This window comes from Schistocerca gregaria, chromosome 7 (assembly GCF_023897955.1).
Source record: "Schistocerca gregaria isolate iqSchGreg1 chromosome 7, iqSchGreg1.2, whole genome shotgun sequence".
Lineage (NCBI taxonomy): Eukaryota > Metazoa > Arthropoda > Insecta > Orthoptera > Acrididae > Schistocerca > Schistocerca gregaria.
The window spans coordinates 408,418,907-408,490,995 of record NC_064926.1 but is presented as its reverse complement, the minus strand read 5'-3'; positions in this window follow the sequence as shown (position 1 = coordinate 408,490,995).

Here is a 72,089-nt window from a genome sequence, read left to right as displayed (position 1 = left end):
ACGTTATTATGACAGGCCACGATACTTTTTTTTATGGCAGCACTACACGTCAAAGTGACACATATAAATGACACTATTTTCCAACATAGTTGCTAGGACTTTCAAAACAACTGTCGTAAAGTTCTACAGGGTCCAATACAGCAACGACAGAAATCTGCTCTATGGCCAAGGAGCGACTCGAGAACCGCTGCGACAACGTTCTCTTCGTTGGAAAATCTGTCTTCACAGAAGTCCATTCAGATTGACGAGGAGATAGAAATCGAATGATGCAAGATATGGACATTCTTATCAGCATCAGTAATGTCTGTGAGATCTTGGTCAATAAGTGTAGACACCGTTTCACTACTTTTGCGTGCTACACTGCATTTGGTCCACATATCGCCAGAATTCCAAATTAACTATATGAGAGACCGTCAAGTGAAAACAATAGAGAGAGAAAAGAAGCAAATGAACTGCTCATTTTATCAAAAATTATTTCCATAACTGTTAATACATTTATCCGCATGTGAGAAGGTCAGTGCCTTTGTGGAAAAATGTTTGCGGTTATCTACGAAACCATGGTTCTACCCAGGAGTGCATCTCTCGGTCGGAATCGAATCGAAAGGTACGAATACCTTTCTTCAGGGCTCCACAAATACGGCTCTAAACATTCATGGTGGTTTCTGTTTGTTCTATATCGTGTCTCCCTACCACTTTCGCGCAACGACGCTCTGAGTGTATTTTCTTAGGGAATTGACTAGTTTGAACATGGGACCTGTTGCTGGTAAGGAGACGCCAGACCACACATGACTTGTAGAATTCAGAAGAGTTCAGTGAGACTAGCGATGATATACCCAAATACTTAATGATATCAGCGTCAGCTGCACTGCACTCCCTGTAAAAGAATCTTAATACTAACTAAATTTAGTGGAAGGGGCTCAAGACATTCCTATTTTTAGTTAGCTGGTAAAATAACGTCGAAAAAGCAGTTAAGTTTACCATTGGAAATTTTATTCTACGCACAAAACATCGTTTAAAAATTGCACTATTGATAAAAGGAAATGTTTTAAAACAGGATGGTAAAAACCAACTGCGTTCAACAAAAATGTGAACGAATATTCCCTGAATGGGTTTCCTAGTTCTACAATCGATCGAAGGATGACCTATGCCGTATCACATCTGTAATCTAGGTTTAATTTAAGTTTCACAAAAGAGAAAACTATCAAAATGGTCTACAGTGACCTTCAATTATCTTCAGTTGCTTATCTAACTTGTCGTAAATTACAGTGGCTGATGTGGCTTCTCAGTAACTACATAACAGAAAAATCATCGCGTTTCAGATTTTTACTTCAAGTGGCAAATGTGAACACCATGAGCTTTAATTGACGATCGACACTAGTATTACGGAAAAAGGGGGTGTAACAGATGAGACTTCTGCAGTTGTGAGTGAAGCCTTATGCGCTCAAAAATGCGACATCGCGTGCGTTCATTACCTTGTCGTTGGTTAGGCAGCTTCAGGGCAGCAGCGGCCGGCGCAGCAGCCATCCAGCTCGCCGTCTCGGAACTAACTAACTCTTTCCTAACTTCTCCTTACTACCATTTACCGAAGTTGGTTTGAAAAAAACTATCTGGCTGTGTTTTTATCTAACCAATCAGGGTCTCAATGTTAACCTTAAGCTCCGCCTACAAAAATTCTGTCTACCCAATGAGAAACATTATACTTTTCGTGGTGGGGCAATGTTTTTAAAGTTTGCAACGTAACAGAGACGCGGAAAAGACTCACGCTAAAACCTGCAGCTGGTGTGGTCCTTTTAGCGTTATCATAAGATCTATACTGTTCTTCTGGAGAGCTCTATCTTTTAAAATGGGGTGGGGGGTGGTCCTAATGTAACAGAGACGCAAAAAAGTCTCACGCTAAAACTTGCGGGTGGTAGTGGCCCTTTTGTATTATCGTAAGATCTATACAGTTTTTCTGGAGGGCTCTAGCTTTGAACATGGGCTGGTGGGGCGGGGGGGGGGGGGGGGGGTTGTCCTAGACGTAACAGAGACGCGAAAAAGTCTCACACTAAAACTTGCGGGAGGTGTGCCCTAGTGGTTAGCTGGCGACGTGGGTGTCCAGTCCGTCCCTTATCGTAGGGCCTTCTAGCTTAACACGGTTCTGCTCTCGGCTTCTGTTCTCGTTTCTCCCCTCGGAACTGCGGCGGTCTCACGGTGGGAAGGTACGACATGCATTTAGGTATTCTTGTGTTAGTCTGTGGTATTCCATTTGCTCACTCGTTACTCGTATTACTTTGGTTAATTTAATGTCACGATTCATTCGGAGCTATGTGACATACTACTTGATTTGCTTTTCATGTCAGGGTTTTCATGGAAGGTGTTGGATTTGCCTGACACCTTACATATCACCACCCTTCGAACTTAATTTTTCACTGAATTTAGGCAATGATTGAATTGTTGTCTAAGTCAGTCAAAAATTTTCTAATTTATCTAAATTTTGTTGCATACTGTTCAGGCACGTTATTCTGTTCTATGCTAGTTGGTATTACTAATTTATGTTTTTATATTCTTCCACATTATAATTAAAAATTACAAGAGAAGTATATTTTTATGCTATTATTGATTTTAAATTATTTTCTTTCTTTATTTAAGTGTGAAGTTTGTTTTTTAAGAAGTTTGTTATCGAAAGTGACGAGTCTTTCACATCGATTTTCTTAGAAATATTATTTTTATAAATGTAGTAATTAAGTGAAATCTATTCCTAACACATTTTCTAAATATCATGTACAAGTAAAATGCTTTTGTTTCTAGACACTCTTTCAACATTGTTACACTAACAAATAAGAATTATTTCCAAGAAGTGCTTTGATAAAGAAATATACATACATAGGTATTGAGATATTATACTAATAAATGGTACATATGTTAAAAAAAGAGAAAACATCCAACAAGATAATTTTTGTTCTTTATATAGAGTCCATTTCAGAACTAATGACTTATTTTTATCGACAGTCTGTTTTTTACTTAAGTCCATAGTCAATGACTGTCATTTTGTAGTTTATTAGCTGTCTGGTCTGCTTAACGTATTTAGTTTTTCACACGTTTCTTTTCCACACTTCCTACATCACATAATTTGATTTCACGCATTCACACAATCCTATGAATGTTTAAGCATGAGGTTGGCGAATGTTTTTACACGAAGGTGATGGACTTGAGCGAGATGGATGTGGGCAAGTATTTGATGTACAGCTTTGTTCATCGTTCCTTGTTGGCTTTGCAAGTGTGTGTTGCTGTTGTGGAGGTCCCATAATGGAATGGAGCTGTGAGTGCAGAATCTCGTGGTTTACTGGCTTTGTATGCGTGAAAGTCGTTTTTCGTTGTAATACCTCGCAGACAACCAGTTTACAATAGGATAGGGATTTGGGAAGGTATGTCGTCTATTCTTCACCCATCTTCTTTCGTGGTCTCAATCTTGCGAATCTTCAACTTCTGTTCTTTCTGCTTTTTCTCTTCTTCTTACTTGCTTCTTGTTTCTTCTCTGGGCAGGATATGGAAATATTTTATGATAACTAGTCACTTTGAAGTTATCCTCCTGGTAACAGTTTGATAAATTGTTTGGGCTTGTCATTTTTAATTTGTGGAAGTTTTTCTTCAGTTTAGTGCATCAGCGTGCTGTTTAATAGCAGTAGTGTGACTTTTACGCATATCTTTTTGCCAGCGGTGGCTTGCCGAAGCGGTCTTCTCGTCGGGCCGTTTTTTGCTCGTTCCGCTGAGTGGAGGGGCGCTCGGGGGTTTACGAGTGGCGAAAGTCGGGTGTCTGCTTGTCTGTCCTCGCACCAGTCCCTTCTGACGTTCGGCATCCCGTCGCGTCTCACTGTGCGGCTCCCTGTTCCGTCCCAGCAGGATTCCCCCTAGCGAGCAAATTTATTGCCCACTTTCGCTACAAGAAGGTCACTCTGTTGGTCTCGCTGTCCTCGTGTCTTGCTAATTACGTCCTTTTCTTTCTTGATACTTCTCACGTTGCAACTTGTGTTTCGTTGCAGTTTTACAATGGTTCTTACAAAAAGTTTTACTTATAATCATCTCACATATGTCTAGTACCCACATTGTTTTGCGGCTTTTTTTAAAAAAGCTTTACAAATTTCGGCGCCATTTCCATGTTACAATTCTAAGATATTTGGTGTCTTAACGTCTACTCCAGAATCCTAAAATTCGTTTTTTATTTTTGTGTAGTGTCGTGGTGTATAGCATTTTAGTATTTCATGCTGTTAGACTATGTACGCTCTATCCCTTCACCTTAATCTATGGTACTATTGGAGTTATTATTGAAACTACTTTATTTTTCCCACCTTCCCCTCTCTTCATGTTTCCTTCTCCTGACGACCTTATCTGCAATATAATCTTGAAATATTGCGATGATTATTTACCAGTAATAAAATTAATCTTCAAACATGTACTGAAAGTGTTTAACACTGCCAGCCTTAGGTAAAAATACCTCTGCTTTATCTAGTAAAATACCCCCTAATTCTCTTTTACTGTGTTCTGAAATACCTTGAACTTCTTCCAATTTTTCGTCGATTTCTTGATGGATTTCTAACATGAGTTGAGGCGATTCCTTCTTTTGTGCATACCATTCTAATTCTTCATCCTCTTTATCTCACATCATTCTTAATTGTTTGTTTATAACTGGTAATTCTTATAATTTTAGCTTTTGCTCAAAGAGAAGTGTGACATTACCGAATGTTACGCTACCTTTCCCCATATCTATTTTCGGTCATCTCTCATTTAAAAAATCTGCACCTATAATCAAATCTAAAGTTAGTTTAGGTATAATCAAGAAGTTGGCTGCGATCTTTTGACCTTGGCACGAAAGAGTTAACCTTGTTTGTAAGAGGACATCTTACTTTAATCTTACGTGTTTTCAGAACAGGTAATTCCTCATTGGCATTACACTGCATGAATAAATTTTCTGAGATCGCAGTCAGTTCACTTCCGCTATCAATTACAATATTGACTGGGATATGCTTTACCATGGCCTTCACAATTGGTTGAATTTGAAAGGGTTGGTTCAGTTCTTCTACCTCTTGCATCAACGAATCCTCCTCTCAATCATACATGAGTCTTTTTAGGACTTTCCCTTGGGAATTCGAACTTTCTGTAGGATAATGTTCAACTGCTACTTCTCTCTCTTTTATTTCCTCTTCTCTATTTCTTCCTTCATTTACGCTTTCTTCTACATCCTCTATTTTTTCCACATCCTCATCTATCTTTTCCTTCTTCGTCGCTACTTCCACATAATCGCATCTAAATGCTCTAATTATCGCTTCACAACTTCCTTCATTATATACGTTGGGTTGTGTGCCCACTTGTACTTATTTTCAACTTCTGTCGACTGCGCATTATCCTCATTGAATTCGCTTTCCCTGGTTTCCATCTCAAATAGATCTGCAATATTCATTACTTCGTCCTTACCTCCTACATTCGTTGTGCATGCCTCTGGTAATTCATCTTCCTTGTCAGTATTTTCCCAATTAATTTCGTCCCAATTATTTTCTTGTCTTCGTTTTCATCTGGTCCCTGCGGATTTGTTTCTTCCTTTTTCTCTTCTCGTGATAAGATTTTTAGTTCTCTGTTCAAGGTGCTGCAATTGTCCTGGGTCGCTGCGTCATTCTCTTTGGCATGGGCGCTTAGCTGTCATTTCGAACGTTTATAGGGGTATGGTGGTCTTACCTCCACGTCTTCCATCTGTATTCGCTTTTCTTGTTCAGCTTGTTGATAATGGTTCCTTTGTTGATTATTTGACGGTCTATTGGTTCTCCAGTACCCGTTCCAGTTGTCGTTATTCACTCTGTAATACACTCCTGGAAATGGAAAAAAGAACACATTGACACCGGTGTGTCAGACCCACCATACTTGCTCCGGACACTGCGAGAGGGCTGTACAAGCAATGATCACACGCACGGCACAGCGGACACACCAGGAACCGCGGTGTTGGCCGTCGAATGGCGCTAGCTGCGCAGCATTTGTGCACCGCCGCCGTCAGTGTCAGCCAGTTTACCGTGGCATACGGAGCTCCATCGCAGTCTTTAACACTGGTAGCATGCCGCGACAGCGTGGACGTGAACCGTATGTGCAGTTGACGGACTTTGAGCGAGGGCGTATAGTGGGCATGCGGGAGGCCGGGTGGACGTACCGCCGAATTGCTCAACACGTGGGGCGTGAGGTCTCCACGATACATCGATGTTGTCGCCAGTGGTCGGCGGAAGGTGCACGTGCCCGTCGCCCTGGGACCGGACCGCAGCGACGCACGGATGCACGCCAAGACCGTAGGATCCTACGCAGTGCCATAGGGGACCGCACCGCCACTTCCCAGCAAATTAGGGACACTGTTACTCCTGGGGTATCGGCGAGGACCATTCGCAACCGTCTCCATGAAGCTGGGCTACGGTCCCGCACACCGTTAGGCCGTCTTCCGCTCACGCCCCAACATCGTGCAGCCCGCCTCCAGTGGTGTCACGACAGGCGTGAATGGAGGGACGAATGGAGACGTGTCGTCTTCAGCGATGAGAGTCGCTTCTGCCTTGGTGCCAATGATGGTCGTATGCGTGTTTGGCGCCTTGCAGGTGAGCGCCACAATCAGGACTGCATACGACCGAGGCACACAGGGCCAACACCCGGCATCATGGTGTGGGGAGCGATCTCCTACACTGGCCGTACACCTCTGGTCATCGTCGAGGGGACACTGAATAGTGCACGGTACATCCAAACCGTCGTCGAACCCATCGTTCTACCATTCCTAGACCGGCAAGGGAACTTGCTGTTCCAACAGGACAATGCTCGTCCGCATGTATCCCGATCCACCCAACGTACTCTAGAAGGTGTAAGTCAACTACCCTGGCCAGCAAGATCTCCGGATCCGTTCCGCATTGAGCATGTTTGGGACTGGATGAAGCGTCGTCTCACGCGGTCTGCACGTCCAGCACGAACGCTGGTCCCACTGAGGCGCCAGGTGGAAATGGCATGGCAAGCCGTTCCACAGGACTACATCCAGCATCTCTACGATCGTCTCCATGGGAGAATAGCAGCCTGCATTGCTGCGAAAGGTGGATATACACTGTACCAGTGCCGACATTGTGCATGCTCTGTTGCCTGTGTCGATGTGCCTGTGGTTCTGTCAGTGTGATCATGTGATGTATCTGACCCCAGGAATGTGTCAATAAAGTTTCCCCTTCCTGGGACAATGAATTCACGGTGTTCTTATTTCAATTTCCAGGAGTGTTGTTGTTGCCGTTCCTGGGTGAATTATAGTTATTGCCATATTCTCTTCTAAATCCATAACTGGTTATTTGTTGAAACCTATTCCTGATTGGTCAGATGAAAACACAGCCAGATAGTTTTTTTAAACCAACTTCGGTAAATTGTAGAAAGGAGAAGTTAGGGAAGAGTTGCTTCCGAGATGGCGAGGTGAGCAGAGCTGTGCTGCCCGCCGCTGCCCTGACGCTGCCTAAACACCGAGAATGTAATGAACGTACGCGATGTCGCATTTTTGAGCGCATAATGCTTCACTCAGAACTGCAGACGTCTCATCTGTTACACCCCCTTTTTCCGTAATACTAGTGTCGATCGTCAATTAAAGCTCATGGTGTTCACATTTGCCACTTGAAGTAAAAATCTGAAACGCGATGATTTTTCTGTTATGTAGTTACTGAAAAGCCACATCAGCCACTGCAGTTTACGACAAGTTAGATAATTAATTGAAGATAATTGAGGGTCACTATAGACAAATTTGATAGTTTTCTCTTTTGTGAAACTTAAATTAAACCTAGATTACAGATGTGATATGGCATAGGTCATCCTTCGATCGATTGTAGAACTTGGAAACCCATACAGGGAATATTCGTTCACATTTTTGTTGAACGCAGTTGGTTTTTACCATCCCGTATTAAAACATTTCCTTTTATCAATAGTGCAAATTATAAACAATGTTTTGTGAGTAGAATAAAATTTCCAATGGTAAACTTAACTGCTTTTTTGGCGTTATTTTACCAGCTACCTAAAAATAGGAAAGCCTTGAACCCCTTCCACTAAATTTAGTTAGTATTAAGATTCTTTTACAGGGAGTGCAGTGCAGCTGACGCTGATATCATTAAGTATTTGGTTATATCATCGCTAGTCTCACTGAACTCTTCTGAATTTTACAAGTCATGTGTGGTCTGGCGTCTCCTTACCAGCAACAGGTCCCAGGTTCAAACTAGTCAATTCCCCAAGAAAACACACTCAGAGCGTCGTTGCGCGAAAGTGGTAGGGAGACAAGAGATAGAACAAACAGACACCACCATGAATGTTTAGAAAATGGTGACCCTGCCAGGATGGTAAAATAACATGATTGAAGGTCGACCAAATACCTAACTAGGTCAGAAAAATATCCGGCTGAAAAATGTTTGTAGTAAAAATTTTTTTCTTATAGTTATACATAGTCGAAAACAGTAGCTGCAGCAATAGATAGTAAGAAATTATTCAACAAATAGTGAGACAATGTAACAGAGGCAATAGCATAATTAAGTTTTGAATTTTAATATTGTTAGAATTGAGTTCTTTCTCTAATGCAAGCGCGCAGGTTGCGGATACATCGTTGACAAGTGGTTCTGACCCAACAAGTAAGTGAATTGTTTGTCAAATCGTGTGAACAAAAAGTTTATGAAAAGCGTGAGATCGTATGAGCGCATGTTGACGCGAGGTAGGGCGCGTGAATTGCTTTTAAAACAAAAAATAAGGGATTCGGAAAGGTTAGCAATGGCAGATCGAGCCCTTGACCGAATTGAGGTAGAGACCCAGCATGAAAATGGACAGATAATAGAGGACAGTACAACAGACGATGCAGTATCGGGAGAAATAGGACATATAACGCACCATAACGAGGATAATGTACGTCAAGGCACAGAAATCCTAAGTCAGCATACGAAAGAGGAGCAGGAAAGTAGTGAGACAGTCGATGAGGATTCTAACTTGCGTCTTGAATACGTAGAACCCATAGTACAAGTCATCAGAGCTCCCTCACCACAGAGTACAAGGAATGCGAGTAGAAACGTGTCACAGCACAGTTCAATGCAATCGGTTGCGAACCAACACTTGGGCGAAAACACAGAGCGTAGGACGTCGGAAGAAAACGCAATAGGACCCACCAATCTGGCAGAATTATTATAATTAATGACGGAGACCATGACAACACAAAATAAAGAAATTGCGAACCAAATTAAAATTCAAAAAGCAGAAACGACGAAACAAATTGCAGAAACCACGAGACAAATGCGTGAGATTAGAGAACAAAAAAAAAAAAAAATTCAGTTACACCTAGGTCGTATTGAAGACAAGGCAAAAGAATCTCGAGAAGTGATAGGAAACTTAATAACAGGTTACAATCAATTGAGAACAGACATTGACAAGGTACAAGAGGACGTACAAACATTGCGTAATGACATTCAGGACGAGATCAAAACATTACGTAACAACACCCACGGAGAAGTCAAGAAACTAGTGAAACAGATAAACGAAATTACTACAGAAGCAGCAGGTACAGCGCGTGAAATTGTTGAAAATAGTGTGTTACACAAACGTATCACAAAAGCAGCGCTGAAAAGATTTGATAACCACATAGTCAAAATAGAAGCGCAAACGAAGCGACAATTTCAGAAATTGCGAACAGAGTTGTGGCAAACCATTGAAGAGCGTACTGAACAGGATCGAACAAGCACAGAGTCTGCTACCACATCCGCATCTGTAACAGCACCGGAAAAACAAGCAATTAACGAAGATATTGCGCATTTGCGATTCCAATCACAGACGGAAAGTAACATACGTGAAATCAGACAGCTTGCACAGCAACAAACACGTTTCGAAATTCTTGATGAACAAACGTCATCACAAACACATGCGGAACCACAAATGTATGTTTTAAGGCAGTTTCGATCGTGCAATGAAGCAGCAAAGTTAGCCAGACAAGATACCCAACCAATAAGTGACAATGGAAAGCCAGGCCGCGAAGAGTACAGTGCAATGCATTCAGCTACACGTTCACAACCGATGGAAGAAAATTATTGCGTACCACTCCAACGAAGGATAGGCGAAGGTTACAGTGGACAATATCCAATGGATCTACCACAACCGGAAAAAAAACGACGGAGGAAATGATCAGAAACAAAAGTGGCGAAGAATCGCGAATTTCATGTGGAACTATGACGAAGTACGACAACGATCATTTCCTCACAGTCAGAAATTTCAACATTTTCGAGAAGGAAACTCATTACATCCACGAACTTTTATTGATCAATTCCGAGTAGGATTACCCGAACACTGGACGCTAGCACACAAATTAGACTTTATATGTGCACACATGTCAGGAACAGTCGCAGAAACCATGCAGAATGTTGCAGCGACATGCCGAACGTACGAAGATTTCGGAGAGAAGTTTCTCTCACGATATTGGCCCAGCGAAGCACAGAACAGAGTGAAGTACGAATTATTACAGAAACCATATTTTGAAAATTCAGGAGAGAAGAGTCCCGTGAAATTTTTCTAATTAATGGCAAAGAAAAAACAGTGGTTATATGTACCATACAGTGACGGAGAGTTGATTAAATTATGCGCGATGAAGCTGCCATTGAAATACCAGGAATCATTAGTAGGTCCCAGAGGCAATGACGTCGAAGCATTTAAAGGTATTCTAAGGAAACTAGAGTTCATATATTCGGAAGATGACGCAAGAACGATAGCAAAAAGCAGTGGAATCCACAAGACACAGTACGAAGAAACAATAATTACGAACCACGTGATAACTTGCTCTCGGCTTCTGTCCTCGTTTCTCCCCTCGGAACTGCGTCTGCCTCACGGTGGGAAGGTACGACATGCATTTAGGCATTCTTGTGTTAGTCTGTGGTATTCCATTTGCTCACTCGTTACTCGTATTACTTTGGTTAATTTAATGTCATGATTTATTCGGAGCTATGTGACATACTACTGGATTTGCTTATCATGTCAGGGTTTTCATGGAAGGTGTTGGATTTGCCTGACACCTTACACGGCAATCGTATGGAAAGTGACCGGGACTGCACGTGTAAGGGCTTCTGCAGCGTAGTAAAAACAATTTTGGGATAATGTGGGCGCTCGATATTTACGTATTTTTGGAACCCAGAAGAAAGATATTCACAGGCATCTATTTGCTTCATGGTCCAGAAAGCGGCACAATTTTTCCATGAAGGAACTGATCGTCTTGTCTGACAACGGGATGAATGTATTACGTTATGTTTATTATTTTTTAAATAATTTACTGTTTACTTACTTCTTTTCCAACTGTCTCGTTTTCATTTGTCTGCCCCTTATATGTGAATTTTAGAAGTTTTACTTACAAGAATCGTACAGTCCCTCGTACTTCAACTTTGGAGTAGATTTCACGTTGCCGCGCCTTTTCTATCGCACCATTATACGTACTGCAGCAAAAGTGTGCGAGAGATGGACGTGTCACCCAGATATATTAAAGAAATCTGTATTAGTTAGGCTAATACACTCAGCCTCCCCCCCCCCCCCCCCCTTTAACAACCACAGTTCCCATCATGCAGGAGACAATTCATGGAGGAAATTGTGATACTTTCCTGGTTGTGTTCAGTTTAAGAGTTGCACCTTCGACATAATGATATTTTTGATAACAACTGATTATTCGTATCTGGTAAAGGGCGCTGATAGTAAACGTAAATTCAGCTATTAAAAAACACAAAGATTTTATCGTCACAACAAAAGTTTTTACGAGAGATCCCTGAGTATGACAAGACACAAATATGGAGTGGAATACGAGTAAGAACAATGTAATTTAGGTAATGCGATGGTGGCTGAATTCACGTACAAGAGTGGGATCCGCTAATAGGTTACAGAACCCTTGCAACTTTGTGAGTGACAGTATGCGTTAACAAGCTACCCGTGGCTTCCACGAACAATATCGATCGGGAATGAGAGCACTTGATACAGATCATACATGCAAGCCGTGGCTGTGTAAGCTGGGAGGGGCCTCATTAATTATACAAGTCCCTACTTCTCCGGTACTGCATGAACATCACCACGTGCAAGACTGACCGCGCGCCGACTGCTCGGAGCACAGGAATGATGATGTAGATGCTCTCAGTAGCGGTCCGCGCCCGTGGATAAAGGCCCGACCGAAATAGCGCAAGGGCGAAACGACAAACTATACCCACTGTTGTCAGCAAGTTGCAACAGACAGGCTCTGTCCAAACTGTCGTGATATTAACACCTATGACACTTGTGATCACCTTCAGTCTGGCTGAAAAGAAGTGAGAAATCTAACGTTCGCTCTAGCGACCCAGAATGGATACACAGCTGATCTCACTGGCCGTGCAGAAGCGAACAAGGAACGGGACAACCCACGAGAGCTTGGCGTCTCACCCCAAGAGAGGTTGGTGTCTGAGTGTGTTGGAGGAAATCAGGAACACGCACTTCCTTCTAACAAATACACCACTCTTGTTGTGCAACGATCTAAGCGTGGGATGAAGGTCACACGTGGGAAACGTATAGGAGTGACATGGATTCGTAATAATGAGGTCCGTGAGGGACGACAGACAAACCTTGACAAACGACGCGAGGTCTTGACGCATTATACGGCGCCGTATGGCGCGATTATAAGTACATTCGAGCATTGTTCTGGAGGGGACGGTAGTGCGTGCAGCTGCCTGTTTGGTTCACAGACGATCTCTACGATTAGCACAATACCCGGCTTTCGAAACCGCAGCAGGTAGGCTGAAGAGTTGGAAATGAAATGAGCGTTTGGCATCATTGGGCGGAAGGCCTCTTGCGGGGTAGGTCCGGCCGCCTTGGCGCAGGTCTTATTACATTCGACGCCACATTGGGCGACCTGTGCGCCAGAGGCGGGTGGAATGATGATGAAGACAACACAACGCCCAGTCCTGAGCGAAGAAATACTCCGACCCACCCGGGAATAGAACCCGGGCCCGTAGGACGGCAATCCGTCACGCTGGCCACTCAGCTATAGGGGCGGACTGCTGAAGAGTTGCTAATAGTCGATTTCCTCGAACCAGCAGCCGCCCATGTTTTGAGGGTGGACGCCATCGTGCGTACTCCGAGACCTCAAATTATACCGCGGCCATGAAATCCACACTAATAAAGACAGAAAATAGTAAAAAGAGTAAAGACACGGGAAAGCACATATAAAACTCCATTCTGTAGATATAATACTGTAGTATCTGAGATACCGACGGTAGAGGGTATGAATAACGTAAATTCCTGGAAGAATTATTACCTGCTAAGGGCCTTAAGCGAACTTAAAGAACTATTTTCAACTTATAGCGACTGAAGAACACCATCGGAAAACAGCTTTATAATTTATACTAAAGCAATACAGTTTAAATTATGTGTCGGAATGTTGATTGCGAGAGCTAAAAAAGCAACTTCAGTGCCAAATAATACACACTTCAAAGAAAATTTTGCATCACCTTGGTTCAAAGAACTCATTACGATAGACATTGACTGTGGATATTGTATCACTTGTATTGTATCACTCTGACTGTTCAGAGACGTCACTAAATCCGCCCAAAGATGTAAACAATCATGCATGAGCGGCGCCTATTAGACGGAGAGGGTACGACAGCCGATTAAATCCAGTCATTCCACCAGGAAGCAGGTCCACGGCTCGTGATGTCTGCAGTTCAACCATGCCGCCGCGTGGGGTTGTCGCGTGGTCTCAGGCGCCTTGCCACGGTTCGCGCGGCTCCCTCCATTGAAGGCTCGAGTCCTGCCTCGGGAATAGGTGTGTGTATTGTCCTTAGCGTAAGTTAGTTAGTTTAGAGTAAGTAGTGTGTAAGCCTAGGGACCGATGACCTCAGCAGTTTGGCCTCATAGAACTTACCACAAACTTCTAATATAAACCATGCCTGGACGATCAATACCGCATTTCGATCGCATCCGCACTGTTGCTTTGTGCCAGAAAGGGCTCTCTAGAAGGGAAGTGTCCAGGAGTCTCCGAGTGAACCAAAGTGATCTTGTTCAGACATGGAGGATATACAGAGAGGCAGGAACTGTGGATGACATGCCTCGCTCAGACCACCCAAGGGCTACTATTGCAGTGGATCACCGTTACCTAAAGCCGTCGGCACACGGACCGTGCTGTCGAACGTTAACATTGAGCGTGCCAAGTTCAGCGCGCTGCTGAACGCTCAGGAACGATTCGACTTGGGCATACGGTACGTGGGACCAACGTGGTATACGTGATCGCAACGCACTTCAGCGGCAGTTGAGGGATGGTTCTAGTTCGTAAATCACACTGTTTACTCAACGGGCGCGCTTAAAATTCCCACGTTAGCTCTATTAAAACGCACATTTCCTCTATCGTCCACGAAAAGGAAAGTACCATGTCGAATGAATAAGGACACAGACTTATAAAAGTTCCATTACAAACAGTGCGGTATAAATTTGGAATACTTCTCCGCATAAGATAAATATTATTTCATCATTCCCACATTTTAGTAAAACCCCAAGGTCAGTCTTATTTGATCACTGTTCATACCCAGTAGCAGAATCTTGGCAACATGTGAATTACGAGGCGTAAAAGAAAAAGAGCAAAATTTCTTTATACAAGTAGCGCAAGCTGTCCTGTAGATTAAGCAAAATCGAACAAAGTCATCCCTCGAAAGAAAGTGAACTTATATTTACATAACACCAACTATTATAGTATAAACTTATATTAGACTAATAATAAAGTATCAGAACCTAATAAAAACGGTAATGTTAGGTAAAAAAAATGTCTTAAAGTGTCAAGACGCGAACCACCATCCATACAAATAACATCATGCATGACGGGAAGGCAACTCGTTACGCTAAACCAACACTACATCTAGTATATGAAATCACATTATGTTATCGCTTTCTGAAAACCTTAATCGTAGATATGTTACTAATTGAAATTTAATTATAATAAATAGTAGCAAGAACAAAGCGCTTCGGGTGGATCTTCAGTGTGACGCTGACTTCAATTAGCCTACTCTCATAATAAGCAAGTTACAATAATTCTTTTGCCACGAATATGATGTTTCTCATTTTATTGTAACGAATCACACAGTTAACAACGAGTTTTCCAGTGATTCTCGATTTACTGGTGCTCAGAAACGGCATATATACATATAGGCTTGAAATGAATGCCAATACGGCGCCTCGCAACTCTGTACGGAAGGGAGATGCGCGCGTGTGACGTAGATGGTGTTGTGCCATCTGACTGGTCAACGCTCAGACGCACGCTTTGAATATCTGACATGGCAGATATTGCTCCGCACGTTAGGAAAGACTCCCGACCGTGTTGTTCCACGCTGTGACGTCAAAAACTCGGCAGGCTCAACGCTCAACATTCGGATACACGATACGTGTGCTGACGTCTTAAGGGTTATGGCTCGGAGGAACCCTGATAGCAACGACACCGTGTTGAATAATGCTTTTCGTGCAGCCACAGGACGTCGTGTTACGGCTCAAACTGTGCGCAACAGGCTGCATGATGCGGAACGTCACTCCCGACGTCTATCCCGAGGTCCATCTTTGCCACCGCGACACCATGCAGCGCGATACAGATGGGCCTAACAACATGCTGGATGGACCACTTATGATTGGCATTACGTTCTCTACATCGGCAAGTGTCGCAAATGCCTTTAACCAGACAATGGCAATTGGAGGCACTATTGTTTATTCTCAATGCACATATGTCGTGGTTGTTCGACCGTCAGTCACAGAAAAGAATTGTGACTGACGCCCGAAGACCAGGGACAGATGCATTAAGAATAATAAATATCGGATTGAGAATGGCTAGCCACTAGCCGAAATTCAGATTTGCATAATTATATCTAAAAACGTCGACGGACTGCTGCACTCTATAATTTATAAGAAAAGAAAAGTGGTTTTTGTCAATTACCCAGCGGCACAAAGAACGTTATCGCCCCCTGAGGTTTCCTATTCATAATACTTTTTGATGTCACTGGTTGACATTCCAAGTAATAATTGTTGTCGCTGTATTTCCGTGGTATAATGAGGCACTCCTCCCCCCATGAATCGTGGACCTTGCCGTTGGTGGGGAGGCTTGCGTGCCTCAGCGATACAGACAGCCGTACGGTAGGTGCAACCACAACGGAGGGGTATCTGTTGAGAGACCAGACAAACGTGTGGTTGCTGAAGAGGGGCAGCCGCCTTTTCAGTAGTTGCAGGGGCTACAGTCTGGATGATTGACTGCTCTGGCCTTGTAACACTAACCAAAATGGCCTTGATGTGCTGTTACTGCTAACGGCTGATAGCAAAGGGAAACTACAGCCGTAATTTTTCCCGAGGGCATGCAGCTTTACTTTATAGTTAAATGATTATGTCGATTGGTTCAAATGGTCCTAAGCACTATGGGACTTAACATCTGTGGTCATCAGCCCCCTAGATCTTAGAACTACTGAAACCTAACTAACCTAAGGACAGCACACACATCCATGCCCGAGGCAGGATTCGAACCTCCGACCGTAGCGGTCACGCGGTTCCAGACTGAAGCGCCTAGAACCGCACGGCCACACAGGCCGGCTTGATTATGTCGTCCTCTTCGGTAAAATATTCTGGAGGTAAAATAGACCTGCATTCGGATCTGTGAGCATGGACTACTAAGGGGGATATCGTTATCAGGAGAAAGAGAACTGACGTTCTACGGATCGGAGCATGGAATGTCAGATCCCTTAATCGGGCAGGTAGGTTAGAAAATTTAAAAAGGAAAATAGGTATGTTAAGGTTATAGTGGGAATTTGCGAGGTTCGGTGGCAGGAGGAACAATATTTCCGGTCAGGTGAATACAGGGTTATAAATAGAAAATCAAGTAGGGGTCATGCAGGAGTAGGTTTAATAATGAATAAAAAAATAAAGGAATGCGGATAAGCTACTACAAACAGCATAGTAACGCATTATAGAGGCCAACATAGATACGAAGCCCAAGCCTACCACGGTAGTTCAAGTTTATATGCCAAGTAGCTCCGCAGATGACTAAGAGATTGATGAAATGTATTATGAGATAAAAGCAATTATTCAGATAGTGAAGGAAGACGAAAACTTAATAGTCATGGGTGACTGGAATTCGATAGTAGGAAAACGAAGAGAAGGAAATGTAGTAGCTGAATGGGGGTAAGGAATGAAAGAGGAAGGCGCCAGGTAGAATTTTGCACAGAGCATAACTAAATCATAGCTAGCACTTCGTTCAAGAATCATGAAAGAAGGTTGTATAGATGGAAGAGGCCTGGAGATACTATAAGATTTCTGATAGATTATATAATGGTAAGACAGAGATTTAGGAACCAGGTTTTAAATTTTAATTTATTTCCAGCGGCAGATGTGGGCTCTCACCACAATTTATTGGTTATGAACTGTAGATTGAAAATGAAGAAACTACAAAAAGGTGGGAATTTAAGAAGATGGGACCTGGATACATTGACTGAACCAGAAGTTGCAGAGAGTTTCAGGGAGAGCATAAGTGAACGATTGACAGGAATGGGGGAAAGAAATACAGAAGAAGAAGAATGGATAGCTCTGAATGATGAAATAGTGAAAGGACCAGAGGATCAAGTAGGTAAAAAGACGAGGGCTAGTAGAAATCCTTAGCTATCAGAAGAGATATTGAATTTAATTGATGAAAGGAGAAGATATAAAAATGCAGTAAATGAAGCAGGCAAAAAGGAATATAAACGCCTCAAAAATGAGATCGACAGGAAGTGCAAAATGGCTAAGCTGGGATGGCTAGAGGACAAATGTAACGATGTAGAGGCTTATCTCACTAGGGGTAAGATAGATACAGCCTACAGGAAAATTAAAGAGACCATTGGAGAAAAGAGAGCCACTTGTATGAATATAAAGAGCTCAGATAGAAACCCAGTTCTAAGCAATGAAGGGAAAGGAGAAATGTGGAAGGAGTATATAGAGGGTCTATACAAGGGCGATGTACTTGAGGACAATATTATGGAAATGGAGATATGACACAGGGTGAAGAGTTTGACAGAGCACTGAAAGACCTGAGTCGAAACAAGACACCGGGAATAGACAACATCCCATTAGAACTACTGACAGCCGTGGAAGAGCCAGCCTTGACAAAACTCTATCATCTGATGAGCAAGACAGGTGAAATACCCTCATACCTCAAGAAGAATATCATAATTACAACCCTAAATAAAGCAGGTGTTGACAGATATGAAAATTACCAAACTATCAGTTTATTAAGTAACGGCTGCAAAGTAGTAACGCTAATTCTTTACAGACGTCTGGAAAAATTGGTAGAAGGCGACCTCGGGGTAGATCAGTTTGGATTCCGTAGAAATTTTGGAACACGTGAGACAATACTGACCCTACGACTTATCTTATAAGATAGATTAAGGAAATGCAAAACTACATTTCTATCATTTGTAAGCTTGGAGAAAGATTTTGACAATGTTGACTGGAAAACTCTCTGTCAAATTCTGAAGGTGGCAGGAGTAAAATACAGGGAGCGAAAGGCTATGTGTACAGAAACCAACTGCCAGTTATGAGAGTCGAGGGGCATTATAGGGACGCAGTGGTTGGAAAGGAGGTTGTTTCCTATCCCCGATGTTATTCAATCTGTATATTAGACAAGCAGTAAGGAAAACAAAGAAAAATTTGGAGTAGAAATTAAAATTCATGGAGAAGAAATAAAAACTTTGAGGTTCGCCATGACATTGTAATTCTATCAGAGACAGCAAAGGACCTGGAGGATCAATTGAAGGAAATGGACAATGTCTTGAAACGAGGATATAAGATGAACATCAACGAAAGCAAAACGACGATAATGGAATGTAGTCGAATTAAGTCGAGTGATGCTTAGGGAATTAGATCAGGAAATGAGACACTTAAAGTAGTAGATACATTTTACTATTTGGGGAGCAAATAACTGATGATTGTCGAAGTAGAGAGGATATAAAATGTAGACTGGCAATGGCAAAAAAAGCTTTTCTGAAGAACAGAAATTTGTTAACATTGAGTATAGATTTAAGTGTCCGTAAGTCGTTTCTGAAGGTATTTGTATGGAGTGTAGCCATGTATGGAAGTGAAACATGGACGAAAATAGTGTTGGAGAAGAAGAGAATAGTAGCTATCGAAATGTGGTGCTACAGAAGAACACTGAAGATGAGGTGCGTATATCACACAAATAATGAGGAGATAATTAATAGAACTAAGGAGTAGAGAAATTTGTGGCATAACTTGACTAGGAGAAGTTATTGGTTGATAGGACATGTTCTGAGGCATGAAGGGATCACCAAATTAGTATTGGAGTGCAGTGTGGACGGTAAAAATCGTAGAGGGAGACCAAGAGATGAATACACTAAGCAGCTTCAGAAGGATGTAGGTTGCGTTCGGTACTGGGAGATGAAGAAGCTCGAACAGGATAGAGTAGCATGGAGAGTTGCATCAAACAAGTCTCTGGTCTGAAGACGACGACAACAACAACAACAACAACAATGAGGGACTTTATTTACAATTTTCTCAAATCCAGCCACGTAATTTATTCTCTCGTGATGGTTCTTGAAACTGAACTGGTAGTTTTGTCTCCCATAGATGAATGCAGTACACCTCTGTTCATTCTTTGTGACAGCCTCTGACAGAATCTGGCTATCTACGTTTATTGATACCTTTTTGCCATTGGACGTCAGTAGAGGACCTTCTGCTATATTATTTACATCCCTTTGTGGGATTATGATTTTTTCGCTATCAAACCTTTTGTTGAAAAATACTTCACCTCTCGCTTTGTTTTTTGTGCTGCAAGGCCAGTATTGATTCAAAAATGCACGACAAATTGATAGTATGTTTTGCATGTGTTGATGATTTTATTTTTCCATGAAACTACTTTCCTACGAATTTACAACCCACACACATAATTTTACGTTAGTCTGGCCATTGTTCAGGAATAATGTTCTGCAACTGTGTAGTGAATGCCTCTGGGCGTTTAGTTCCCTTACTAGAAAAATGAAGGCATTTATACCCATTAGAGTGATTTGCCACGTCATTTACAAGAAGAATACCTTTCTTTCTTTCTTGTTCGCAACAAATTTCGACTTTTTGTGGAATTTCATTTTCTATTTTGTCTGGCATCTCAGGAAGTACTTTCTGCTCCGTTTCTCTCAAATTACGTTGAATCGTAATTGTGTTGCCTTTACAAAAGGATTATACATGTGAAATATTAGAATTAATTACACCACGGTCAATTTTGGTACTTTGTTAATTACCCCAAGGATTCTTACATTAATCATCACTTGATTCAATAGGTACACTTTGCTCGTGTCTTACATTAATAATGTCATTTATTGTTGTTTTTGTTACCCCATTTTTATCCTGCAAAGCCTAATTTAAGTTTTTGATTTCACGGCCTACCTTTTGATTTATTTCTCACATACTAACTTCTAGCTCCTTACCCCATTCATTTGTTTCATAATCTTTTTTCTTGGAAGATACCTCAGATTTAGCTTCAAGATTTGCACCCGTCTCTTCCAAAGCGTTGACCGTAGCGTTAAGTTGAACTACTGCTACATTAACTTATTTTAACCGTTATCTATTTTCTGTATTTTGTTATGCCCAGCATCTATTTTCTGTTTTGTTTTCCTTACATCCTCCTTCTTCTGCCATTTTTTCTTTCAAAACTCAATTTTAGCAAAGATTTTACATACTGATCATAATCCAGATGCCGTAGCATGAGTTAATAATGTACATGGCTCATCTGTTGGTTAATTGGTAAAGTCGAAGTCAGAGTCATTTCCCTGGCAACGTCATTCCAGATACTTCATTTTGACTAGGTACTACATAGTCTGTGTTTATATTTTCACTTTTTGCCATTAAACTACACGTTCACTGTCGTCATTATTAATTAACTCTCCATTCCCAGTGAAATAATCCAGGGCTACTTCAGAATCATCAATGAGATCATTAGTAATTGAATTTACTATTTCGGATTCAACATCAAAACTTGATCTACCTTTTCACTTTAATTATTTTCGATTATATTGGACATATCATTAAGCTCATATCAGCCCGTCTGGATAGCCGAGCGATCTAACGCACGGCTTTCCGGAGTGGGAAGGAGCGCCTGGTCCCCGGCACGAATCCGCTTGGCGGACCTGTGTCGAGGTCCGGTGAGCCAGCCAGTCTGCGGATGGCTTTTAGGCGGTTTGCATCGGCCTCGGCGAATGCGGGCTGGTTCTCCTCATTCCGCCTCAGCTACACAATGCCGTCAATTGCTCCGCAAACGAGTTCTCTACGTACGCTTACACCACCATTACTCTACCACACAAACATAGGGGTTACACTCGTCTGGTGTGAGACGTTCCCTGTAGGGGTCCACCGGGGGCCGAACCGCACAATAACCCTGGGTTCGGTGTGGGGCGGCGGAGGGGTGAAGTGGACTGCGGTAGTCGTGATGGAGTTGGGGACCACCGTGGCTGCGGCGGGGGCGGAGCCTCTCAATCGTTTCTAGGCACCCGATTAACATACAAGCTCATATCCAACTTCAGTACAGTGTATTTCGTATCTGATCCACCGGATCACTACTGCTACTGTGAGACTGTACTCCTTAACTTCTGACAGCGTATTTCATCTCCCTTTTATCTTACACTGCTATATGAAAGGGCAACACTTACACTATTTTTCCTCTTCAGGGACTGCCGCTGAGCCGGCCTCTGTGGCCGAGCTGCTCTGGGCGCTCAGTCCGGAGTCGTGCGACTGCTGCGGTCGCAGGATCGAGTCCTGCCTCGGGCATGGATGTGTGTGATGTCCTTAGGTTAGTTAGGTTTAAGTAGTTCTAAGTTCTAGGGGACTGATGACCACAGCTGTTAAAGTCCCATAGTGCTCAGAGCCATTTGAACCATTTTGTTTTACTGCCGCTGATTCTCGTAGCTGTAGGCTGCGCCGCTGGCTTAAAATAGGCTCTCGTGGTGTGCTGTAGCTAACACTTCAAACACGCCCCGTATTGCTAACTGCGCCGGCCGCTGCCAGCTGCCGCCGTACCGGTAATCCGTGACTGCCTTGCGCTGCTGTGTAAGCTCGTAGAATGAAGAGTTTCGAACCGATAATTTTTCACATATTTCCATAGATTGCGCATACGATTAACTTTTATTCTCTTAGCACGTCAGTACCTCCTATTCCTACTTTAAACCGACACTTATTTCACGGTAACAAAAAATCAGATAAATAGCATCAGTTATTATACACTCCTGGAAACTGGAATAAGAACACCTTGAATTCATTGTCCCAGGAAGGGGATACTTTATTGACACATTCCTGGGGTCAGATACATGACATGATCACACTGACAGAACCACAGGCACATAGACACAGGCAACAGGGCATTCACAATGTCGGCACTAGTACAGTGTATATCCACCTTTCGCAGCAATGCAGACTGCTATTCTCCCATCGAGACGATCGTAGAGATGCTGGATGTAGTCCTGTGGAACGGCTTGCCATGCCATTTCCACCTGGCGCCTCAGTTGGACCAGCGTTCGTGCTGGACGTGCAGACCGCGTGAGACGACGCTTCATCCAGTCCCAAACATGCTCAATGGGGGACAGATCCGGAGATCTTGCTGGCCAGGGTAGTTGACTTACACCTTCTAGAGCACGTTGGGTGGCACGGGATACATGCAGACGTGCATTGTCCTGTTGGAAGAGCAAGTTCCCTTGCCGGTCTAGGAATGGTAGAACGATGGGTTCGATGACGGTTTGGATGTACCGTGCACTATTCAGTGTCCCCTCGACGATCACCAGAGGTGTACGGCCAGTGTAGGAGATCGCTCCCCACACCATGATGCTGGGTGTTGGCCCTGTGTGCCTCGGTCGTATGCAGTCCTGTTTGTGGCGCTCACCTGCACGGCGCCAAACACGCATACGACCATCATTGGCACCAAGGCAGAAGCGACTCTCATCGCTGAAGACGACACGTCTCCATTCGTCCCTCCATTCACGCCTGTCGCGACACCACTGGAGGCGGGCTGCACGATGTTGGGGCGTGAGCGGAAGACGGCCTAACGGTGTGCGGGACCGTAGCCCAGCTTCATGGAGACGGTTGCGAATGGTCCTCGCCGATACCCCAGGAGCAACAGTGTCCCTAATTTGCTGGGAAGTGGCGGTGCGGTCCCCTACGGCAATGCGTAGGATCCTACGGTCTTGGTGTACATCCGTGCGTCGCTGCGGTCCGGTCCCAGGTCGACGGGCACGTGCACCTTCCGCCGACCACTGGCGACAACATCGATGTACTGTGGAGACCTCACGCCCCACGTGTTGAGCAATTCGGCGGTACGTCCACCCGGCCTCTCGCATGCCCTCTATACGCCCTCGCTCAAAGTCCGTCAACTGCACATACGGTTCACGTCCACGCTGTCGCGGCGTGCTACCAGTGTTAAAGACTGCGATGGAGCTCCGTATGTCACGGCAAACTGGCTGACACTGACGGCGGCGGTGCACAAATGCTGTGCAGCTAGCGCCATTCGACGGCCAACACCGCGGTTCCTGGTGTGTGCGCTGTGCCGTGCGTGTGATCATTGCTTGTACAGCCCTCTCGCAGTGTCCGGAGCAAGTATGGTGGGTCTGACACACCGGTGTCAATGTGTTCTTATTTCCATTTCCAGGAGTGTAGTTCAACCAAAATTAAAAAAATAGTTCAAACACAGTTCAAAGCCTAATTATCACAGTTATTATACGATTATCTGGTCATCTACATTTCACACGTATCGCAAGCCTTAGACAGTTCGCTCGTCGGTTATTAAAAAAAAGAAAAAAGAAAAAAGAAATGGTTCAAATGGCTCTGAGCATTATCGGACTTAACACGTGAGTTTATTAGTCCCCTAGAACTTTAAAACTACTTAAACTTAACTAACCTAAGGACATCACAGACATCCATGCCGAGAGAGGATTCGAGCCTGTAACCGTAGCACTCACACGGTTCTGGACTGAAGCGCCCACAACCGCTAAGCCACCGCGGCCGGCTCGTCGGTTACAGTTGAGAGTTCTCGCTAGTAAAATCTCATTTAATATCCCCACACGCGATGCCAAGTACGGCAAGTGAGAGCGAATGAGATCGAGACGGCGATAGAGATTTGCGTGTGCATGGTAAATCTGTTTCCTCAAAAATTTCCTTCCTGCATGCCTCTGCTATGTTACTACAGATGATGCGTCACTGATCTCCTTCGTAATAAGACTGCAATATACGCGAGGTACCTAGTTGCTTCCACTGTCCTGAGTGCAATGAATGCATTCAGAATAATGTTCGCCAACTGGCAGTCTTTTGTAGTTGTTCTCCCTTGCACAGAAAATTGAATGTAAGTCGTCAACCCATTATCTTGAGGCCTTAATAAACTATTAGCAGGAATTGGTATTGTACATGTAATTAAATTTTGAATTGGTTGTTGAAACGGTATTCCACTCGTCTTTTATGATCACAATATGAGAAAGTCCACAGTTATTGTCCAATTTACGAATCACAGATGATTTCAATCTTAACATTTTCACAGAGAATAAACGAAATAGTTAACTGCGTGTTTGTGTACATACTGTCAAATTTATGTTCAGTTACATGCCAAAAACCAGAGATTGCTAATTAAGTTGTTAACCAGTACCTACCGTGACAGACATGCCTGTCCGGAGAGACTACCAAACCAGCTCTGATCTTACAGCCGAAACACCTCGGCCTCCATGCTTGTTAAGTGCAACCGTAAGATCTCCGAAGTGCTTCATTTCTCTTTTCGTTTAGCACCTGTTTGTTACTCTTCCGGTAATTAACACTTTGGAAACAATGGAATAATAACCGGCTACTGATAGATGCTTTCATGTGAGATATAAGTAACTCAGGTTTTTAGATTTTTCTAATATTTGTAAGAGAAGTCATTTTAGTGCGCTGTTAGAAGCGCTGCACCCAATCGCGGGGGAGGACCCCAACGTAGGCGGTCTTTCTAACGATACACGTACTGAATAAACCATCTGTCAGCGGTGCCTCACACCACATTACGTCACCTTTCCATTGCTGCCATCTTAACTGCACTTGAAATAACTTTTTATAGCTAAATATGGTAGCTGTAAAGCCGGAAATATTACAGTACTTATAAACATTACAATTTGGTAGACAAAATGGCTGAGAATTTAGAAGGCCCAACCTTCATAGTTAGAAGCATGATATCCATAGAGCGGATAGTAACTGTATAAAAAGCTGGCCGACGGAAAACATCTAATGCCATGTAACAAGGATGCACCTATAATCAGAGAGCCCAAGGGAGGTGCTGGACAAAATGCAGCACATCATCGAGGGAAGAAACAGAAAGCTTACCATCATGTCAACACAACAGAGAGCCATCCAGGTGAGCCGGAGCAGCCACCGGCAGCACTGCACACACGATGCGTGCGAGTTGGTGTAGCACAGTGTACCGCACAGATCATGAGTCGCTCGCACGGAGGGCGCCACCGTCCTTCTTAATGATACGTTGCTTTTATTCCAGCGTCGCACTTCCGTCCTTTGGTTATAGGACTGACTATTCGCCCTACAGACATTTTCGACATTATGAATGTTGTTGTTGTTGTTGTTGTGGTCTTCAGTCCTGAGACTGGTTTGATGCCGCTCTCCATGCTACTCAATCCTGTGCAAAGTTCTTCATCTCCCAGTACCCACCGCAGCCTACATCCTTCTGAATCTGCTACGTGTGTTCATCTCTTGGTCTCCCTCTACGAATTTTACCCCCACGCTGCCCTCCAATAGTAAATTGGTGATCCCACGATGTCTCAGAACATGTCCTACCAACCGGTCCCTTCTTCTAGTCAAGTTGTGCCACAAGCTCCTCTTCTCCCCAATTCTATTCAATACCTCCTCATTAGTTATGTGATCTACCCATCTAATCCTCAGCATTCCTCTGAAGCACCACATTTCTAAAGCTTCTATTCTCTTCTTGTCTAAAGTAGTTATCGTCCATGTTTCACTTCCATACATGGCTACACTCCACACAAATAATATCAGAAACGATTTCCTGACATTTAAATCTATACTCCACGTTAACAAATGTTTCTTCTTCAGAAACTCTTTGTTTGGCATTGACAGTCTACATTTTATACCCTCTCTAGTTCGACCATCATCAGTTATTTTGCTCCCCAGACAGCAAAACTCCTTTACTACTTTAAGTATCTCATTTCCTAATCTAGCTCCCTCAGCATCACCCGACTTAATTCGACTACATTCCATTATCCTCGTTTTGCTTTTGTTGATGTTCATCTTATACCCTCCGTTCAAGACACTGTCCACTCCGTTCAACTGCTCCTCCAAGTCCTTTGCTGCCTCTGACAGTATTACAATGTCATCGCCGAACCTCAAAGTTTTTATTTCTTCTACATGAATTTTAATACCTACACCGAAGTTTTCTTTTGTTTCCTTTATTGCTTGCTCAATATAAAGATTGAATAACATCGGGGATAGACTACAACCCTGTCTCACTCCGTCCCCAACCACTGATTCCCTTTCAAACCCCTCGACTCTTATAACTGCCATCTGCTTTCTGTGCAAATTGTAAATAGCCTTTCGCTCCCTGTATTTTACCCCTGCCACCTTCAGTATTTGAAAGAGAGTATTCCAATCAACATTGTCATAAGCTTTCTATGAATGTTAGTTCTTCTATATTATCAACCAAGTGGTTTTTCATATTTCAGTGTTTCTAAGTACATTTGTTTTATCTGTTATCATAATTACGCTCATAGTTAGGTGCTTACGGCTCTGCTATTACTTTGATTCATCGGGGTTTAAATACCAACATTCGCTTCTTCTCATTTTGATATGCACCTGATGATAAGGCTTTTAGCCACAAAGCCTATTGTCGCTCAATAAATATGGTTCGAAATAAACTGTTTGCGGAGTTCTTGGAACCTAATGCTACATTCGACCAACACATCGGATTAAATTACAAATAACAAAAAAACGAAGAATCTCAACAAGTTAAAAGTCACCTCAGAACTACTGACTATGCGTTTACACACGTCTGCAATGGACATGGTGAGACGACTGGTGCAGTTCCTCGTTGAGATCTCAGAGATCTAGTCTGAGAACTTTTTCCTACACAACCGACGCATATTTGGTATCTTCCCCCTTTATTATCCTCCTTCAAATATCATTTACCTTTCCTTAGGCTCTTGGGACGTTGGAAAAGAAATCTAAATCTAGTAGCGTCGAAATGGGCTGTTGCAATATTAATTATGATACATCCTACCTCCAAGTTTTGCACAAGGGTATCTTCTGCTATCCATATCAATGAATCCTAAAGGTGACCACTTCTGTTGCATGGGCCTTAAACCGGTTCCAGGTACATATAATACCTCCGAACGTGTAAACGACATATAACTTGCATCCTAAGAATATTCGAAGCCATCTTTGTCACTGTAACTGTAATAATAACAATAATAATAATGATAATTGCGATTATTACTATTATTATTAGTGCCATTATGATCCACAATGCATTACAAATGGAACACATGATCAGGTGTTATAATGTTTAACTGTTGCTGAGATTTATACGAAAAGGGACTGGCCTACAAAAGCAAGATAGAGAGGATTAGGAAGAAAGTGAGAGTGAGATTGGAGTATAGTTAGAGAGCAGGTGACTCCACAGTTGCAAGAAAGCATCAAATTATAAAAATATTTTAGCACTAATAGTCAAAATAAATGCGATATCATTCTTCACGTTGCCATCCAACTGCGGTGGTGGTGATCCAGTCAATTGTCTGGCAATGCAGACCCTGCCGACGTGCTACTTTCCCATCCTCTGTTGTTGTCGCACAATGCAGACCCCGCTGACGTGCTACTTGCCCATCCTCTGTTGTTGTCGCACGAAGCACAAAATCTTATTTTGGAATATTTTGTCTCCTTTGCATCATTAATGGACGGTACAGTATTACTCAGGCTTGAATATTGGCGAGTGAAATTCAGGTTAACACCTAAACGTCAGATTATTCCGATCATACTACTCACTGAGAGATCTACTTCTATGTGCGAGAAGAACAATAAACCTTGCAACTCGTACCGGTCATTCAACGAATATACACTAACTTGTCTGTGAAGCATGCCTGGAGCATTGCTTCTGTGCGATTCTCTCAGTGGTTGCTTAACTCGTCCAGTTGTCGTACCTAATCGTTCTTCAAGACTCAAGTGAGAAATTTTCCAGGAAATTAGTTACCTATGTTATTATTAAAAGTCTCTTTACCCACGGTAAAAGTATGTACATCCTCTGTCACGGAGCCCTTGCAATGCAATCAGAATTTTTAATATGGAATTATAGAGATGCATATTAAAGTTATTCATCAAGTAAAAGGTGTTTTATCTACTACCACTTACACGAAAAATTTATGTATGCTTGTGGTCAAATAGCCGTCAATTACAAACCGTTGCAGTCTACTCGTGCGAAAATATTTACATAAATTGAATGAGGCTACAAGAAAAGTAAAAAATAAAATACAATATGTTTGTGAATTCGTAAGGGACAAAACTGCTTAGGTCATTGGTCCCTAGACTTACACACTAGTTAAACTAACCTAAACTAACTACAACACACACACCCATGCCGGAAGTAAGACTCGAACCTCCGGTGGGAGGGACCGCGCAATCCGTGGCAAGGCGCCTGAAACCGCGTGGCCAGCCCGCGCGGTGATTGAGGTTACATTTACGTTAAGTGTGGATGAGGCAAAATGGTATTCATGTACGGAGCAACTCATACGTTTCACAAACTAAATCACATTATAAGACCAAGAAGTAAAATCGGGATATATACCTTTGCAAAATTAATGTGATTAGTCGAAACAGTAAGCGAACGGTTTCACAAAGACATCAAAAATCGATGATGAAATTAATGTTTTCAGACTGAGGATAAGGATTGACGGACCTAGAACAACGTTAAAGCGTAAAACAACAAATGAAGTTACCGTTTACTCTGCACGCTGTGATGATTTAACGTTAATGGCCACGAGTGCAACTGTCGAAAATTTCCCTAAGTTCCCAAACTACTGCTGAAGTCTTACAAGCCCCTGGTCTTGGCCAAAAATGTTAGTCACGAATGAGATGCTCTCACAGATTAAGGCATGGCCGTACTCGTCGACTTCTCAGAGCTAAATTACCCAAGCCAGCCTGGCCGCTGCACTTATACGTGTAGACTTGATGTTGCTGCAAAACTCACGAAAGCATTTCATCTGGGAAATGGCACATAGATAAAACGTTGGCGGTTCGTCATAGGACAGGTTTTCGGCCTTGTTATAAATAACTGTGTTGCCATTGGAGGTCTAACTGGCACGTAGTTTACTTCAAGCAAAGGGAAAGCTGGTGTTAGTCATCTGCTTCAGATTTACGTGCTTTAGTTTCAAGCGGGTACTTCTGTAGAAGCATTGAGAATAGGGCTCATATTTACGAGAACTTTCTTTCTCGGGGTTGCCATTGTCAGCACAACAATGCAACTATTCTTTCTTAAAAATTCCGGTATACGTCGACAGACAAGCTTAAAAGCTATGACGATGCATTAGACGTGCGTCTATTGGGACTGGCACGTCCCATTCTTTCTGTGACCACTGAACTGTACTACCGATTCAGTCACGATGCACCTGTACATTCATGTTGGTTAACAGTAGACGAGTATTTCGGTATTTTTACATACTTTAACCAACATCCACTAGCTGTTGATGTCATCAACTAAGTTACTCGATACTCTATGGATGTCACAGATGGCCCTAGAGTTTTTTCCCATGTATTGAACTTGGCAGGTGTTGTGCATTAACGCATGAGTACACTGCACGGTCTTAACAGGTGAAAAGTAAGTAGAGTACAGATTACATAGAAGCTGGATTCAGCAAGCGCACAAAATACACTCCTGGAAATGGAAAAAAGAACACATTGACACCGGTGTGTCAGACCCATCATACTTGCTCCGGACACTGCGAGAGGGATGTACAAGCAATGATCACACGCACGGCACAGCGGACACACCAGGAACCGCGGTGTTGGCCGTCGAATGGCGCTAGCTGCGCAGCATTTGTGCACCGCCGCCGTCAGTGTCAGCCAGTTTGCCGTGGCATACGGAGCTCCATCGCAGTCTTTAACACTGGTAGCATGCCGCGACAGCGTGGACGTGAACCGTATGTGCAGTTGACGGACTTCGAGCGAGGGCGTATAGTGGGCATGCGAGAGGCCGGGTGCACATACCGCCGAATTGCTCAACACGTGGGGCGTGAGGTCTCCACAGTACATCGATGTTGTCGCCAGTGGTCGGCGGAAGGTGCACGTGCCCGTCGACCTGGGACCGGACCGCAGCGACGCACGATGCACCCCAATACCGTAGGATCCTACGCAGTGCCGTAGGGGACCGCACCGCCACTTCCCAGCAAATTAGGGACACTGTTGCTCCTGGGGTATCGGAGAGGACCATTCGCAACCGTCCCGCACACCGTTAGGCCGTCTTCCGCTCACGCCCCAACATCGTGCAGCCCGCCTCCAGTGGTGTCGCGACAGGCGTGAATGGAGGGACGAATGGAGACGTGTCGTCTTTAGCGATGAGAGTCGCTTCTGCCTTGGTGCCAATGATGGTCGTATGCGTGTTTGGCGCCGTGCAGGTGAGCGCCACAATCAGGACTGCATACGACCGAGGCACACAGGGCCAACACCCGGCATCATGGTGTGGGGAGCGATATCCTACACTGGCCGTACACCTCTGGTGATCGTCGAGGGGACACTGAATAGTGCACGGTACATCCAAACCGTCATCGAAACCATCGTTCTACCATTCCTAGACCGGCAAGGGAACTTGCTGTTCCAACAGGACAATGCACGTCCGCATGTATCCCGTGCCACCCAACGTGCTCTAGAAGGTGTAAGTCAACTACCCTGGCCACCTAGATCTCAGGATCTGTCCTCCATTGAGCATGTTTGGGACTGGATGAAGCGTCGTCTTACGCGGTCTGCACGTCCAGCACGAACGCTGGTCCAACTGAGGCGCCAGGTGGAAATGGCATGGCAAGCCGTTCCACAGGACTACATCCAGCATCTCTACGATCGTCTCCATGGGAGAATAGGAGCCTGCATTGCTGCGAAAGGTGGATATACACTGTACTAGTGCCGACATTGTGCATGCTCTGTTGCCTGTGTCTATGTGCCTGTGGTTCTGTGAGTGTGATCATGTGATGTATCTGACCCCAGGAATGTGTCAATAAAGTTTCCCCTTCCTGGGACAATGAATTCACGGTGTTCTTATTTCAATTTCCAGGAGTGTATATTTCCTAACACAGTACTGCAACATTGCAACATTTGCAAAAGTTTTCAAACTGGAGGATGCAGAGGGAAGAATAGGAGCAAGCATTTATGTATGATGTGTAGCAAATATTTTTTGGACCAGTGAACCAGTGAAATCAAATGTACTTGGTGTCACTAAGAAGCAGGTGGCGTTGCATGAGCGAAATCAAGGTTATAAAGGATTTCTCTACTGCGTTATTTGACATTTTATGTTGAAACAGGTTCCTTCTAAGGGAAGTTATCCATTTCACATATATATTTGGATTAATTAAAAGGTGTATATTGTTCATGGTACCACGCAATTTTGCAGAAAAAAGGATGCTGTATAACAGTGTGAAATAATAAATTGATATCAGTCCAAAGTTGTTAACGATTTCGAAATGAAATAATTTAAAACTGCACCAGCCAAAATAACGGGTTGGCCCTCCTAGGTGGATCGTATATCTTGGTCCTTCAAGTGCTATGAATGACTTAGTGGGCTGGAACCACAAACCATTACCTTGAATTTAAATAGCTTTTTTTATATCTGGTACAGTCTTCTGTTTCCTTCGGTAAGTCGCAAAATATCATCTCATCTTCTATATGGTTGATCTCCAGTTTTCTCCTTATTCACAGGAATTGTGTTCGCCAGTTATTGTATTTTAGTAAGGATGAAAAGCTAACACACACTAACTAGTACACTGTTTTATATTGACCTAACCGGAACATTTAGTAAATGTTACTGATATGAACATGTCTCATACTTAAATCATGAACATAAGAAATAAGGTCCACATCTCGTATGAGCCTATTTCGTGTCGAGGCTCTGTGGAAGTTTCATCTTTCCTTGACAACAGGCGGTGCTTTACTAATAAGGCAATTATCTTACATTTTGCGAAACAGAATCTTAGAGAGAGCCTTACACTATATTTTTATTATGTTGCACTTTCAGGATATATTTACAACCGAACAACTTAAATTTTCTTTATTTGTATTTCTTATTTAAGCTACTTTTTTCTAATTACCTATAGTTGTTTTTTCTGTAATTTTCGAGTTCGTAGTGCTTCTCTCTCCTGCACTACAGTGTATTGCCAACCCTTGAAATAAACCCCACATTGAATCACATTTATGCCTTTTTTTAATCAAATCATTTTGGTGAACACAAACCTGAACATGTCAACACAATATTGCTTCCATGTTTTGGGCTAAAGGCGCTAGTAAATCTCCTCAAATTTTGTACATGAAAATTGACGGGGTACTTGTTACTTTAATTGTCAAGGTTCTAAATAAGTATAATCAAAAATATTCACGCTAAACGTATTGGATTCTCAATACTCTTCTGAAGTAACTATAGATGTAAGTTAGGTTCAATAATTTTTCATTAAGAAAGATTTCAGACGTGGATTTTAAATATCACTCAAATGGAGAGAAAACAAACCTTCAGTAGTACACACAAATATTATTAGAGAAGTTCACATAATTGGTTCTCAGGGCCCGATTTTTAGTAATTTACCCTTCGCAAAATTGAGCTGTAACGTGTGAAGTAAACACAACAAACAACGAGCTGTGATTCTCAGATACTGCACACTCTTCCTAACCTATGCGATCTGTTCCAGTGCCTGCAGCAAACTGGTGCTCCAGTCTGAAAAACAAACGAAAATAACACTGCAGGAGCTAAATTTATATTGCAATGTGGTTTATGCTGCTTGACAGGGACTGGTATGAGACGCTCCTGAAGCCTTGTGTCAACGAAATAACCCACTAGATGAAACACTTTAATGCTAAGGATGTCTACCAAAGAAACTCTAATACATATAGGTAACCTAGCGCCCTTTAACTCTGGTGAGTTCATAAGCCCTAACGTTCGCGAGTACGGATGCACTAAAGGAAATCGATACGACTTCAAATATGCGGCGCGAAGAAAAGACGGCAAATAAGAAATCAACGTCAGGACGTGAAGGAAAACGGGAACAGAGTTATCGGCAGTTTGGCTGCGGCGCTGGTGGGATTTTTCCCGATATTTATGCTGATAGAGTTTGGGGACGGGCGCGTCGCCGTCCGTTAGCAGTGCGATGTCGCGCCGAAGCTCGGGAGGGCGAGTGCTCTCTCTGGGGAAGTTGCCGCCGGGCTGAGCACCGTGAACCGTTCCCCACTGTGCAGGGTGTCCGCCTGTGCACCTCCAACAAGTGTCGAAACTTTCACTAGCCGCTGAGCGTCAGTAATGCCACAGGAAAAAGGAACAGTTTAAATCACAAATGCGGTGCAATTTAAATTTGCCAATTTTCAGTATACTGTGGTCGTTGTTTGGCAGTCGTCATCCAATATCAGTGTAAATGTGCTTGAAATAGATAACTTGTATATTGTTTTACTTACAGTACAGAGAGTAGTCATAATGTTTTAGTTATAGCCTCGAAAACGTGAGACGGCTTCATGATGTTAGTTTATCTTCATTTAAGATGATACATTTTTTTCCAAATGGCATATGACTTGGCCGTTCAGATAATTTTACACCTTGCCAACAGTCTCGTTGTCATTGAGGAAATGCCAGGAACGCGGTGAATTCTTCATCCTTGGAAAGAGGAAGACGGCACTACTGTGGTGGATAATATGCGGCTGCGGGGGAAGAGGGGGAAGAGGTGGGGGGAGGCGCGGAGGTGCGGCGTGAGGCAGATGTTGATGCTGTCAAAGAAGCAGCAAGTGCGACCAGCTTCTGGACAGATGTCGCGGAGGAAAAACATGTTTCTTTTTTTTAGGTTTACGTATCTCAATCAGTAAAATGTCGTTCTGTTAACACTTTGTCTGTCTCTTAAGACCCCTTCTTCTCAGGAAAGGGCAGAGGTATCAAAATGAAATTCATTACGAATACTAGGGCCCCTTCCTGGTGAAAAAAATATAAGCTTCGGGATGGATGTAAACAAAATATACGGCCATTTACGTCACATATTTTGATACTCGCTAATTCGCTCATGAAAACCCCTATGGTATGTGTCATTGACCGGTACTCATGGAATGCGTCTACAATCGTGCCTTCATTTGCACAAGTAAAGGCTCAAATGTCTCTGAGCACTATGGGACCTGTTGTGGTCATCAGTCCCCTAGAACTTAGAACTACTTAAACCTTGTAAGTAGGCTGTTTAGGTTTTTGTGTTGGTAACGTCTCCTAGCACTCTGTATGAAACTCACTAACTGTGCTGTGTGCACCCTGTGGCTGGTTTGCATTGTTGGAATTTGTTATTGTAGTGTTGGGCAGTTGGCGTAGCGTTGCGCAGTTGGAGGTGAGCCGCCAACAGTGGTGGATGTGGGGAGAGAGACGGCGGAGTTTTGAGAGCGGATGATCTGGACGTGTGTCCATCAGAGACAGTAAATTTGTAAGACTGGATGTCATGAACAGGTATATATATGACTTTTAAACGCTATTAAGGTAAATACATTGTTTGTTCTCTATCAAAATCTTAAATTCGCTAACTATGCCTATCAGTAGTTAGTGCTTTCCGTAGTTTGAATCTTTTATTTAGCTGGCAGTAGTGGCGATCGCTGTATTGCAGTAGTTCGAGTAACGAAGTTTTTTGTGAGGTAGGGGATTTGTGAAAGGTAAAGGTTAATGTTAGTCAGGGCCATTATTTTGTAGAGATTATGGAAACTCAGATTGCATTGCTCTAAAAATATGGTGTGTCAGTTCAGTGTTGATCAGAACAGGCAAATAGCGAAATGTCTGAGTACGTTCAGTTCTGCTCAGCTGTTTGAAAATCAAATAATATAAGAGGTTTATCAGCACAGTAATTCGTAAATTTTTCTAAGGGAATGTTTCAACATAACTAACCTAAGGACATCACACACGTCCATGACCGGGCAGGATTCGAACCTGCAACCGTAGCGGTCGCGCGGTTCCAAACTGTAGCACCTAGAACCGCTCGGCCACTGCGGTCGGCACAAGTAAAGGCAAATGTTCGAAAATTAATAACTTGTATTAACCTCAGATAATTTTTTTTTCTCTATTTTTTCCGTCTCTTTATCCGTCAATGTGCTAACACCCCTTTTTATCAGGAACGGGTAGATGTGTCAAATGGAAATTCTTGTCAAATAGTAAGGTCTACCGTCTCTTGGTGGTGAACAAAACTGAGGCTTGTAAGTCATTACAAACAAAAGATCCAACTCTCAGCTGAGACACGAGGACCAGTAGAACTACAGAGCGGCATGTTAAGTATTCATCCTTTTCCATGTCTTTCCTCGTAGTGTATTTAATACACTCCTGGAAATGGAAAAAAGAACACATTGACACCGGTGTGTCAGACCCACCATACTTGCTCCGAACACTGCGAGAGGGCTGTACAAGCAATGATCACACGCACGGCACAGCGGACACACCAGGAACCGCGGTGTTGGCCGTCGAATGGCGCTAGCTGCGCAGCATTTGTGCACCGCCGCCGTCAGTGTCAGCCAGTTTGCCGTGGCATACGGAGCTCCATCGCAGTCTTTAACACTGGTAGCATGCCACGACAGCATGGACGTGAACCGTATGTGCAGTTGACGGACTTTGAGCGAGGGCGTATAGTGGGCATGCGGGAGGCCGGGTGGACGTACCGCCGAATTGCTCAACACGTGGGGCGTGAGGTCTCCACAGTACATCAGTGTTGTCGCCAGTGGTCGGCTGAAGGTGCACGTGCCTGTCGACCTGGGACCGGACCGCAGCGACGCACGGATGCACCCCAAGACCGTAGGATCCTACGCAGTGCCGTAGGGGACCGCACCGCCACTTCCCAGCAAATTAGGGACACTGATGCTCCTGGGGTATCGGCGAGGACCATTCGCAACCGTCTCCATGAAGCTGGGCTACCGTCCCGCACACGGTTAGGCCGTCTTCCGCTCACGCCCCAACATCGTGCAGCCCGCCTCCAGTGGTGTCGCGACAGGCGTGAATGGAGGGACGAATGGAGACGTGTCGTCTTCAGCGATGAGAGTCGCTTCTGCATTGGTGCCAATGATGGTCGTATGCGTGTTTGGCGCCGTGCAGGTGAGCGCCACAATCAGGACTGCATACGACCGAGGCACACAGGGCCAACACCCGGCATCATGGTGTGGGGAGCGATCTCCTACACTGGCCGTACACCTCTGGTGATCGTCGAGGGGACACTGAATAGTGCACGGTACATCCAAACCGTCATCGAACCCATCGTTCTACCATTCCTAGTCCGGCAACGGGATTTGCTGTTCCAACAGGACAATGCACGTCCGCATGTATCCCGTGCCACCCAACGTGCTCTAGAAGGTGTAAGTCAACTACCCTGGGCAGCAAGATCTCCGGATCTGTCCCCCATTGAGCATGTTTGGGACTGGATGAAGCGTCGTCTCACGCGGTATGCACGTCCAGCACCAACACTGGTCCAACTGAGGCGCCAGGTGGAAATGGCATGGCAAGCCGTTCCACAGGACTACATCCAGCATCTCTACGATCGTCTCCATGGGAGAATAGCAGCCTGCATTGCTGCGAAAGGTGGATATACACTGTACTAGTGCCGACATTGTGCATGCTCTGTTGCCTGTGGTTCTGTCAGTGTGATCATGTGATGTATCTGACCCCAGGAATGTGTCATTAAAGTTTCTCTTTCCTGGGACAATGAATTCACGGTGTTCTTATTTCAATTTCCAGGAGTGTATATCCTGATCGTGTTTCTTTGTTTAAGAGACTTAATCTCGCAGTTTCTTAAGAGCAATAGTTGCTCACTAAACAGCCAGCTACGAAGCTCATCAATACCGTGGTCCATCAGTGGCGCAACTGGAGGGTAGAAAATTGTTTAGAGTTGTCTGCTTTTATAGCTCACTTCCCCTGTTAGTCTTGCTAGGTTGGCTAGGATGTGTGCATGCCCCTTTGCGGACACAGGAGTAGCTGGCTGCAGTTCACCAACATCTGAAAGTGCTTTTGTCTATGGTCAATCACCTTCAGGCTGCTGCCTCAGGGTGTAGTGGTGGCGGAGAACCTGGCGCGTCGCATGGGCTACCTCACGTTTTGCTTCTTTTGTCCACGGGCTCTCCTTCCGAGGCACCTTCTAGTGCATCTGAAGCGGTGGCTCCACCGTCACAACAGGGTCAGTGGCGTGTGCCAACGCGTTGGCGTCGCTCGAGGTGGAGGGCCAGTGTGGAGACCTGCCGCTTAGCCTCGCCCATTCACCCTATGAGGGGACAGGTGGTCACTCCTTCGGCATGGTCCGAGCAGGCACTCGTGGGGAGGAGTTTCCTAGTTATTTGAAGCTCCAACGTTAGATGAGTTATGGATCCCTTTACGAAGAGGACTGGAGAGGGAGCCAATGTGCACTCGTTATGTCTGCCAGGGAGCCTCATCCGAGACGTGGAGGCCTCCTTGCCAGTGGCTACCGAGCGTGCAGAGTGCTGTCATCTGCTTGTTACGACTTACGTCAGCACCAATAACGCCTTCGCATGGGTTCTGAGGCGATCCCCACTTCTTACAGGCAGCTGGCGGAGTTGGTGAAGTCTCCTCGCCTTGCGCGTCGGGTGCAAGCACAGCTTGCAGTTTGCAGCATCGTCCCAAAAGTCGATTGGGGGTCCCTTCGTTTGGAGCCGAGTGGAGGGTCTCAACAAGAGGCTTCGTCGACTCTGTGACTATTTTGGTTGCAAATTTGTAGACATGCGTCGTCTTCGATAGGTCTATATGTCATGGGCGCTCTACACAAGAGAGCAGGTATTCGGGTAGCAGAGTACTTGTGGAATGCACATTGAGGTTTTCTAGGCTAGGCAGTAGTTTGACGCTGTCTGATGAACACTCGCCAATTTCTATGCAACAAAAGACATCAAATGGCATTGAGAATGAAGACACTTCGACTGTTACAATGTTATCAGTAAACGTTGAAGTGTTCGTAATAAAGTTCCTGATTTTATTGCCCTCCAGGAAAGTTGTTTCGCGAGGGTTATCCGTCCTGACTGTGTGTCAATAGACGGTTTCCTTGGAGGTAATTCATAATTTGTGAACACAGCATATTTTCTGATATCCTGCTGCAAATTGACGTCAGTGATATGCGTCTGTCACTCAGTGGGTGACTCCTATTATGTTTCTTGTCTATTGATGTGACATGTGCCACTTTGCACTCGTTAGCTATGGATCTAACTTGGAGCGAGCAGTTGTATATGACTGCTAAATGTGGAGCTATTATATCAGCAGTTTGACAGGAACGTAATTGGTATACACTCCAGACCGGAAAACTTACAATATAAAGTGATTTGAACTGCTTCGCTACACCGAGGGCCTCTACTTCTAAGTTTTTCACAATGGCACCTGTTTTGATTCGATTTCTGAAATATTTAGCCGGCCGCGGTGGTCTCGCGGTTCTAGGCGCGCAGTCCGGAACCGTGCTACTGCTACGGTCGCAGGTTCGAATCCTGCCTCGGGCATGGATGTGTGTGATGTCCTTAGCTTAGTTAGGTTTAAGTAGTTCTAAGTTCTAGGGGACTAATGACCACTGCAGTTGAGTCCCATAGTGCTCAGAGCCATTTGATCAATTTTTGAAATATTTACTTGATTTTCTTTGGTGGAAGTCTTTTGGAAAACAGTGATAGGTAACGCCAGATTAGTGGTACTGTCATTGGTAGCATTATCGTTGCCATCCAGCAATGAAGGTATTGATTGTGTCTTGTCGCTGGTATGGCATATTATTTCATACTCGCCTAGCATTTAAACAGAGGCATAAACCTAAAGGCTGATGTAGCTCTGCGTTGAGATTTTGTACGAATTGTTACGTATTAACGAGAATCAGTAAGTAGATTGAAGGCTGTTTTTTTCCCGGACCCTTAAAAGCAGGAACGAAAAAGTTATGCTGTAGACGGGCGGTAACGCCAGACAATAACAAGCGCATAGGAAGTATCACCAGGGCTCGGCCCTCAATATTTCATCAGGGGCACTCAGGATGCGAAGTGTAAGCAAGCATTTTTAATGGACCGATAATCCTGGAATAAATCTGCGTCGCCTCGTTTCACGGGGATTTGGGATGCAAGTGGGGCCGCTGAGGGCCGCTCAGCGACGCCTCCCAGCCCGGCCCGCGCTGTCAGAACACGGCGCAGTCAGCGTAGCGTGTTCGCCGCTGGACGTCCGCGCCCCACCGTTTGGGCGAAACAAAATAAATGAGGCTTCCCACTGAGAATTCATCTGCCTGTTTTCGGCGGTCGGGAATTTTTTTTGTAAAATGCGTCACAGCAAATATTGGAGAGACGAGAATGAGACTGATATTTTGTTCCGGAGGGAAAATCTCTCATATTTATTCGCAGGCTCTCGCCTGGAAAATGCTTCGAGAGCGTTGCTAAGTACAGAGATTTATATCCGCACCGTAGCGCGCCATCAACTGCACTCGTCTACTGCCGACTTATAAAGAGTTTTTCTGGAATTTAATCGTCATTCAGGGAAGTTACTCTCGTATAAATACAAATTACAGTGACTTTTCCTTGTTACTAACTCGCAAAATATTTGTAGGTCATTTTTGTCATCCGACAAGGATACAAAAGTTAAAAAATCAGCTTTTGCGTCAATTAGTACGCCTACACAGAATTTCAGTAGCTGATATGAAGAGATCCAAGCGCTTACCGTGTATGGTGCAGATTCTGGAGATCGTACTATTTTGGCTGTACTTTAAGTTTTATATTTCAGAAGCATATTATTCTAATCGTCATCGGACACTAAAGGTGACGCCTTGTTCATGTAGTCTTCCTTCCCTCTTGCCCAGAGTCCATCCTTCGCAAACAAAAAATTCCCCAAACTAGTTTGTTGCTGGACCTCTTTCCTATTTTTACACTAAGGTGGCTGTTTGTTAATAGATTACTGTTATTTCCGAAGCGTTTTTTGGTCGTCGCCATTCTTCATTAATTATCTGTTATACTTTTCTTGAAAATCAGTTCCGCCATTTCACTGTTGTTTATTTACAGTGTTACATTTACACTTACTAATCGTTACTTCCGCTTCAAAATGCCATTGTCAAGTGTTTTATGTGTTATAAATTGCCAGGGATGGCACAGTCATATTATAAAATACGAGATTAGACACATTGTCTAAGAGTCGATGTTTCAGGCAGAGCCTTCTGCTTTGTTTCATTACTGTGCACCCCATCTTGACTTTGTCTAACAGTGTTTTTTTAATATGACAGTATGCCATCCCAGGCAATTTATAACACTTAAAACAGTTCAAAATGGCATTTTGAAGCCGAAATCATGATTGTGTAAGTGTAAATGTAACACTGTAAATAAACAACGTTCTAATGGCGGCTACTGACATTCAAGAAATATATTATGACTGTGACCCCGCGTTATGAAAAAAGAATTGTTATACTTTTGTTTGTATCAGTTACTGTGCTATACAGTCCGCAGCTCGTGGTCTTGCGGTAACGCTCTCGCTTCCCGGGTGCGGGGTCCCGGGTTCGATTCCTGGCGGGGTTAGGGATTTTCTCTGCCTCGTGATGAGTCATCATTGACTCGCAAGTCGCCGAAGTGGCGTCAACTAAAAAGGACTTGCAATACGGCGGCCAAAGTTCCCCGCATGGGGCCTCCCGGCCAACAATGCCATACGACCATTTCATATCATTTAGTACTATACAATTAACCAGAGCCACTTATTTAAAATATTTCTGTATTTCCTATCCCAACATTTGCATTTAGTTGTTTGTTTGTTGTATCCCCCACCATTATTTCTGTCTTCTTGGCCGTCATTTTCAGGTGATGGTTGTCCGAGGTATCAAACAAATACCCTTTGTGGAGAACAGGGGTTCAAACCCGCGTCCGGCCATTCTGATTCAGATTTCCCATGATATCCGCAAATCGCTTCATGCCGATTCCTGGATGGTCCACCAAGGGAGGGGCGCAGTTGACTCGTATTCTGGAGGACGACGGTTCAATCCCGCGTCCGGCCATTTTGATTTAAGTGTTCCTTGATTTCCATAAATTGCTCCAGGCAAATGCCGAGATGGTTCCTTTGAAAGGGCACGGCCGAATTCCTTCTCCGTCCTTCCGTAATCCGATGAGACCGATGATCTCGCTGTCTGGTCTCCTCCCCCAAATAATTCCCCCCTCCCCTCGTGGATGGTTCGTTTGAAAGGGCATTGCTGACTTCCTTCCCCATCTGCTGTTGTGGTCGGCCACTACGTGCATCGTAGCACCTAATGCATCGGCATACCACTTCACGTCCAACCAACATGGGATGCCTGCATCACAGGGCGTATATTCACCAGAAAAATCTACGTCGTTGTCAACACAAATATTTACCGGCGGTCACAACACAAAACACCAGGTCTCCACCAACGGACACCAAGGATTGCTACCCGTTAGCGGAGCTGCAGAACAGCTTCACCAGAGACCGCAACTAGCCCAGGAACCACTTTGATACGTCAGGCACGTGATCGCAGATACATCCGCCAAACGGGCTTTATAGGGCGACGCACTGCCGGCAAAGGGCAGTTCGACGCACTGCTTAGAAATCTACAGAGCGGCCATCACGGCAGCCACGGCCAAACACCTCTTCCATCTGGCCGGTCCCATAGACATGATATAGCCGACAAATATCTTGACATTGTAGAATTGTTTCATTACGATCTCTCCCCGTGAAGAGACGGGTGTTTTCAACTATTATTTGTTATTTTACCTTGGGGACGATCCGCAGATGGGACCGAGCCCGTTGTTATTTTGGAGACTGAATTATTGTTTCGTTTGGGTGATTCCAATAAATTATTTTAGGAACTGTGTTTTCCGCATTTATATTCTGCTAGCGCAGATACTTCACCATCCTTCCCTAATCATATGGGCCTAATGACCGCGCTGTTTGGTCCCTTCCGCAAATCAACCAACCAACCAAACAAATATGTTGGACATATAAACGGTTCACTCACATTAATGAGACCACCACTTATGTTTCACGTCAAAGTGTAATAACCATTCACAGACCGCAGGTGGAAATATTAACACTGGCTCGTGTAAAGTGGTCGGACGGACGCGAAATGCACTACATTTGTTGTCGTAAGGCGAAAGCAGACCTATTTATGTGACGTCCTTTGGGGCATGATCATTGGCTTTGGGGCGAAAGATGGAACATTTACGAAACGGCTAAGTTTTTTTATCTGTTCAAGTGGCGCCACGGTTAAGACGCTGTGCCACAAGAACAAGGCACAGCCAGGGCAAAAGCACCACAGATGAAAACATGTGCGGAGGTGCCAATGCCTTGGAAACTCTCCACCTGCGCGAGTTCCACCAGCGCCACGGGCTGTGCTAAGGATGAAGATGTCGACTTCGCCGTCAACAGTTGCTGGCAGATTACAATCCGCCAGTTTCCGGACGACGAAGGATAGAAGCCCACTCGGAAGACAGAAAAACATCTCTCGCCCACTTGGTTACAGATCATCGCCCAAGGCCGACTTAGACAGGGGACGTCGTATATTGAACTCTTAGAAGTGAATAGACAGTTGTTGTAAATTGCATTTCATGTGCACTGTGAAGTTTACCTACGATTATTTGCTCTTAGCTATTCAGAGCCTTATTTGTATTATATTACAACCAATGATGCAGACTTGCTTATTCAACTGCTGGCCGCTGTGGCGGAGCGATTCGAGGCGCTTCAGTCCGGAACTGCAGGACGGACACGGTCGCAGTTTCGAATCCTGCCTCAGGTATGGATGTGTGTGATGTTCTTAGTTTAGTTAGATTTAAGTAGTTCTAAGTTCTAGGCCACTTATGACCTCAGATGTTAAGTTCCATAGTGCTCAGAGCTATTTGAACTTGTTTTTAATCTTATTGAACTAGTCACAAAGATACCTAAACCTTTTTGACTTATTTGTGTAACTTTGTTACTAACTTGTTGGAGTGTTGAAGAACCTTCGTTCTCCTATGCTGTTACCTTACCCTGCGGCGTAGCAGTGTAACAAAAAAATGGCTCTGAGCACTATGGGACTTAACATCAATGGTCATCAGTCCCCTACAACTCAGAACTACTGAAGCCTAACTGACCTAAGGACATCACACGACAACCAGCCATCAAGAGGCAGAGAAAAGCCCTGACCCCGCAGGGAATCGAACCCGGGAACCCGGACGTGGGAAGCGAGAACGCTACCGCACGACCACGAGATGCGGGATAGCAGTGTAACAGTGGGAGGGAGAAATTGTCTTAGCACACGAGAAGCCGTTTCACGATCCCACAAGCTCGGCATATCATTACTCTAGTGGCAAGGTTGTCTCCACAGAAGTAGCGACGAGGCCTTTACAAAACTTGCGACGACGGTTTACAAAATAAAGTACACGTCCCATGGCAAAATGGCGCTGTCTAAAACCGGCGCCGAGGCAACTGTGGTGCAGGATAAACAGCGGCTACGGAGATGTGTATGGGCGAATAGACGTGCAACTGTTGAGCAACCGTTGAGCATCTAACCGGCCGGCTGAATCAAGATACTGCCTACTGTGTCCCTTCAACGGCCTTCAGTAGTCGATGCAGAGGATGGGCCTCGACCTCCACGCTAAACGCCTGATTCATGTATCCATGCTGACTGCTGCTCATCGACGACGAAGCCTGGAATTTACACGCCAGCACGCCAATACTGAATCACGACGTCCACTGAGTGGCGAGAGGTGGCGAAAGCAGGTCTTTTCAGATGGACCACGCTTCTTGCCGTATCTGACAGATGGCCTTAGGCTTGCTTGGCGTGAAAGTCTGAAAACAAACATGGAGGGAGCGTTATGTTGTGTCGAATGTTTACGTGGCATTTCCTGGGTGATCCTATCGTTCTGGAAGGCACAATGGATCAACCCAAGTATGTATCTATCATTGGGAACCACATTCCCTCCAGCCCCACCCCATTACATTCAATTTACTTTCCCTGGAGCAAAAGCACCTACCAGCAGGGATACGCAGCGTGTCAAACAGCTCGCTGTTCACATGTGTTGTTCGATGAACACCAGAATGAGTTTACCGTGCTCCGATGGCCACCAAACTCCCCGTATAGATAGTACCCAATCAAGAATCTGTGGGACCACCTCGATCGGAGTGTTCGTGCCATGGATTCTCAGCCGAGAAATATATCGCAGCTTGACACGGCACTGTAGTCGGCAAGGCTGCACGTTCTGTTGGTACCTTTCAGAACCTCACTGACTCTCTTCCTAACCGTCCGCCTCACAGGAATTGGTTATTCAGGCTTTCGAATGTTTCTGTACAAGTAATGTCATGCAAAAAATACGTATTTACATATCTTAAAAGATTCTGAGAAGGACATATAATACACAGTCCAGGCCGAACCGCACAATAACCCTGGGTTCGGTGTGGGGCGGCGGAGGGGTGAAGTGGACTGCGGTAGTCGTCGTGGGCTTGTGGACGACTGTGGCTGCGGCTTGAACTGGGCCTCTCTATCGTTTCTAGGTCCTCGGTTAACATACAATACAACATGAGTCATAAGCTACAACCCTGTCTCACACCTTTCTGAACAACCCGTACTGCCTCCCCTTCACGTCGATCCGACTCATGATTGCCGTCCGTTTTTTGCGCAAGTTATGTATACCTTTCGTTTTCTGTACAGTTCTTTATCCTTGCTATCTTCAAAACTAGAAAGACTGTATTCCAGTCAACGTAGTCAACAGCTGTCTAAATCTAAAAACAATTTATTGTTCAGGCTTTCCAACGTTTCTGTACAAGTAATGTCATGCAAAAAGTACGTATTTACATATCTTAGATGATTCTGAGAAGGTCATATAATACACAGTCCAGTCACATTAATGCGACTCAGAAACTCCTAAGACCAGTAAATATGTTTGTCTTCTTAACATTAATTGTTCAGAAACTCATTAAAGGAACAACATGTGGAAATATAATGAAAAAAGTTAAGTACCATAGTTGATTAAGGAGCCCCATGACAGTGATTTTTCTTCTTCGTATACAATGGCCCATTTGATCGTGTGAGGTTTAAGTATCTGATGAACGTAGGTGATTTTGATGAGTGCTTGTGCAGTTTTAGTATCGTGTTTATGGTAACGAAGACTTTGAGAAATCTGGTGCGTGCACATAATCCACTCTGTGGTAATCCCAGAACTCAACGTTCAAACTCGACGCACAATTCCCCATAAGTAATGTCACATCCTCTGACTCTGCGCTATACTACTTAGGTATTGGGAATTTTATTCAGGATGCGAAGCCTGATTGTCAGAATCTGTACGCTACCATCTTTCCTCCCCTTTGAAGCTCGGTGCTGACCATACGAATTATTGATTCACGGCTATTTGAACACCGAGTCGAGCACCACTTCACTGATTCCACATGATCAAATGACTCACATACTATAGAGCGTTAAAAATTAGTTGCGACTTTTGACGTCTGGCTGACGCGATTGGGACGTGACGCCGTTGCCCAGGTAACATCAATGGGACCAATGGCGAGACGGCTTTCCCTACCACGCCGTCAGTGATTCGGCTGTAAAGCGCCCTTGTTGCCAAACCATGAGTAAACAGAACCACATGCTTTCACGCATTAGATGCATCAACGTGTTTCAGCTCTCGTAGTAAAGTCGTATTTCCTGGCGTTGAAGGTTTCTTTAGTCGACAGGCATCGTGAACAAGTGTTTTGTGTTGGCGTTGCATTAATGACAACAGTGCATTAAATCTGAATACCAGATTTGCAATAAAAGAGTCGTCCAAGAACACGTTCACCGGCTGGGAAGATAAGGTTCTGCGGCAAAACATTCCTCGGAATTCGACAACAGCAATGGACAAAACGTCGTACCACTCTGTTATGATGCATAAACCTCAAACAACGCAGTGGATGAAAGCGGGTATTTAGCTCTGGGTACAAAGAAATGTTTCAAGAGGTAAGGTTTCACCTACCATGTATGACGTGCAGTTAATCGAACTTAGTGGCGTACAAGCCAAAACTTGATGTTACCATGTCGATGAACTGGCTAACGGTGAAGGACATAGTTTAATGTGGCTTCATCCGCATCATGCCCATTTAAACCCGACACAGTTTATGGGTCTTGGTGAAAAGTAATGTGGCAAGAAACAATAAGAAATTTGCGCTCACGGAGACTGAAATGCTGAAAAAAGAAGCCACTGCGAATGTTGCACGACGGGGCTCGTCTTGAGTTGTCAGCCGTAATAGCAAGAAGATTGATGGGGAGACATTGATTCATGAAGGAATGTGACGAGTTTTGAGGAGTACGTTAATTCTCCTGCTGCCATGTTAAAATATGCTTCTCATGTTAAAACACTGCAGAGTTTCGAAATATTCATCCCATTAACAAAGTAGTGCAGTTGAAATTGCGACAGAATAGTGAAGTAGTGTATTTTTAAACTAACAACTGAGTGCAAGGCAGGTCAACAGTTTATAAAACAGCAAATTCTCAGTATAAAAGTAATCGTGTAACTTTTTCACTTAGACAGTTACAAAATCCACAGCAGTTTCATTTCACCATGGTGTTCAATAATTATATTATTTCTTTGAATCTGTAGTTGCTTGAATATCGCTGTACATATGGAAATTCCGCATATTAATCATATGGCAAAAGAGTCTCGTAATCTTTATCATTTGCCAAAATCTTGTTTCGTTTTATAAAAATAGTTATGGGATGCGAGGAAGTTACGAATAATTTATTCAAGTTTTTCCTCTGACGCACGAGTTCTAGTCGGTGCGCTTTATGTACATTCAATTTTCTCAAGATTGGAAACAAACAGCGATATCCTGGCAAATTTAAAGAGTAATTCAATATATTATCTACATGTAATATACAGCAGCATATAACCTAAGACTTATGAAACACAAATTCACAACGACACCTGTTGTTCACTGCAAACTAAGAATTTCTTTCAGTAATTTACCTTTTACCGAAATACCACAATAACTATGCGCATTAACGAAACGGTAGGTGGTTCGCCATGAAGCTGACGACTTAAATTTTAGGATGAGTCAGAATGAGACTTTATTACCGAACAGTTTCTTCAAAATGGTTTTAGAAAGATCGCAGGTCGGCCAGCTTGCTTTTCACACAGTCAAGCTACCCTGCTAGGTTCGGTGCCGATTAGGACTGGCAATGGGTCAAATGGCTCTGAGCACTGTGAGACTCAACTGCTGGGGTCATCAGTCCCCTAGAACTTAGAACTACTTAAACCTAACTAACCTAAGGACATCACACACATCAATGCCCGAGGCATGATTCGAACCTGCGACCGTAGCAGTCGCACGGTTCCTGACTGCGCGCCTAGAACCGCGAGACCACCGGCAAGCGAGTGGCATTATACGTGCTATGGTCATCTGCAGACGCGCGGTACACACGCTGGAAACTACGCTTCCCTCCATTCACTCCGCGCTGAACTCTCAAAAGTTACAACTAATTTTAAACCTGCTGTAATATATGTACCTGATTTTACTGAAATAGCTGGAGGGCTTTAGGATGAGCTTCTTACCCGAGGCTTCGTTCAAATATATTATACACATATTTACGATATGATTTTGCGTAATTTTAAAAATATTTCGCCTTTATGTCTAGCGAACTTCACCTTGCTGTTCATTCTCACGCATTTCAGTGTTTATGACGCTATATCTCCTGAACTACGTATCGTACACAAACATACACTCCTGGAAATTGAAATAAGAACACCGTGAATTCATTGTCCCAGGAAGGGGAAACTTTATTGACACATTCCTGGGGTCAGATACATCTCATGATCACACTGACAGAACCACAGGCACATAGACACAGGCAACAGAGCATGCACAATGTCTGCACTAGTACAGTGTATATCCACCTTTCGCAGCAATGCAGGCTGCTGTTCTCCCATGAAGACGATCGTAGAGATGCTGGATGTAGTCCTGTGGAACGGCTTGCCATGCCATTTCCACCTGGCGCCTCAGTTGGACCACCGTTCGTGCTGGACGTGCAGACCGCGTGAGACGACGCTTCATCCAGTCCCAAACATGCTCAATGGGAGACAGATCCGGAGATCTTGCTGGCCAGGGTAGTTGACTTACACCTTCTAGAGCACGTTGGGTGGCACAGGATACGTGCGGACGTGCATTGTCCTGTTGGAAGAGCAAGTTCCCTTGCCGGTCTAGGAATGGTAGAACGATGGGTTCGATGACGGTTTGGATGTACCGTGCACTATTCAGTGTCCCCTCGACGATCACCAGAGGTGTACGGCCAGTGTAGGAGATCGCTCCCCATACCATAATGCCGGGTGTTGGCCCTGTGTGCCTCGGTCGTATGCAGTCCTGATTGTGGCGCTCACCTGCACGGCGCCAAACACGCATACGACCATCATTGGCACCAAGGCAGAAGCGACTCTCATCGCTGAAGGCGACACGTCTCCATTCGTCCCTCCATTCACGCCTATCGCGACACCACTGGAGGCGGGCTGCACGATGTTGGGGCGTGAGCGGAAGACGGCTTAACGGTGTGCGGGACCGTAGCCCAGCTTCATGGAGACGGTTGCGAATGGTCCTCGCCGATACCCCAGGAGCAACAGTGTCCCTAATTTGCTGGGAAGTGGCGGTGCGGTCCCCTACGGCACTGCGTATGATCCTACGGTCTTGGCGTGCATCCGTGCGTCGCTGCGGTCCGGTCCCAGGTCGACGGGCACGTGCACCTTCCGCCGACCACTGGCGACAACATCGATGTACTGCGGGGCCTCACGCCCCACGTGTTGAGCAATTCTGCGGTACCTCCACCCGGCCTCCCGCATGCCCACTATACGCCCTCGCTCAAAGTCCGTCAACTGCACATACGGTTCACGTCCACGCTGTCGCGGCATGCTACCAGTGTTAAAGACTGCGATGGAGCTCCGTATGTCACGGCAAACTGGCTGACACTGACGGCGGCGGTGCACAAATGCTGCGCAGCTAGCGCCATTCGTCGGCCAACACCGCGGTTCCTGGTGTGTCCGCTGTGCCGTGCGTGTGATCATTGCTTGTACAGCCCTCTCGCAGTGTCCGGAGCAAGTATGGTGGGTCTGACACACCGGTGTCAATGTGTTCTTTTTTCCATTTCCAGGAGTGTATTTTTGTTGGTACATTCAGCTCCATATGTGGATACTATCTCCAGATGTGTTACGAATTGAGTTAGCAGGAAGGAAGTAATAAATTGAAACGTCGTGTATGATGTGGCAGTTTCTACTCGCATCTTAATATTGACATCGTATCTTCTGAACTTTGTGCCGGACAGTGATACATGTTTGTAGGTATACTCAGTGGTAAACCTGGATACTGTCTGCGAAACGTATAGCGAACAGAGTCAGTAAAAACGAAATAATAAATGTAAATGTCTTGGATGAGGCTGGTGCATACATTCAGTGTTTATGATATGTCTCCTGAACTAAGCGCCGTATACAGATTTACTTTATATGGTATACTGGGTGGTATATGTGAATGCTGTCTGCAAAATTATGTCGCGAATGCAGCTATTAATCAAGAAGTATTGAATTTTAATGTCATATTTCATGTGGCAGTTTTATTGCGTGGACAGAAAAAGTGCATGAAGTGACAAAACCTTTTTCCTTTCTTAATTTTATGAGAACCGTTAGCGACGAAAAAGTTTCGCAGTAGTTTGAAATTATGATTAAAGTTCTTCGCAAGTATCTAAGTCGGCTCTTCCTCAAATACTGGATGACAAAAATATTGCTATTCTCGTGTCTTGGGCTGCACTGCTTTTTCACCCCCAACCCTTTGATACGTGGCTGGCTTCTATCGGCACAGTGACTCCTCCCAGACTGTAAATGGTTAACAAGCTTGGTGGAGAAGATTTGGAACGTACGTGCATGTATACATAGATTTTAATAATGTGTACGAATTAATGATTTAAGTCCGCTATTGCCTTAACTGGTACTAGGGAGACTCTTAAGTGTCATCAAAGCTTCACTAAAATAAAAAAGTAGTTTGGTAAACCAATAAATTCAGTAAAAAATTATTAGGGTGTTAATTTACCAGAACTTTACGAAGAGCTATGAAGCTGTATGACGTCAGTCAGAGATTTAAGCTGCGAGCCAATCTCGTCAGTCTGTGGTGGGACGTACTCACAGACTGTTGGCTCTCTTATTTTATTAATGTTTTGAGAGTATCGCTTCGTAATACTAAATTGTTACTATTTTACGGTGTTTGCAAATAAACCCGTATTATTGTCATTTCTTGACTTATTCCATATACATTAGCTGACCCACCATCAGCATCAGGACGACCACATCTTAGCCGCTTTGAATCACATCATCTGAAGAATCCAGTGCACTACAAGAGCTGCTTCGAGGGACAACATCCATGAGAGTTTCACGGAGAACAAATGAGAGGAAATCCTATGTGCCGATTCATCGAGGTGATCCATGAAGGAGTCATCTTACGTAGTGCATTCTCTGGTGTGAAACCTTGACAGGTATACTGTACGGCACCTACACCACTGTCTACGGAATCGCGGCTGAACTGAGAAAGTTGTATAGAGTTTTGGTACCACGAAAGGGTTTTGCCAAATCTTTTCTTTTTCTCGATTGGTCAAGACAGAACTAAAACTCTGATCTATTGCAGGTAATGAACCGAAAGAAATTCAAGTGTGACAGCCGTCCTCGGTGTACGTTTTGCTGTTTACGGACGTCAGGTGGGTTAGAAGGCATTCAGGAACACCGGGTTGGTCGTTGCAGGCAACCGACCCCTCCCCTCTCGTAATTACAGGAGTAATCAGTGGCGAGGGGTACGTGGCGCAAATTGAGGTTCAGCCCCACTCTACGCTGTGCTCCTTCGGACGGAAGCACTGCGCCGCGCGGGCGCCATGCTTCCAAAATACGGGCCGCGAGGTCGCAACAAACGGGTGAAGTTCGCAGTTGCGTGCGTGTTTGTATGTGTGTGCGTGCGTACGTGCGCGCGCGCGCGCTTGTGTGTGTGTGTGTGTGTGTGTGTGTGTGTGTGAGAGAGAGAGAGAGAGAGAGAGAGAGAGAGAGAGAGAGAGAGAAAATCTGCATTAGCGGAGCTAGAGGTAACAAAACAGGAAGGAGGAGAAGAGATACTAAGAGGGCGGCAAAGAGAAACTCAAGAAACACAGAAGTACGGCTAATACCTTAACCCCAAATAATTGTCTGGGAGACTTAAGTGCGTTACAGTTTAACCCCTAATTCACACAGCGTGGAATAAACATTCTTCATTTAACATAAACCAAAGTACGCTTTCCTACCTTCGAGAATGCAATTGCTCAACGAAGTAGCAACTATGAATCCAACACCAAATTACCGTACAAATATTCGCGGTGAAAGCAAAAGGGAACGAACACGTCAAAACACCAATAGTGTTATACTTCATAACAGTCAGTAATTTATATGAAACTGTATTACTCGCCATGCGCACACTTGCGTTAAAAAAGAAAAAGTAAAAAAGAAAAACTACTATTAGCAGCACCTACGTAAACACTTTTTTTTAAACAAATGTAGTGAAGACATTGTACAGGCTTAGCTTTATAGGTATATCTTGTGACGGCCTTCGGTATGATAACACATAACGGAAGTGACGTAGGAGGAAAACGACACACTTGAAACCCAACTCAGTTCCGAAACGACAGACTGCCTTGCAGATTACCCTATATAATTCCACACCCGGAAACGAACGAAATTACAAAGTTGTCTACCTCTGACATTAACAATTGCAATGAAGTGTCCAATTTATGCACTGAAAAAATCTCCAAGATAAATAGTAAGACCGTTACACGTCGATAATTTTCGTAGTAAGTATTACCTGAAGTAAACAACGCTGAAGCGAGGCTGGAAACCGAAACACCTGCTTGTTGTGTCATTATGGGAAATAATAACTTATGTCAATTGGAGTTGAAAACCAACCAGATATAACTACTCTCCATTAATGCTGAATTCGTCAGTTGGGTACACGTCAGTGATGTTCATCTATTGCTATCGCTTGAATTTCCAACAAAGCGACACAGTATATCGTATAATTTAAACCCACAATGTGCTTTACTATAGAGGTTGGTTAGAATTAAACTTTTGGTACCTACGAGTGCTCCCAACAAAAGCAAGTAATCGTAGGACAATGAAAAAATGTGGAATCATTTGTAAGGACTTGCGGAAGAGAAACGACGAATAAACCATTAAAAGAAACACATTTCAGTTTGCACATTATTGGGTAGCATTTATTAATTGTGTACCTAGTTAACGTTCCAGACTACAAACGTTACTCAATGTGACGACCATCTTCAGAGGTAGCGTGGGCATCAGAATTCCAGCAAACATTAACTTCGACAACTTCCGAGGTCATAAATTTTTCACAGTGCTTGACGATAATAGAGAGCTCAAAAATCATGACTGGTGTCAGTAAATAAATTGTAATAGTAAACTGATGGAGGTGATGAAACCTGGCACGAGACTGAATTAACCCGGCAAGAAGTTCTCAATGGCATTGTTATGTTTGTCCTGTCAGCAGACTTCAGCAATCACTCGACACTTGCAATAATGCCAAGAGATTACCTATCTAACAAACTGTTGGCAAATGAGTCTTTGATACTTTGAGCACAGTAGAAAACCGCTTCCTACATACATGGAAAAAACGGATTGAAACCAAACAAAGACGCTCCAAACTAGAATACGTTTTAAGGAGACGGAAAGAGCTTCTTTCAACTTCTTTCAAGAGATTATCTCTCTCCATGTTAATGGGTAAACGTGTATATTTTCATGATTTTTCCATTCACGTTGAAATGACTCCTTAAAGGAGAGTAATTTTATCAGCTGAATATTAATGTGTGACCACACTTCATGCAATTCCTACATATTTTCCTAAAATTACCCAAAGACTCAAGAATGTATTGCAAGTGTGAGAGATGTACATCTACATTTTTGTACTTGGCAAGCCGCTTTACAGTATGTGGGTGCAAAGTACACCTTGTACTATTGCCTTTGCCCCTCTATCCTGTTACATTTGCACATGGTGCGTGAGAAGCATAACTATCGCTAAGCCACCACATGAACCCCAATTGCGGCGATTTTCTAGCCGTGGTCACTTAGCTAGATACGTAGGCTAGATACGAGATGCGTGGCGTAGGCGCAGGCGTAGTAAAATGTCGTCTGGCTGTCTTTGGAACATGCTTTCTGGGAATCGTAAAACTTATGATCTTAATGATGTCAATACCTCTATTGGGTCTTTTGCCACTGCAGTTATTTGGGCAGTTCCATAACGCTCTCAGACATACTACATGAACGTATAAGGAAAATCGCCGATCTTCTTTGAATTTCGACAATTTGCTTCAGTAGCAATGCGGGTCAGATAGAGGAATGTAACAGTCCTGAATTGGTCGAACGGAACCGGCCGGTGTGGCCGAGCGGTTCTACGCTCTTCAGTCTGGAACCGCGTGACCACTACGCTCGCAGGTTCGAATCCTGCCTCGGCCATGGATGTGTGTGATGTCCTTAGGTTAGTTAGGTTTAATTAGTTCTAAGTTTAAGGGGACTGATGACCTCAGAAGTTAAGTCCCATAGTGGTCACAGCCATTTGAACCAACTACCAGGACAGAGGAAAGCTAAATGAGAATGGGCGGTAATTTGCGTTCTAAACCTGTGTGGTGGAGTGATTGAGACTAACGAACAACAAAAGCCGATACAAATGACCCCATGGGATGTGTCCTTAGACTGCATTCTGTTGACTGTTAATGTGCTGAAAGTTTATTCTCCACTTCATATTTAGTTCCAATAGCTAAGTATAAACGCTGTGAAAATACACTTCGCTGTTTTTTTGAAATGGAAAAGTAGAAAAAGTGTCACCAGGTTCGAATTAAATGACGCATTGTCAACTCGCAGTTTATGGTACAAAAATTAATTTTCATTTATTCCTCCATTCTTCGGTTGATTTATGTAAAACACTCTAATTTCTATTAGTATCCATATCTAATCAACGATCCTCTGGTTAACAACGGTATCAGTCAGTTTCTAAAATGTCAAAATATTCACACAATTGTCAATCATTAGTTTGCTCGACAAAATATTTCACAGTTTCTCACTTCTAACTTGAAGTACAACTTGCGGTTAGTTATCAAAATATTCGTAAAATTTGTACTTATAGAAAACACAAACTGAAAATTCTGTCTTTGACGACAACGTTATAAAATGGACCGGTGCCAAACAATAAAATTATTTCACCTTGATTTGTCGTAATTAATTTGCATGATATTCACGAATATTTACCAACACTATCACTTTCTTTTTCTAGCTACCTGAAAGTAGTTACGGCCCACAGTTTCCTTGTAGAATGATTCATTCGGTAGCTTTTTTATTTCACCCCCAGCAGAGATACGTAAAAAAAATACGATTGCAAGCACTAACGAATGTAACAATTTAATTGTTATCAGGCACAACATGCCACGTGAAAAGATCGTGAAGCTAACGAAAAGCCTCCGTCTCTAAATAATTCACTTTTACTAACAAGAATTCTTTGTTACTATCACTTTCCATCGAAATGGGTGATTGAATAACGTAGACTACACGTAGAAATATTTTTCAGTTTTATTTTTTTAAACGTGAACCAGCTTTCACAGCATTTACATCAATTAATGCAATGCAGTCACAATTTAGTAACGGCATTGATAATAGAGACAATAGCATAAGAGAGTAAGAGAACAAAGGCGTAAAAGAACAAGAGCTCAGGATCAATATTCCGTATTTCCATATTGGTACACTGCTTTATACACTCCTGCAAATTGAAATAAGAACACCGTGAATTCATTGTCCCAGGAAGGGGAAACTTCATTGACACGTTTCTGGGGTCAGATACATCACATGATCACACTGACAGAACCACAGGCACATAGACACAGGCAACAGAGCATGCACAATGTCGGCACTAGTACAGTGTATATCCACCTTTCGGAGCGACGCAGGCTGCTATTCTCCCATGGAGACGATCGTAGAGATGCTGGATGTAGTCCTGTGGAATGGCTTGCCATGCCATTTCCACCTGGCGCCTCAGTTGGACCAGCATTCGTCCTGGACGTGCACACCGCGTGAGACGAAGCTTCATTCAGTCCCAAACATGCTCAATGGGGGACAGATCCGAGGATCTTGCTGGCCAGGGTAGTTGACTTACACCTTCTAGAGCACGTTGGGTGGCACGGGATACATGCGGACGTGCATTGTCCTGTTGGAACAGCAAGTTCCCTTGCCGGTCTAGGAATGGTAGAACGATGGGTTCGATGACGGTTTGGATGTACCGTGCACTATTCAGTGTCCCCTCGACGATCACCAGAGGTGTACGGCCAGTGTAGGAGATCGCTCCCCACACCATGATGCCGGGTGTTGGCCCTGTGTGCCTCGGTCATATGCAGTCCTGATTGTGGCGCTCACCTGCATGGCGCCAAACACGCATACGACCATCATTGGCACCAAGGCAGAAGCGACTCTCATCGCTGAAGACGACACGTCTCCATTCGTCCCTCCATTCACGCCTGTCGCGACACCACTGTGGCGGGCTGCACGATGTTGGGGCGTGAGCGGGAGACGGCCTAACGGTGTGCGGGACCGTAGCCCAGCTTCATGGAGACGGTTGCGAATGGTCCTCGCCGATACCCCAGGAGCAACAGTGTCCCTAATTTGCTGGAAAGTGGCGGTGCGGTCCCCTACGGCACTGCGTATGATCCTACGGTCTTGGCGTGCATCCGTGCGTCGCTGCGGTCCGGTCCCAGGTCGACGGGCACGTGCACCTTCCGCCGACCACTGGCGACAACATCGATGTACTGTGGAGACCTCACGCCCCACGTGTTCAGTAATTCGGCGGTACGTCCACCCGGCCTCCCGCATGCCCTCTATACGCTCTCGCTCAAAGTCCGTCAACTGCACATACGGTTCACGTCCACGCTGTGGTGGCATGCTACCAGTGTTAAAGACTGCGATGGAGCTCCGTATGCCACGGCAAACTGGCTGACACTGACGGCGGCGGTGCACAAATGCTGCGCATCTAGCGCCATTCGACGGCCAACACCGCGGTTCCTGGTGTGTCCGCTGTGCCGTGCGTGTGATCATTGCTTGTACAGCCCTCTCCCAGTGTCCGGAGCAAGTATGGTGGGTCTGGCACACCGGTGTCAATGTGTTCTTTTTTCCATTTCCAGGAGTGTATATGCCTTATTATTTTTTTGCATTTTTTCATCTCTCTGAAGTTGAAGCATTGCTACATTATATTGATGGTTGTAGAAGTATAATTAAATGATATTTCATTCATGCTTACTGTTGTTGTTGTTGTTGTGGTCTTCAGTGCTGAAACTGATTTGATGCAGCTCTCCATGCTACTCTATTCTGTGCAAGCATCTTCATCTCCCAGTGCTTATGCAACCTACATCCTTCTGAATATCTTAGTGTAATCATCTCTTGGTCTCCCTCTACGATTTTTACCCTCCACACGACCCTCCAATACTAAATTGGTGATCCCTTGATGCCTCAGAACCAACCTATCCCTTCTTCTTGTCAAGTTGTCCCACAGATTCTCTTCTCCCCAATTCTATTCAATACCTCCTCATTAGTTATGTGATCTAACTATCTAATCTTCAGCATTGTTCTGTGCACCACATTTCGAAAGCTTCTATTCTCTTTTTGTCCAAACTATTTATCGTCCATGTTTCACTTCCATACAAGGCTACACTCCACACAAATGCTTTCAGAAACGACTTCCTGACACTTAAATCTGTACTTGATGTTAACAAATTTCTCATCTTCAGAAACGCTTTCCTTGCCGTTGCCAGTCAACAATTTATATCCTCTCTACCTCAACCACCATCAGTTATTTTCCTCCCCAAATAGCCAAACCACTTTACTACTTTAAGTGTCTCATTTCCTAATCTAATTCTCTCAGCATCACCCGACGTTATTCGACTACATTCCATTATCCTCGATTCGCTTTTGTTGATTTTCATCTTATATCCTACTTTCAAGAAACTGTCCATTCGGTTCAACTGTTCTTCCAAGTCCTTTGCTGTCTCTGAAAGAATTACAATGTCATCGGTGAACCTCAAAGTTTTAATTTCTTCTCCATATATTTTAATACCTACTCCGTATTTTTCTTTTGTTTCCTTTACTGCTTGCTCAATATGTAAATTGAATAACATTGGGAAGAGACTACAACCCTGTCTCACTTCCTTCCCAACCACTGCTTCCCTTTCATGCCCCTCGACTCCTATAACTGCCATCTGGTTTCTGTACAAATTGTGAATAGGCTTTCGCTCCCTGTATTATACCCCTACCACCTTTAGAATGTGAAAGAGAGTATTCCAGTCAACATTGTCAAAAGCTTTCTCTAAGTCTACAAATGCTAGAAATGTAGGTTTGCCTTTCCTTAATCTTTCTTCTAAGATAAGTTGTATAGTGAGTACTGAATCAAGGGTTCCAAGAATTCTACGGAATGGAAACTGATCTTTTCCGGGGTCGACTACCAGTTTTTCCATTCGTCTGTAAAGAATTCGCGTTAGTATTTTGTAGCTGTGACTTATTAAACTGACAGTTCGGTAAATTTTACATCTGTCAACACTTGCTTTCTATGGGATTGGAATTATTACTTTATTCATGAAGTCTGAGAGTACTCCGCCTGTCTCATACATCTTGCTCACCAGGTGGTAGAGTTTTGTCAGGACTGGCTCTCCCAAAGCCGTCTGTAGTTCTAATGGAATGTTGTGTACTCCCGGGGCCTTGTTTCGACTCAGGTCTTTCAGTGCTCTGTCAGACTCTTCACGCAGTATCATATCTCCCATTTCATCTTCATCTACGTTCTCTTCCATTTCCATAATATTGGCCTCAAGTACTCCTTCCAACTTTCTGCTTTCCCTGCTTTGCTCAGAACTGGGTTTCCACCTGAGTTCTTGATTCTCATACAAGTGTTTCTCTTTTCGCCAAAGGTCTCTTTAATTTTCCTGTAGGCAGTATTTATCTTACCCCTAGTGAGATAAGCCTCTACTTCCTTATATTTGTCCTCTAGCCATCCCTACTTAGCCATTTTTCACTTCCCCTCGATCTTTTTTTTGAGACGTTTGTAATACTTTTTGCCTGCTTCACTTACTGCATTTTTATATTTTCTCCTTTCATCAATTAAATTCAATATTTTTTCTGTTACCCAAGGGTTTCTACTAGCCCTCGTCTTTTTACCTACTTGATACCGTGCTGCCTCCCCAATTCATCCCTCAGAGCTACCCATTCTTCTTCTACTGTATTTCTTTCCCCCATTCCTGTCGATTGTTCCCTTATGCTCTCCCTCAACCTCCGTACAACCTCTGGTTTAGTGAGTTTATCCAGGTCCTATCTGCTTAAATTCACAACTTTTTGCAGTTTCTTCAGTTTTAATACAATTCAAAACCATTAGATTGTGGTCAGAGTCCACATCTGCCCCTGGAAATGTCTTACAATTTAAATCCTGGTTCCTAAATCTCTATCTTACCATTATATAATCTATCTGAAACCTGTCAGTATCTCCAAGATTCTTCCATGTATAGAACCTTCTTTCATGGTCCCTGAACCAAGTGTTAGCTACGACTAAGTTATGCTCTGTGCAAAATTCTACCAGACGGCTTCCTCTTTCGTTCCTTACCCCCAATCCAAATTCACCTACTATGTTTCCTTCTCTCGCTTTACCTACTGTCAAATTCCAGTCACCCATGATTATTAAATTTTCGTTTCCCTTCACTACCTGAATAATTTCTTTTATCTCATCATACATTTCTTCAATTTCTTCATCATCTGCAGAGCTAGTCGGCATATAAACTTGTACTACTGTAGTAGGCGAGGGCTTCGTGTCTATCTTGGCCACCATAATGCTTTCACTATGCTGTTTGTAGTAGCTTACCCGTACTCCTATTTTTCATTCATTATTGAATCTACTACTGCATTACCCCTATTTGATTTTGTATTTATAACCCTGTATTCACCTGACCAGAAGTCTTGTTCCTCCTGCCACCGAACGTCACTAATTCCCACTATCTCTAACTTTAACATATCCATTCCCCTTTTTAAATTTGCTAATCTACCTGCCCGATTAAGGGATCTGACATTCCACTCTCCGATCCGTAGAACGCCAGTTTTCTTTCTCCTGATAACGACGTCCCCTTGAGTAGTTCCCGCTCGGAGATTCCAATGGGGGAATAATTTACCTCCGGAATATTTTACCCAAGAGGACGCCATCATCTTTTAACCATACAGTGAAGCTCCATGCACTCGGGAAAAATTACGGCTGTAGTTTCTTCTTGCTTTCAGCCGTTCGCAGTACCAGGACAGCAAGGCCGATTTGGTTAGTGTTACAAGGCCAGATCAGTCAATCATCCAGACCGTTGCCCCTGCAACTACTGAAAAGGCTGCTGCCCCTCTTCAGGAACCACACGTTTGTCTGGCCTCTCAACAGATACCCCTCCGTCGTGGTAGCACCTACGGTACGGCAATGTGTATCGCTGAGGCACGCAAGCCTCCCAACCAACGGCAAGGTCCATGGTTCATGAAAGGGGGAGGGGGGTCATGCTTACTAGACACTGTTATATGATAAGTAATACTCTTGATATGGGGGTACTCTTGATATGGGGGTAGATTTTAAAGTGTGACATTAAATGCTCAGCAAGCTAATGTCTTCATAATACGCCACTGCCAATATGTAATTAAAAAACAGTTTTTCTCTCTACCCAACAAAACTCGCAAAAACTTCCTCCAAATCGGACAGTAAAAATCGTTCCGTTTTATACTGCCCTCCATCACATTGTTCGTCAGAAAAATGCCTTGACTGAACATGTTATCCAAGCTTTCAGGGAAACTGGAGACCCATCCTCCTACTTCCGACGGCACAACTACGAAATTCTTGATTTCACTGTGCCGAAGTACGGTGAATAAGAGAGGAAGCTCCTGTCCTATAACTGTAACATACTAGGTCTGCGCGTCACTGACTCCTCAGTGAGACAGCGCCACTATTACGGCAGTATATTAAAAAACTAGAAACCCGCCTCGATTGCGAAAAAAGCTTCTAATGTTAACTTAGGTTTCGGCGTAGATAACTACACCGCCTTCAGAACAATAAAACCCACAAGTGCCTAAGAAGACCTTTGTCAATGATTAAAAGAACACCATAGCTATAAATTTATAAATGAAAAAAAGGAAAACACAAACAGTACATGTGTACAAAGTCTAAACCGTTACTTAACTTAATCGTGTAACCTCCACTTCACGCCGGCCTAAGTTCGATGGGCCATGACCCGCCATAAACTGTGGGTGTCAACGATTGCTGACGCGGTGCAATGTTGAAGGTTCTTACTACGGCAGTGACTCACGAACTCCTGAGGCGGCCTAACGTGGTTTGTGTTGGGTATTTAGGTCCGCTGTTTAATACGAATTCGTATATGGACTGTTAATAAGGTGCAGAGTGTTGAGGAATGGCCGTAGTTTAATACGCCATTTATTTTTGATTATGCATTGTAGTGTAATGAAGCCAATGATCCTACAATAGCAGTGGGTATCGATATCATTCTTTTCATAAAGAAAAGGTCATATAAAAACGGTGTCCATAAAAATCGATTAACCCTCGTTTAAATATATATAATGTGTACTTAAAACAGTGTTGAACCTTTAAAGTTAAATTTTAAGAATTCAGTATTTTTAATTTTTCTAAATACTTATCAGTCATTGTCTGTGAGAAAGACGCAAATTCCCTGACTCCCTGCTTTCTGTAGTAATTCAGTTCTTCTCCGTTGTGTTCAGTCTTGGAGGAATGTGAATGTAAAAGAAAGTCGAGTCGTTTTGTGAGACTGCAGAAGATATATGTATTATTTGTTTAGGTTGTTCTGATTGTGCATTCGTCATATGTGAAACATGGCAGAATAAGTTGAGCTTCTCCATACTAGAAAAAAACCTCGTGTAGCCAAAGGAGACAGAGAAGTAAACAAAGAAGTAATCGAGTAAGTCGGGTATAGTCAAATATTTTCATATTTGGATATACCTTTCGATGTATCTCTCTTCAAAATAACAACATACGAGCTGACGACAAGTCATTCAATATTTCGCACTGAAGACGCACACTACAACACACGGCCTGTTTCAGAGGTAATAAGAAATATGTACGGAGGCTATTGTGCAGACTAATTTGAAAAAAAAGACTGCCTATAACATATGTTAATTTTTGTTCGTTACAGACGGTAACAGAGATAAACTGTCATTTCACTTGTTGCTATTCAAGTCAACTACCATTTTTCGTTTGGAACTCGTGAGATTGTGAAAGAGTTTACACAACAGATATTTTAACTGTAATTTTGGTTTAAATACCATTGTATCGTTTAGCACACTGCATATACGTAAAAATGATGAGTATGCAGACATGTTATCTGAGTGCGAGATTTATAAGGCAGCGATGGTGTTTTTATAGAACGCGATAGACGATTTCCTAAGAGCAGAATACCAGATTCGAGAGTATTTACTCGTGTTTTCATTAAAATACGTGAGACTGGTGCAGTGCAAAGCAGCCATATTTCATCTGAACGTGGAAATAAACAGACTTGGATCAGGGACAAGACACGTAGTAGAACGTAGTTCTCTAACAAAAACACGCAGAATTTCTACACCTACCGTTGTTTAATATATTCTTCGAGTATTTACACAGGCTTTAAACAAACCATTTTATTTCTGTATCCGAAAATACTTGGACGCATGTTTATGAAATGTTTTATTCGAACTACCTTTTCTTAAAGTAAATTCTATCCCTCCTGAAACACTATGTATATGTTATAAATGAAATGTACCAAACTGTGGATGTCCCCCTTTTTGTACGTTTTACTGATAATTATGAAGCAGTTCTACTAAGAGAGGCGATGCAGAAATTAGTTAGCACCATGTACATGTCTTTTGAAGCGATTACTGTGTTGATGTATCACACATTGTCCCGTGTGGTATGACTGGTAATGAGAGGCGAGTGACAGCGGCATCATAGTGTGTGGCTTTAGAGACATTGACAAAAAACTGACGAACTCTAAACAGCCGATGGCAGATAGAAAATGCAAAAATGGTACTAACACTGTTGCTTAGTTATCCTTGGCGGCTATGGATTAGAGATGGGCAAACTCGTTCATCCTTGCAAACTGGATCACTGGTGATCGCTCTTTTTAGAGAACCGTTAATTTTTACTCTTTCGTCGTTCATTTGTGCATGGTATATCGTTCTTATGAAAAATTGAAAATTATTACAGAATTCTCACACACTTGTACAAGTAATTTCCGTGATTATGCAAAACCTCTCGTACAGTGAACTATAGCGTTCCGTGGTCGATCGCATTGAAATAATATAAAGTGGCGCACGAAAAATCATCCCCGTGTACAGACTGCTCGCCAATTACTTACGACGTGTTGACCGCTACGAGCAGAATAGAGGAATATGTGATAATCAGACAGTAAAGAAATATATTAAACTAATGCTGAAACCTTCCCGTCTCCTCTATACCTCTCTTGTCAGTGATCACCTTCCCTTTTACAATAAACCATGAAACCTTTCCTTAGGATTTCTATCTCTTGTTTAATAACAACAAATGAAATCTTCCCTTTGAAATTTATCTCTTTCTCTATCTTCGCATACAAATTTAATTGCTGCTTATTAAAAGTGATTTTCTGATTATTTCTACGAAACATAGAATGTGTCGTCGTGGCCCTCAGTCGTTATCTGCAATAACCCAAAACTGTTCCTTACCTTCTTTACTGTTACTGGATCGCCATCTGACTGCTACATCGAACTGCGACATGAATATAGTTACTCTGTTTTACTATACCCTATTAGCTGCTGGTGGTCTTTCATAATAAGTGGCTGTATTCATTACCAAAGCTGACGTTGTTCTTTTAATAGCAAAGCTGACGTTATTCTTTAATTAATTTGACTGAAGTTACGTAATTCATAGTTAAACTTTTTCTTGACAGCAATGAAATTTTCCAAAGTTTTACGTTGATGGTTTTTGGGATGGATTATAATTAGAAATTCAATATTGCTGGCGAAAGTTAATTATAGTCTGAATGAAATGATTTTACAAACGTTCAAATGGGACTTACTATTTACAATAATGTTACAACTAGCAATGCGCAAACATACCTTCAGTAGTCTTGAGTTTCTCAAAAAAATAATTCAGTAATATTAGATCCTCTTATTATAATAGTTAGCTGATGTCTATGTACATCCGTTTATAATCTCTTGTAAATCATAGCTAGCGGCTGGCAGACAAACCGCTCCTCTCAAACTCTCGGTTCACACCTGCTACCGACTCGCTTCACGTCTCGCTTACTACTGACTTCCTATGAACGCTAAAGTGCGGTCTCCCTGCCAACAATGCTTTCTGGTGCAGACAATCCCTGCTACCATTACAAAATGTATCAATGAGCGGTCTTTCCCGCTCTTTTCTTAAAATGTAAAAATGTATCCATACGCGGTCTCTCCCACACTTTTTTAAAATTATATCAATTTGCGGTCTCTCTTGTCAACAATACTTTGGTGCAGACATTCCCTGCTACCACAATTATTCCCAACATGACAAATATTAATTATTCCTACTTAATCCTATTAATAAAATATAAACACCTTTCATAAAGTGTGCATTGACAATAAACAATAGAAATATACACGTCTTACAAAGCAAACAACAACTTCGAAACATAAGGTGACGACTGGTTGGCGACAGTGAGCAATCTAGTACTCGGGCCGATTTTTCGTGCGCCACCCTGTACCACCAAAATAATACTGTAGAAGTTATCATATTCTCTTAACAAAATTTGAGACCAGTCACTCTTTTACGGAGCGCGGGCTTCATTAAGCTCTGCCTTCCATAATAATGAACATGCTGTTTTACCTTGGATAAAAAACAAACCACGGAAAATGCCACTCGTGTGTGCCGTGGCGACTTGCTTTGCATGTATAATAACCAAATAACTTGCCTTTTTATTAGTATGTCTTCTGCTGTTTATCGAAATAATGAAGTAAACTGATATGCCCTTTTGTTACCTTTAAAGATGTATTATTACACATGAGCTGTGCGTGTGCAATATCTCATTTTATCTGATTTGACATCCTGTTCTTACTGTACTACCACCTCATTATTTAATTTCAGTTACTGGTGTCCCTGGCCGTCCGATGTGGCCAAGCGGTTCTAGGCGCTGCAGTCTGAAACCGCGCGACCGCTACGGTCGCAGGTTCCAATCCTGAGACGGGCTTCGATGTGTATGCTGTCCTTAGGTTAGTTGCGTTTGAGTAGTTCTAAGTTCGAGGGGACTGATGACCTCAGAAGTTAAGTCCCATAGTGCTCAGAGTTATTTGAACCATTTTTGGTGTCTTTTGGTGTCACTGAGTTGCCGCCTTGTCTGCTCTTGAGCGGCAGCAGCGGCACTTAACCGATATAAGCCCTGGCGTACTATCTTTGCTCATTCCTATTACTTGCCGGTTGTCGTGTGTTGGGAGTTTGTTAAGATCTGCCAGTCACTTGGAACGCGCTAGCAGTGCTGTTCAGACCTGACAGTGTTTGACTTAAGACGCAGCGGTAGTTCAGTCGGGGCGCGGCTGCAGTGAGGTCCGGACAGCTATGACTCGCCCGACGGCAGCCGATACGTATCACTTGAGTGCATACCACCTTGGTTGGTCGACGGTCGGTCGTCTTGTCGGACGACGTATATGTTGGCAGGAGATCACTTATGGGTTGCCTGCGTGTGCCGACTCGTAGTTTGTCCTTCTTGTTGCACAGTCGCTGACGTTAGTTTTGTCTGGTCCTTCGCGCAAATGTTCGTGAAACTGTGCGTAGTTTGTGAATTTTCGACTGATAAGTGATTTTAAATGTTCTGGGGCGTACTGGTGAGTGAGGAGTCGGGCGATTGGTGTAGATCAGCCAGGAAATCTCCGCGCCCCGGCGGTCTTTACCCAGTGTTGGTGTGTGTAGGAGCTGTTCCGATTGATACGAGGTTCGTGGCTCCCCGACCCAGGACATCTATGTTGACTGATTATTTCATTACATAAGCCAGTCTGCTCACATTGTGCCGTTGATTTTCATGGTTGGCTGTTGGGTGTATTCCCGTGAGCAACAGCGAGTGGTCGAGTTGGCAAAGTTTGGCCACCATCCGGTGGAGTTTAACTGTATTTTGGTTATTTGAAGTCCAAGTGCACCAGCGGAATTTTCTGCCTTGCGGCCGTTAGCGTTCCGGTTACCTGTCCTGGCCGCTGACATAAAATTCAGGCAGTGTCCTTTCCTCACCGTGTTGTCGCTGTCCAACACGTGTGTTTAATTTTGACAGCTTATGCCTACTTGGTTGTGGGCGGCTACGCCTTTTACGTTTTGTCTTTGGAGTTCCTTGTGTACTGGCCGGGTGGAAAGCAAAGTCGTCTTGTCCGTGGGTCTCTTGACAGTCTCTTGGTTGGGTTGCCGGCGGATCGGATGTACTTGGGCCGACTACCTGTCTCCCCTAAGCGAACGTTAATATTTCAAGTGCAGACCGACCCCCAGAAACTTCTGAACACCGCTGGCTATTCTGCCTTTTCTTATTGGTGTTTGATTGTGTATTTTAATGGCTCATAGCTGATGGTTTGAATTTGGATCCTATTAGTTGGGATTTAAATAATGGGCCGTCAGCCGCTTTATAATTGGAAGTTCCTTACTTGGCCTTCAGCCTCATTTACAATATTTTGGATAAAGATTTGGGCCATCTGCCTTTTTAAAATTTATTACAGTTGTGTTTTTCAATCATGAGCCTTCAGCCGTCTTAAAATTAAAATTCCTTACTAGCTAAGTCTTAGACTGTTTGGGCCTTCAGCTTCATTTAAAACATTTTTGTTTTCTGGATAAAGCTTTGGGCCTTCTGCCTTATGAAAATTTATTGAAGCTGTGTTTTTCAATCATGGGCCATCAGTCGCCTTAAAATTTAAATTCCTTACTTGTTAAATCTTAGATTGTTTGGGCCTTCAGCCTCATTTAAAAAATATTATTTGCGCTTTCTGCCTTTCGGCCTTCAGCCGTTTTAAAAGCAAAATTCCTTATTGTTAAGTCATTATTTGGGCCTTCAGCCTCCTTTTTTAAAATTATCTAAGGATAAAGCTTTGGGCCTTCTGCCTTTGAAAATTGATTGTAGTTGTGTTTTTAAATAATGGTCCTTCAGCCATTTTAAAATTAAAATCCCTTACTTTTAAAGTCTTAGATTGTTTGGGCCTTCAGACTCATGTGGAGTATTATTTAAAGATAAAACCTTGCGCTTTCTGCCTTTAGAAAATTTATTGTAGTTGTGTTTTAAATCATGGGCCTTCAGCCATTTAAAAAAGAATTGAAAGAGATTTTGCCTTTAAGCATAAGATAGTGTGACATATTCAGACGACAGCTAAGCTTGGAGATTTTCGTTGTAATGTTTGGGCAACTAAATCAAGTTATATATGTTCGAGTGTAACCGACAGCCGCTCATTTTTGACCGTTTTCACAATTCCAGCTATCTGTTCTGTCCTGCGGATTTCACCAGGCATTTCAACACACAACGTAATTTTTACGTAATTTACGTTATTATAAAATACATTATAATTGCCGGTCGTGGTCGCTAAATAGAGTACGAAAAGAACCAGAAGTGCAGAGTTCCAGAAAGACTTGAAACAGCTCTCGAATGGGCATGTGCAGCGAACGAATCGAACAACAACTCGATACTGCACTAGTGATGAGCAGAAATTCGCGTATACAATAGTGAGTGGGAAGTCACAGATATCACAATAACAACTTTACAGAATCTAACTGAGATTTCAGTCACTATTAGCAGTCATAAGCTGCATTTCACGTTCAACGCCGTATGCCATCTGTTGGCTGAATTTCGTACTGCTTTCTGAAAATCTGGTCTCATGCTATGGAATTAGCTATGATTCCAGTGCAAGTCGTGGCTAGAAGTCGCAAACAGCAGTTAAAAAGCACAACTAAACAGTCAACGCCGTATGGCACCTGTTGGCTAAAGTGCGAACTACTACCACCGCGAAATTCTAAGGAGTCTAACTGCGATATCAGTGACTAGTCGCGACTAGAAGTCGGAAGTAGCATATAAAAGCGCAGTTAATATTCAACGCCGTGGGCCATCTGTTCGCCAAAGCTCGTACTACGCTGTTTCTCTGCGATTCACTATAGATTCCAACCGCGATTTCTGTGACAAATCAGAACTAGAAGTCGCAAGTAGCAACTAAAAAGAGCAGTCAACAAGTGCCATCTGTTGACCGACGTTCGTAGTTCATTATAAGAACTTTGTGCCTCACGAGATCGACGTACTGTGTGCGCATACTACAGGTCGTCATGCACATTCAGCACCAGTTATGGTTCGTCAAACACAGCTGTGCCTCTGAATGTATTATGTCAATAAGAAGCAACATTTCCTTTTTCTCCGGGAAATATTATCTAGACACAAGTAAACTAAAAAAATGTGTTCGATTATGCTTCCAATGTGATAGTTGCCGGCAGGTGTGGCCGGGCGGTTCTAGGCGCTACAGTCTGGAACCGCACGACCGCTACGGTCGCAGGTTCGAATCCTGCCTCGGGCATGGATGTGTGTGATGTCCTTAGGTTAGTTAGCTTTAAGTAGTTCTAAGTTCTAGGGGACTGATGACCTCAAAAGTTAAGTCCCATAGTACTCAGCGCCATTTGAACCATTGCGACAGCTGTGGTTAATACTACACATGCTTATAGGACCTTGCAGTGGTAACACAGCAGAACTCAGACATCTGTATAAGTGTAATGAAATGGACATAATGTTATTGAGTCATATGACTGCCTCACTTTTGTTCCGACACAGTTCAACACTCGAGAACAACGTTACACATGGTATTCTCCATGGCCACTGCACACGCAATAACTTTTTGCCAACACTACGACCACCTGTGTTATCTTCAAGTACTGCACTTAAACTATTCCTGATTTAACTGGAAGATCTCTACTTACCATTCATATCAACAGCCTCAAAAGGCATACTCTAGACTCAGGCTTTGTTTCAGGTCAGTGCCACCATACCAAAGATAACGGGGAAATTGGCGGACGGGCTTGTCACTCACCAACAAATATTTACCAATAATTAAATGGCCGAAAATTTACATGTTCAGGGTGGCTTAACAAGTGGACAATGAGATTTTCATTATTCATTCACTGTATTTAAAATTTATTCATCATTCCTTTAAGATCGCATAATAACTTCAATTAAACACAGTTCAATCACTCATTCTGCACTGTTATTTCATAATTATGACACTTTTAAGCTGAAAGTTCTCTGCGAGCTGTGTTGAATCTTCACGATTCTCTCTCAAGAGCCTTGAGGTACGTAGATACATACAGCAACTAGTAATGAAAATCGGAAATGCGTTTGAAAAATTACAAGAATTATTAAACATTTTTACTGTCTCACATAAGTAATTAAGTTCTTCGAAACGAAACTAACCTCTCGTCTGACGAAGTCTAAAGACAATCTGTTGACAATGATATTTTGAATTATCGCTATAATGAGTGACAAAAAAGTAGTTCAGCTACCTGTGAACATAACAATACGCTTCAAATCGTTTTCTAAACACGAACTGTTACGTTGCTGTATGACTACTTGCGTATTAATTACGCTGTTAACTTTTTCATTATTGTTTCTTGAATACAAAATCAAAGTCAACGCAAGAACAAATGTAAAACGTAATTACTAATGACAGTTTTCTTGAGGTGCAATTTTCTGTGTCGATAAGTCTAACTTTTTCATACGGTGATAAATCGCAGGAATCGCAGAAATTGCAGAAAACGCAGAAGTAGCAGAAATATCAGTAGTAGAGTGCGGAGGGATACAATACCCTGATTTGTTAACTGAGATTCGTAACTGCGACAAATCACAGTTGAAATTAACAGATACTGAAAAGCTGCATTCACAAAATTCACTGATATTGGAAAATCGCAGTTTAGCCCATCACTATTAACTGAACAAACTAGGACGAGCCAGCAGTGGAACTTCGACGAGTGCCCACGAGAAGGAGGATGAGTCCGGCCGAGGGAGACCGAGACAGAGATGGGAACGACACCGAAGCTGGGACGAGACCGGCCGGCGTGCCGTTGCGGGAACGAGACCGGCCGTTTCTCGTTCCCGGAAATTATAAGTAGAAAGCCGTGACCGAAGTGAACTATGAAAGACCGTTCCTTACAATTCGTTCCTCGCTCCTTCTGCTCATCTTGGTGAACCGTTCCTTTGGAGTCCTTAGTTCGCTAACGACCCATCTCTACTTAGGTACTTCACATATTTAAACCTTCAACTTAAAGAATAGCTGTGAGACAGCAACCGCACAAGAATATGGTAGGAATAAAATAGCCAACAGGTAGCAACAAAATTTTACTTTTGCCGTATTTCGATACTGACTGTGGATGTCACCATTAGAAAAAAACAATTACCTGAAAAGATAGTAATGAAACATTTACTTACAGAAAAACTGAGGAACAGATAGTATTTATTCTATAAATATTAATAAAAAGACTGTGTTCACATGTAGTAAATGACGAACAGCTTTAACACCAATATTGCTCTCGTTACAAGAAATACTTCACTGGGAAGTTAATATTAAAGTCACATAGAAATAAGAACACTGAAACTAGTAATTTCCAGTAAAATTATAGCCACATGGAGCAGTACGCCACACGCCGCTAAGGGCTATGAGAGGTAACAGTCACTGGAGATGCCATCGGACTAAGAGACTCACAGGCCGAAGTTGCCACAGAGTGGACTCGAAAAAAGTCTCACCATCTATTAACAATCCTACATGCCAGCTGCTTAATTTATGAAAAGTAATTTAAAAGGCATGTAAATGTTCATCTCACATACCAACAGCCAGTACTATGCACAATAGAAATTATTTAGGGTAATGTAACAGCACATATTAGGGACATTTTTGTACGAAACGATTACCTTGTAATAAATGGAAAACAAATGAAAACAGAGGGGAAAACTATATTTTAGAGTATACTCCGAGGAAAAGGACTCAGTCTCTGGCATTTCTAAGTAAAGTCTGTATACCGTACAAAAAGTATTACGTTGCAGCTACAGTTCATTAAGAATGAAATAATCATTAAAAGAAAGGTCTATCAAAATTTTTAGCTATTGAGCAACTTCTTTAATCTTATGGCTTGTATCAATAAATGAATGGCAAAGAATGAGTTATACATGTTTCTACCTTTTCTTGCTCAGCGAATGCCCTGGTTTCAAATTGTGAATAAGACTATTTTCCAACTATTATTAATAGAAATTACTGTGTTACAGTTACATTTGTTCTGGAGGAGATGCTGACTCCCATAAGATACAGGATCTAAAAGATGTAAACAAAATCTGTAATCATTTCGTATAAAAACGTACGCAGCATTTGCTGTTGTATTGTCGTACATAAATTTTATTCTACATAATACTGGTTATTGATATGCGAGTTGAAAAGTTCCACACTATTTAAAAAAATTTTCATAAATTACGTATCGTACCGGCTTTCCTCGATTGTTGCTAGATGGAACGATTTGTTTTTTGTCCACGTTGTGGCAACTTCACAAGCGACTCTTTCCTGTTGCAACTGTTACCGGCGTGTAGCTTGCTCCGAATGTAGCTGTAATTGTACTGGCAGTTACAAGCTTGATGTCAGTTTCAATGTTTTTCATTTTATGTAGCTTTAATATCAATTTCTTAATGAATAAACTTCTGTGACGAGAGCAATACCTGTGTTACACTTTTTCGTTAATTGCTACATTCATCCTATAAATGTGATTGGGATAAAAACTGTCTCTCCCTTAGTTTTTCTCTGTGTTAATATTTGCTCATAATGTTTTTCGGTAGCTCTGGATTTTATGATGAAGACATCCAGCGTCGGTATCAAGACCTAGTAAAAGTAAAATTTTGTAGGCTATTTTATAACTATCACAAAACCTTCAATAAATTTACTTAGTTCCCCGAAACGTATTCTCTAAAACTGCGAGACAAACTTTATCTAGCACAACATGTGTCTCAGAAGACACCTTCTCGATCAAATTACCGGCTGTTTTAATGCCATCCCACTACACATTCAGATAGTATGTTAAGTATATTTTAATAATAAAAGCTACATGAAATGGAAAACAACGTTCCATAAACATTTGTCATAGCCTACGTCTTAATTTTAATGTTAAAGACTGTGTTTGACTACTTTTCTTCAGATGTTCTTCTACAGTACATATACACTGAAGCGCCAAATAAATGGTATATGCCTGCGTATTCAAATACAGAGCTCTGTAAACAGCCAGAATACGGCACAGCGGTCGGCAAGGCCTATATAAGATAACTGTCTAGCGCTGTTACTAGATCAGTTACTGCTACTACAATGGCAGGTTATCAAGATTTAAGTGAGTTTGTACGTCATAGTCGGCACACGAGGGATGAGACACATAATCTCTTAGATAGCGATGAAGTGTGGATTTTCCTGGACGTTCATTCCACGAGTGTACTGTGAATATCAGGAATCTGGTAAAACATCAAATCTCCGACAATGCTGCGGCCGGAAAAGGATCCTGCAAGAAAGTGACCAACGCCGACTGAAGAGAATCGTTAAACGTGACAGAAGTATAACCCTTACGCAAATTGCTGTAGATTTCAGTGTTGGGCCATCAACAAGTGTCAGCGTGAGAACCATTCAATGAAATATCAGCAATATGGGCTTTCGGAGCCGAAGGCCCACTCGTGTACCTTAGCTGACTACACGACACAAAGCTTTACGCCTCACCTGGGCCCCCCAGCAACGAAATTGGAGTGTTGATGACCGGAAACATGTTGCCTAGACGGAAGAGCCTCCTTTAAAATTGTATCGCCCTG